The sequence below is a fragment of the Budorcas taxicolor genome, chromosome 20 (genome assembly GCF_023091745.1).
Source record: "Budorcas taxicolor isolate Tak-1 chromosome 20, Takin1.1, whole genome shotgun sequence".
Lineage (NCBI taxonomy): Eukaryota > Metazoa > Chordata > Mammalia > Artiodactyla > Bovidae > Budorcas > Budorcas taxicolor.
In genome coordinates, this window is record NC_068929.1 from 74,087,846 (window position 1) to 74,156,377 (window position 68,532).

Here is a 68,532-nt window from a genome sequence, read left to right on the forward strand (position 1 = left end):
TGTGAAGGTTAGTGTGGGGCAGGGGGCTTCCCAGAAGCCTCAGCTCAGAGCCCTCCGAGTGCTGGTGGGAGGCAAGGTGGTGACCCCCAAACGTGCACAGGGACCCGGTGAACCCCAGAGCCCGAGAGCCCGTCCCGGACATGGTGGAGGCACATCGCAGTGGTTAGCAATCATCAGCTGGCCTGGCGGTGGGACGTGATCTGGACCCGCCTCCCGGGCGGGCTAGTGTGAGCCCGGGGTCCCTGCATGCAGAGGAGGGGGCTGAGGCAGACGCCGTGTTGGTGCTTCCACGGGGGTCAAGTGCAGGCCCCGCCCACCCCGTGCGGCTTAGGGCTCACTCCGGGGCAAACTTGCGCTGACCCGGCTTTAATACCCACTACTCTTAGGCAGGCGGCAGTGACCGGCCCTGTTTCCTGGGGTCCGAGGGCCCCAGCGCTGTGCTGGCCTCCCACGGGGCCATGTCAGAGGGCCTGGTTCAGCACCACGGACAGCACTTGCCTGCCTGGGGCTGAGCGCAGAGGGCCGGGCGCCCAGCACGATGCAGAGGACAGGCAGGGTCTCCCGAAGCCCACCTGTGTGTCCAGGGCCCCTCAGGACTGTCCCCGGCTGGTGGAGGAGGGCCAGAGCACTGGGGGGTGGGGGGAGGCGAGCGGGCCCGGAAAGGGCAGGTCTTGTCTGAGGCTGCTGGGACGGGGGCTTGGTGCAGGGAGGGACCCACACTCAGGAAGGAGGCTGGCCTTCCTCCCCTGCAGAGAATGGAGGCCTGTGTGACGATCGGCCTTCCCTTCCCTCAACTTGAAAGTCTCGAAAGAGTAAAGGGCAGTGCGTCTGAGCTAAGCTTGCGAAGAGCCAGCCTCGCAGCTAGCATCTCGGTGCCCCAGCTCCCTGGCCTTTGGGGAGGGGGGAGCAGCCCGTACTTCCAGGACGATTCTCTGTGCACCAGGTGCCCCGAGGTCCCCATCACGCACATCCAGGATAGACCCTCCCTGGGACCAGGGCTCAGGTAGAAAGAGGTGCTTCTGTGGGGCCGGGCCTCCATCCCAGCCCTGCGGCCTTCCTTGCAGATGGCCCTGCCTCACGCTGTCCATCCGGTGTGGGGTGTGGGTGGGCCTTCCCAGACGCCCTTCCCCCTACCACCAGTGTTTTGCCCGTGGACTCAGGGCACGGCCTCCCCGAGGGCCCCATGCAGAACCGCCGGCCACAGGGCCCAGGAGGCGGACAGCGGACTTAGCCCGTTTGGAGAGGAGCGTGGACTGACGTGGGAGCTGGGCAGCGCCGTGAGCGGGTCTGGAGGGCACGACAGTGTCGGGAACAACGACCACGGACCCTCGGGGCTGAGTGTGCGTGTATTGGTGCCACCCCCCGGCTGTGGCACAGGCAGGCCTCCCCGCCACCCTGGCCCCGTGCTCAGCAGGCCCTGCCACCCCGCGGCTTTGGGCGTCAGTCCTGCGGCGGGTCCCGCGTCTTCTCTCTGCACCGGGCAAGCAGCTGGCCCAGCGCCACCACCGGGACCCACAGGGTGGGCAGGAAGGACAGGAGCGCACAGGCGGCCAGCACCCAGCCCGGGTAGGGCTTCTCCTGCCGCGAGGGGAACCGCTCCTGCAGGACACTGGGCCTGAGGGGGGCACCCGGGACGCAGGCAGGTCGCCCCACACGCGCTCCCTGCGTGGAGGAGGCTGGCCCTCGGCCCCAGGGGCTGTGAGCGTGGGGGGCGGCTCAGCCCGTTTCCTCCTCTGTCAGGGCCCCCAGGGTGGGTGGAGGGAAAGGGACGTGGCCAGGGCCGCTCCCTGACAGTGGGCACCTGGGCAGCTGACGTTTCGGGGACTCGGCCGGGCAAGCCACCCGTGGGGTTAGGCTCCGAGAGGTAGGCCAGGGACCTGGGGTGCTGTGTCCTGGAGAGAGCCAGCCTGGGCCACCCGGAGGGCCGCACGGCCCTGGGGCTGACCGCTGGGCCCAGTCAGGCTCCGTGCTCCCTCTGTGAGGGGAGCACCACCCGCCCGATCCCAGGCCCGAGGTGACTAACAGGGCGGGAGCCCCCAGGAGATGGCGCCATTCCTCCTAGGCCTGCCTGGCCGCGTGGGGCAGCTGCTTTCTGGGGAGATTTTAGAACCGGCTGCGTCCACACCCCGGAGAAAGGGCGGCTCTAAGGTTGCAGATGGACGGCAGGCTGGTGGAGCTCACGGGCTCAGCGCGCAGCCTGGGGCCAAGAATCCAGGCCACACCCTGCACTCTGGCTGGCTCGGTGGCAGGTCCCGTCTGAGACTGGCTGGGCGTCTGCAGAGCTGGCCCCATGGCACGTGGAGCGTGTGGCCTGAAGCCCCATCCCCGGGGGAGAGGCAGCAGGGGCCCGCGGGGTCACCAGAGTGTGGAACCTGCACCTGCCCTCCCTCTGCTGAGTGAGACCCTCGCCCAAGGTCAGCCCCAAGGTCACTGGGGCTGCCGGAGTCAGCACTGATGCCCCAGGGGACATCAAGGGCCAGGGACCTGGGGTCTCAGGGAAAAAGCAGCCCACGTGGGCCCCGGGGCACAGATGTCCCTGGTGGGCACCGGGGGTGGGTCAGGCTGGGTCTTGGGTTCCAGGGTCATCCCCCGACCCAAAGGACTTACGTATCTGGGGTTCCAGGCCTTGTAGTGTGGCGGCGAGCTAGCTAGGAGGGCAACGTAGGCCACGAAGATGGTCAGCAGCAGCAGGGGGCTCACGACCTTCCAGGTTGCTCGCCAGTAGAAGCCGGGCCGCCTCCCGGTCATCCAGGCTACGTCGTCGCAGAACCTGCCGCAGAGCCTGGGCTCGGGCTCAGGCCCCGTCCACTCGGCTGGCAGCCTTTGTCCACCAGGATGTGGCCCAAGGGACTGTCCCCACCTCCACTCTGACCTCCGTCCCGTCTTCCCAAGTGGCCCCTGGACGAGGTGGCCGTCTGGGTTCTGGTGAGGACTTGCCCCGCCCCCAGGTCAATGGATGGGAAAGGCCCAAGTGGCCACTGAGCCCAGCCCAGGGAGCAGCAGGACCTGTGGGTCTGGCCCCGGTCAGGGGGCTCCAGCTCTGTGAGCGCAGAGAAGCCCCCACCAGCTGTGGGGGGGCCGTGACACCTGACCGGGGTCCCAGGGCAGGAAGAGAGGCCCAGGGTGTGCAGTGGCCACCACACACACGGGAGGGGGTTGCAGCCGCTCCGGACCCCGCCCCGGGCCCCCTGCCTGTCCCCGCCCCCCCCAGCTCTCCTCCACAGGCCGCCTGAGGGTCCCCTTCTGAGACCGCCTGTCCCAGCCCCGGGCCCCCTGCCTGTCCCCACCCCTCCCAGCTCCTCCGCAGGCCGCCTGAGGGTCCCCTTCTGAGACCGCGTGGCCCCGAGCCCAGGGGTGCACTGTCCTCCACACCGCTGCTGCATCTGTGGGCGTGTCCCTGGGGACAAGCCCTCTGTCCCTCTGCGTCCCAGGAGCTCTTAGAACAAAGGTCGGGGTCACAACCTCTAGGGTCCCCCTCTGGCAGGGTGGCAGGTGTGAGTGAGGTGTGGGTGTGGCTGTGCCTCGGGCCTGGGCTGGGTGCCGGTGGTAGAGCGCTGCAGGGCCTCCTCGGAGGCCGCCAGGGGAGGCTGGCTCGTGGTGCTTTGGGCAGGCCCTCCTGCCCTGGGGTCCTCCTGTGCTTGGACGCCAGGAGCTCCCGCAGGAGGCTGGAGACCACCATTTAGTCACTGGCCTCCACACAGCTGGGTGGTGGTGCCAGGCTGTGCCTGTGGACAGGCTCGCTGGGGGGACCTCAGATGGCCCGTGTCGCCCACCACTGCCTGAGGCCCACGCAGGGACCGGGGGATGCTGGGAACAAACACGCGGGCCGGGTGGCTGACTCACCGCTTCATCCCATAAACATAAACGACCCCGATCACCTCGAAGAACGCCAGGAGGATCAGGTTCAGGGCCACGGCGTACTGGTCGAAGATCTCCAGCCAGTAGCTCCCCGACCGCAGCGTGAAGCAGGTGGCCGTGAGCAGGCACAGCAGGCAGGCGAAACCTGGACACGGCCCGTCAGGCGTCTCCGGAGCCCCCCGTGTGCCCGGCACCCCGGCCCGGAGGACACCCTCGGGGGCCGTGCGGGACGCAGAGCCCACCCGTGCTCCCTGGCCCTCGGGGAGTCAGCCCGAGCTGCGGGGACCAGCCCTCGAGTCCCCATGGGGGATGCTCATCTGACGTCCAGCAAGGAGGCCTGGCTGGGCACTCACCTGTCAGCACCTCCTTGGGGACCCTCCTGGGCATGATTCCCAGGTCCAGGAGCGGCGTGATGATGCTTTCCATGTTTCCGAACATGGACGACAAGCCCAGGCTGAAGAGCATCGCAAAGAAGAGCACGGCCCAGACCGGCGCGCCAGGCATGTGGAGCACAGCCTCCGTGAAGACAATGAAGGCCAGGCCCGTGCCCGAGGCACTCTGCAACACAGCGCACGTGGGCCAGCATGCCCCCGGGACACACTCACGGGCCAGCACGCCCCCTGGGACACACGCATGTGCCAGCACGCCCCCGGGACACACGCGTGTGCCAGCACGCCCCCGGGACACACGGGCCAGCACATCCCCCCAGGACACACGTGTGTGCCAGCACGCCCCCCCGGGACACACGTGTGGGCCAGCACGCCCCCGGGACACACTCACGGGCCAGCACATTCCCCCCGGGACACACTCACGGGCCAGCACATTGCCCCCGGGACACAGGAGTGTGCCAGCATGCCCCCCAGGACACACGCGTGTGCCAGCACCCCAGCCCAGCCAGGACACGTGTGCACCAGCATGCCCCCCCACTGGGACACACGCGTGCCAGCAGGGGCCACGCCAGGACGCACACCTGCCCTCATGCTCCCTGCTGGAAGGCCAGGGTGCCCTCCTGGGTCAGGCAGAGGTGACCCTGCCCCGTTTAGGCCGTGTTACCACATACAAATCACCCTCGGTGGGGGACGCGCGGCCCTGGGCCTGGGGCTCAGGAGCCCATTCAACAGCTGCCCACAGGGGCCTGCCTGCCTCCAGCCGCTGTCCCCGCCCCACGTCGGCCGGCCTTGGCCTGGCTCCAGGGCTGTGCTCCCGCCCCTCTCCCTGGGCTCTGGGCAGCGCCAAGGCCCGCTCTCCCTGCCCGGACCCCGCCTGCAGAGCTGGGCCTGTCAGAGGTGCTGCGTTTAGGCCCCAGGGCTCACCCTGACCCCTGGTCAACGCCTGCAGCCCCGCCGTGGCCCCTGCGTACCTTGTCTAGGAAGTCCTCCAGGCGGCAGGCCTCCAGGGGGAGCCCGGCCACCCGTGCCGGCTGTGAGGCGTTCAGACGCGCCAGGGCCGCAGTGTACGTGTCCCTGGACACGCTCTGCTCGGGCAGGTCGAAGGCGTTGATGAGGTGGAGGGTGTTTCTGCGGGGGTGGGGAGGCTGGGTGAGCGGCCCCGGAGGGGCGGGCTCTGGGGGGCGCCTGGGGTCTCGTGCACACGTAGGGGACACAGGCTGTCTGGCCCCTAGGGCCAGGGTACAAACAGGCCATGCATCCTCCTGCCCCCTGGCCTGTGGGCTCCGATCTCCCCAGCGGGGGTGGTCTCAAGCTCCTCACACCTCCACGTTCGTCTCAGAGCTCACGGCTCAGATGCCGTGGGGGCGTCTGTGCTGGCCGATTCTGTTTGCTAGAACGTGCTTGTCTCCTCACCCCGCAGAGTCTCAAAGCCTTTTGCAAAGGTGTCTGGGGTGGCCGACGAGCCTGTTCCTGCCAGGCCCGGGGCGCTCTGCCCCCAGGGCCGTGGACGAGCCCAGAGGCTGGCTAGGGCCGTGGCTTTCTCAAGTGTGTGTGTTCCGTCTGTGACTTTGCTGTGTCGGTGCTGTCTAGTGACCCCGGCACAGCGAGAAGGCGGTGACGCTGCCCGAGGTGCGGCCGTGGGGGAGCCCCGTGGTGGCCGCTCTGCGGTTTTGTTCCCTGGGTGTCTGGGGGGAGCGGCGGGAAGAGCTGGCCCTTGGGGGTACGCTGCTCCCTGGCTGCGGCCACTGCGGCCTCTGGGGGTGCCCGAGCCACGCACGTGCTCTGCTGTGCCTGGGGTGTGGGTGGCTGCCCTTCCTCACCCGTGTGGCCGGCGGAGTCATGGCAGGCACCCCCCTGTGCCTTGCCGACACTGCCGACGAGGCTGTCGTCCACGAGCTGCCCTGGACCTCCAGCAGCAGGCGGAGGGCGGGCTTGTGCCCCTCTGGTGGGTCCCACCCGGGAACCTGCGTCGGGAGGCCACCGGGCCATCCGTCCCACTCAGTGACTTCCCCCGTGGGGCCGTCCTCACTGGGCCGGCTCCTGGACTGTGGTGAGAAATGACCGCAGCCTGGGCGACTGGAAGCCGCAGGACGTGTCACCTCCTAGCCCTGGAGCAGGGAGTCCAGGACGAGGCGTGGGCAGGGCTGGAGTCCCCCGCGGCCCAGGGGAAGGGCCCCGGCTGTGCCTGCGCTTGCGGCTGCCTCCCTGCAGCCCCTGCCGCCTCCTCCGTTTCTGCGTGTGCCCCCCCTCCCGTCAGGATACCGGCCATCAGACGGGGGCCCACCCTGTCCACAACTCCCTCATCAGAACCTGCCTTCCCGGCCAAGACCCAACCTCCAGCTCTGGTCCCACCCCGGTTCCAGGCGGACCGCCCCCCTCCCCACTCCTCAGCGCCGGAGGGCCCCCGCTCACCGGTCCAGGCACTGCCCGTGGTCGCTGGCTGCCTTAAACCCCAAGACAGAAAAGACAGCGATGGACGCGTAGAGGGACGTCATGCTGTTCACCAGCGCGATGCTCACCGCGTCCCGCCTGCAGTTGTTCCTGGACAGTCACACGTGGCCTTAGGGCCCCGGGGAGGCCTGGGGCAGGGCGCCCCTCCCGGGTCTGGCGCCTCTCAGATCCCTCCCCACAACCCCCTCCCGGGACCCCAGCTCAAGGCTGCTGCTGGCGCCAACCCTCAGGGCCCCTCTCCTCTGTGGCCTCGGGCGGGAGTGAGCTGGGGGCCCTGGGTGTGGGTGCCTGGTCTCCAGATGAGAAACGCATAGTAGTGACTGCCGTGCAAGAGCGGAGGCGGAAGCTCAGCAGGCCCCCGCCCCCCGCGCGCCCACGGGCCCCCACGGACCCGCGCGGCAGCTGCTGTCAGCGCGTCATCACTCACGCCATGTGTTTAGCACCCGCGGTCGCGCTCGGGCGGCGTGGGGCGGCGGGCGCCCGGGCGTCTGTTCTCGGTGCCCGGGAGGCTGACATGGGCTGCATTTCTGTTTTTACGGCCACGTGAGTCACACGGGCACCCCCTGGTTATGGCCTTGTTCTGGCCCTGATGACCCCAGTTCCCTTCCGGCAGCTGCTCTGGAACTTGCTGCAAGCTGCTTCAGAGTGCCGCAGCCTCCCAGCCCTCGGGGTGACTCAGTGATTGCTGGAACCCCGAGAGCTTGTGCTTATCAGAGGCTCGCACCGGTTGACCCCACGTTCCAGGAAGGATGTCACAGCAAGCTGCTCGGCATGCCCTCAACAGCGCGGCCCCTGGCCGCAGCCCCAGCCTACCTGGGCGGGTTGTAGCTGGCAAAAGCGATGTGTCCTCCGAAGGCCAGGGACAGCGAGAAGAATATCTGGGTGGCCGCGTCCAGCCACACCCGGGGGTTCTGCAGGACCCGCAGCTGGAGGGGCACGGGGACCCGTGGTCCATAGACAGGCCCCCCAGCCCGGTGCCTCCTGGTCCAGACCGTGCCCAGCATCCCCGGGACGCTCCCACGAGCCGTGTGCCCACCCAGGCTCCGAGACAGCTTGGGACCACGCGTGAGGAGCGTGTGCACTGACACGGCCAGTCTGGGCTCCCCACTTTTGAGGCGGAATGCCCCCTGGGCCCATCCACAGGAGGACGGCCCTCTCAGGGCTGGGAGTCAGATCCGAGGGGTGTTCAGCTCCCTGCAGGCTGGGGGTTTTGAGGACTCGCGGCCCGGCGGGGCCCCCTGCACACAGGCCTGGTGTTCCCACTGGGGACCCACAGACCCCACCCACGCACCCATCAGGGGGCCTGGCCTGGGAGACGGGGGCTGAGCTGTGCAGCCCCTGGCGCTCCAGAGGCTGTGGAATGGCCCCGTGGTCCTCTCCTGGCGGGCTCATGTTCCTGGACAAGCCCCTCAGAGATGTGGGGTCTGGGACCCTGCGGGGGACACCAAGGTCCCCAGCAGGCCTCTCCCCCGCACCCCCATTTCACACGCCCCCACATCCCAGGCCGCATTCTTCTCTGCTCCCCACCCTCCGAACCTGACCCCTGAGATGCTGGGCCGCCCCGCCCTGTGGCCGTCTCTCTGCTCCCGTGGCTGAGGGGGCCCCAGCTTATGTTTCCTGAGCCTGGGCCTGGGAGGGAGCTCGGGTGTGGGGCCCACTTACGTCAGGGGTGAACAGGTAGGTCAGTCCTCGCATCGCTCCGGGCAGCGTGAGCCCTCTGACCAGGAAGACCGTGAGGACCAGGTAAGGGAACAGGGCCGTGAAATAAATCGCCTGAAAAGGCCGGTTGTTAGCCTCCTCTGCATCCACTCGAGTCAGCGGGGCACGGGAGCGGCCTCCGGCCACTGCTGGGTCGTGGGGTCTGACTGGAGACGGCGGGCTGCAGGCCCCAGTCATGCTTGGGGGTTGGGCTGCCCTGAGGCTCACACATGGGTTCTGCTGCGGTGGGCAGTGGCCTCCCTCTGGTCCACAGGCCCCTCCTGCTTCTACCCTGAGGCCCCAGAGGGCCTCTGCATGGGGTCCATGGGGCGCACACCTGCCCACACGCTCTCCCCCAGCAGGACCAGTCCCCAGTTCTTTCAGGGCTGGGGAAGGGTTTGCACACATGGCGTCTGCCAAACATTCAGTCGGCAAATGGGGCCCCTTCCCTCCTGAGCCCCAGACCCCAAAGCAGACACAGTGGGGCCACCCGGGGCATCTTCAGGGACGTTCGTGCAGGACTATTTGGGTTTCTGGCTGGTTGGTTGGGTCTGAAATTCCAGTCCCCTCGAGCTTGGAGCCCCTTGCCTGAGAGTGATTATCACCCTCACACGTTAACCAAAATAAAGTGCAGGAGCTCACACACACTCAGACCTGCAGACCTCCACAGCCACCGTCGGGAGGCCCCACAGGAACGCACGGCGTATAGTCACAGTTGTTGAAATCACGCCAAACGTAACAAGTACCAGACTTATCCAAGCCCGGGAGGAAGAGGGGTGGGAAGCTGGAGCTGGGTGCAGTTTGAAAGGCGAACTTGGGAGGCACAGACTCAGGCCCCCCTGGTCCTTTCTGTGTGGAAACGAGGTGACTCTCAGTATTTTTTCTCATTGCCTCAGTCTCTTTAAAAGATAATGCAGGGTTTAAAACAAAACTGCTGAGAATGCGGGCGTTCCCTAGGCTGAGATTCACCTCGCTCAGTGCCGGGGCCTGGGTTCAGTCCCTGATTGGGGACCTAAGATCCCACAGGCTGAGTGGTGTGGCCAAGAAAAAAAAGTGCCGAGGCTGCACTTGCTGTTTATGACACTGTAGTAAAAGGTACGATGACACCGTGGTCACTGAGGGGAGAAGGGCGATGCCGAGGGATTCCGCTGTGGCCTGGCGCAGCGTTGCTGGGAGACAGCGTGGGCTGCAGCCCCAAATCCAACCACCGAGTTACAGCCACCGAGCAAAGGACGTCGAGCGGCATCCAAAACAGCTCAGAGAGAGAGTGGAGCAGGAACAAAGAGCAGAGGGGACGGGCCGCACCCAGCCCTGTCGCCAGCACGGTCAGTGTCGATGCTCCAACCACCCCAAAGGAAAAAGACAGGGACCGTCACACTGGGTGAAAAGCAAGACCCAGCTGCGTGCTGTCCACCAGAATCACACTTTAAACACTAAGACCCAAACAGACAGAAAGAAAAAGAGCTGGGAAAAAAGTTAATTTAGTCAAAGGAGCTGAAATGGCTGTTCTGACATCAGAGAGGATTTCAGAGCAGACTGTCCCTGAGCCGAGGAGGTTCACCTCACAGTGAGAGGAGCCCTGCTCTCCAGGGACATGGACGGAACCCCTGAGCCCCAGAGGCCGAGGAGTTGGAAGTGAGGAGGGGCCCTCGGGGGCCGGGGGTTCTGGGGCAGGGCTGCCGCAGGCTCACCTTCCCGGTGGTCTCGATGCCTCTGATGACGCACAGGTACACGATGGCCCAGGAGACCGCTAGGCAGAGCAGCAGCCGCCACTGGACCGGGCCGCCGTCGCTGATGTCGGCCGAGACGTTCAGGGTCCGCCGGTACCAGAAGTAGCTCACGGGGCTGCTGTCCCGGCACTCCTGCACGAGGCCTGGACCCAGCAGGGCCCGCACAGGTGGGCCACGGGCCACAGGGACCTGGCAGGACCCCACCACCCTGGGAGTGGGCCCGGGGGGCTGGCTGCCGGGGGCCTCTGCAGCTGCCCAGCCTGTCTGGCAGGTGCCTAGCACGAGCTGGCACAGGGGGCCCTCGGGGACAGAGGCCCACCCGGGGTCACGAGCACACTTGAAAACGGTGAGTACTCCCCACGCCTGAGGTCCCCGCAGAGGGCATGCACCCTGGGCTGGAGAGGGGTCCCCCTGAAGACCTAATTCAGGGGGATGAGCAGCCCAACCCGCGCGCTTTTCATCACCAGGTGTGTGAGCAGCTGCAAGGGCCTGGGTGCTACTTGGTGAGGGGGCCCCAGGGTCCACAGCAAATGGGCAAGCGCGGGGTAGCAGGACCCAGCTCTGGGGAGCTGGCTACACCGGGCGTCTCTCCCGACAGCAGTACCTGTGCGGTTGAGGTCGAGCGGGCAGGCGCTCCAAGGCAGCGGGTGCTGGAAGGAGTTGAGGAGATACCAGAGCACCCAGGTCAGGACCGTGTTGTAGTACAGGCTGACCAGGAAGGACACGGTGAGGCAGCCCAGCCCTGTGGGCACCGGGCACGGTCAGCGCCTCCCTGGGCAGCTTGATGGACCCCCTCGCGCCCAGCCCGTGTCTCTGCTCGCCGCATCAGGCTGAGGCCCCTGCTGCCCGCCCGCTCCGGCACCCTCCTGGCTGGGCCTCAGCGGCCGGTCTGCCAGCCTCGGTCCGCTTGTAGGTGGGCCTTCGGGCAGCCCGAAGCCACCAGGCGGGCCACAAGCCTACCGGCGACGCTGGGGCCGTCTGCGGCAGAGCCCACCTCACGGGCTCTCAGGGAACCAGGGCTGCCCTATGCCCAGTCTCCCCAGGTGCCACGAGGTCCCGGGTCGCATGCACTCAGGGCCCCACGTGCGTAGACTGGGCACCATGGGCCAGCAAGCTGCTGCTCTGGGGCGGACCCCTGGCTCCGCCGTCACACTTGATTCCTGCCTTGGGGACCTGCGTGCCTGGGACCCCTGCACCTTCCGTTCCGAACCACCCGGCGTGCACTGGCGTGACGAGCGAACACCCAGCAAACACGCGTCGCACGCGTAGACACAGCCCTGCCCCCACCCCACAGAGCAGCTGCAGGTGGGGAGCACGGGGGGCACGTACCCACGCCACCCAGGTAGGGTGAGATGGCCGTCCACACCCCGACGCTGCCCCTGCGCAGGCGCTGGCCGACAGCGAGCTCAATGTGGAACAGCGGGATGCCCTCAAAGGCCAGGGCAACGACGTAGGGGATGAGGAAGGCACCTGCAGAGACGCAGCTGTCAGTGGGCCCTGCCCTCTGCCCGGCCCAGCCTTGGCAAAGGTGACACAGGGCGCTGGGGGGGATGAGGAGAAGCGCTCGTGGCCACCAAGGGAGACGGCCCTGGCGTCGGGGATGTGCTTGCTAAAGCCGTGGTCCCCCACCCTCTGGGGCTGTGTGTCCCCCACCCTCCGGGGCTGCGTGGGGTTCCCACTGACACGTGGGCTGAGGTGCTTTCTCACTGGGGCCCTGACACCCCTGGTTCCCAGGCTCCCGGGACGGGGAGCTGGTCTGCTCACAGTAAGGCCTTGCAGGAGGTGGTCACCGGAGGTCCCCCAAGCTGCGCCCTGGGTTAGGGCCAGAAGCTCCTCCCGACCCTTCACCCCTGCTCAGATGCTAGGGTGCTCACAGCAGGATGGGCCTGGGTGCCGGGCCCCTCGGACAGAGCTGCCTCTCGGCAAGAACCCAAGGGCAGGCAGGCAGACACAGCGGCTCCCTTCTGCACCACGTGGATGGCGCGGGTCCCGGCAGGTGGCGGGGGGCCGGGCGTCCCTGAGCCCGCAGGCCTGCTGGGGAGACACAGGTCCCCACAGGACGCTCCCGCAGTGTTGGGAGGGAGACTGGGTGCCCAAAGGCGGAATCGGCCCTGTGTGTGCCGTGGGGGTCTCAGCCACGCATCCTCTGTCCAGACCCTGGAAACCCGCCTGCCCTGGGCCGGCGCGTGTGGCTGCTTCAGCGCTGCCTGGCTGCCCGCAGCTGCTGCCCACACGGGTCCAGGGGACGCCGGGGAGCAGCACAGACCATCAGGCCCTGCCCAGCAGCACGGGCTGCTGCGGGCACGGCTCTCCCCACCATCCACGGGAAGCTTGGGTTCAGCTTCCAAGAGCCACTCCCAGGAACCAAGGCCCCGCGCTCTTCACCAGCACAGCCTCGTGATGGCTTTTTCTACCACTGTCCGAAGTGTGGACACAAGGTCACAGCCCTGGGGGAGCCAGTGGCCACAGAGCTCTGGGGCCACGTGGGCCTGATGGGACCCCGGGGCCAGCATGTGGGCAGACAGCGCGTCTCAGTATCTCCCGTATAGCAGCAAGATGGCAGAGTGCGTTAGAGAGTCAAGCTCCAGGTGGAGGCCCCAGAGGCCCCAGGACGGCCTCCCAGGGGCAGGCAGGGCTTGCAGCAGGGGCTGTGGCTAGAAGTCACCAGGGACCCGGGGTCCAGGTCGCGGATGGAGGCGCCCTCCTGAGGCACGCCCAGGCCCCAGGACACACACCTTTTGGCATGGTGAAGGCAGGCCTGGAACAGCCGCACGCCCAGGGCCCGAGCCCCACATGTTTGAGCCACCATCAGGTAAGGGTGAGCCCTCCAGGCTGACTGACCCTTGGCTCCCTTCCCCCATACCTACCCGGTCTGAGGGGGAGGCCCCAGCTGGACGGGGTCCAGGTGGAGGCCTTAGGGGCCGGCTGAAGGCAGCAAGAGAGGGTCTGGCTCCAGGGGAGGTTGGGGAGGGGGGACGGACAGGGAGGGGAGGGACAGGGGGCCTGGCCTGTGGCTGAGTCTCCCAGCTCTGGGGAGAGGAGGACAGGAAGCACTTCTGTGACCTGGTGCTGAGCAGCATCCAGCCTGTGCGCCAGGCTCATTTCAGCCCCAACACGACCCCCGTGGGGACAGGGGCCCAGATCACAGGCCCGGCTGGGGTGCTGGGGGCCGGGCTCGGGGCTCTGCATCCGGGGGGGGCACTCGCCCCCTCATGCTAACTCCAGGAGGAGCCGGTGGGGGTGGCACGGGGCAGGCTTGTTTCTGCTGGACTGCAAGGCAGGAGGAGAGCTGTTGCCCGGATCCGAGACGCTGCGCTGAACTGAGAGGAGTGTGTCTGGTCCTGTCCTGGCTCGGCCTCCGAGCTCCCTCGGTGTGTCAGGGGGTCGGGCAAGGGGCACAGCTTGACGTCCTTCAACCTCAACCAGTTGACCCTGCAGGTTGGGAGCTGGAGGGGCAGGGTGACCCCACACCTGGGACTCCCAGACTGAGAGTCACCAGCCAGCAGCCCAGGGTCCCGTCAAGGGTGCCTGCCTGGCGGAGGCACAGGAGGGGCCCTGCTGGGGGGCCCCGCCTCTGCATTGCCCCCAGACGGCATTCCTGGGTCGCACCCTTCATGGTGAACCTGTAGACCAGAGTGTTTTCCCGAGCCGTTCCAGCAAATCGCTGAGTCTTAAGAGGGCTTGTGGGACCCCTTGAATTTGTAAAGAATCAGAAGAAGCCACGGTACCCTGGGGACCTGCTACTCCAGATTGACATCTGAGGTGGGTGGGGGGCGTCTTGTGGGGCCGCCCTTAGCCTGTGCAGGCAGGGTGGGGTTAGGTTCTGGGGCACCCAGTCGGCGTCCACTGAGAACCAGAGCCCCGGTCAGTGTGGGGAAACCCTCGCACGTTCGGTGCTCCAGCCCTGAGAGCGGAAGGCCACAGCAGAGCGTGACAAGGAGCACACAGTCATCGGATGGCCAGCCACTGTCCACCATCCCCTGCGGGCGGGTCTGGGCAGAGCCTGGGGGGTGCTGGGCCTGGCAGCACCGAACGGCCCAGTAAGAAAAGATGCCTCTGGTCAGAACAGCGGCAAGGGCCGGTGGGCTGTGACCTTGAGGAAAGAGCCGCAGGAGGATGGAGGGAGAGGGGCACACAGGGTAGGGGGGACCTGCTTCCCAAGCCCGTGGAGCCCGCAGGGGCCAGGCCTGACACCCCGCTGGACCCCCGGCCCGAGCCCTGGCCAGCGCGCCGCCGCTGCAGTCCGTGCAGGAGGGCGGCAGCAGAGTTTAAAGGAAGAGCTGAGAGGCTCGCTCTGCTGCATCCCAGGGCTCCACACTAAACCGGAGTCCACAGACCTCCAGGGCAGCGCGGGGACTGGGGCCCCTGCAGCTCCCTGGGGGGCCCCCGGCCACAGCCTGGGTGGGAGCCCTGCGCTCAGCAGCCGGGTCAGCACCGGGCACTGTGCTTCCGCCGCCTCTGCTCGTTGCGGGGTGGAGTGTACGTGATGCCCCGGACGGCCCCGCGTCCACATCTGCTCAGCGCTGCGATGACGCTGCCTCCCTCCACAACGTGGAGGCGCAGTCCTGACGTCGGGGGGTTGCGGGTGCGAACCAGGCGATGCCCTGTCTGCGTGTCACCTCTGCCTGCGTGTCTCAGGGTCTCCAGAGGTGGTCAGAGCAGACAGAGAAGGGCCTCTTGCCGCGTGAGAAGCTTGTTTCGTGGCATTTGGTTGAGAGCTTCCAGCTCGGGAAAGCTGGCTCCTGGCCCCTACAGGCGTGTCTCAGAGCCCCGGGCACGGTGGGTGGCGCCCGCAGCCTCGCTGTCTGGATGGAGGCGGAGGCGGTGTCCACGGGGAGGGGCCCTGGGCCCCGCTCCGGCCGCTCTGGGCAGCGGGTCAAGCTGTGAGCAGTACTGGGCTCGCAGGTGGCAGAGCCCCGTGCGTGGAGGGTCGCCGAGGCCCTGGCTGGCACGACAGGCACTGGGGGCTCTGGGCGCCCTGCTTCAGGTGCGTGCCGGTGCTCCGGGGAGCTCCATGCTTTCCACGCTGCGCTCACGGAGGTGCGGCCGCCCCCCGCCCCAGACCCACGGAGGCTCTGGCGCCAGGGCAGCTGTTACAGAGGAGTGTCCGGCCATTTGTCTGCATGTTCAGATTTTCCCACATGCCCCAGATCTTATCGTCAGGAAAGAGACGTCAAAGACGCCGTGTCTGGATGACCAGGAGGCTTGGTGGGCAGTGCTTATGTGGACTCTGCCTTCTGTGTTGACCCCCTGCCCCCTCATTTTGGGTGGAGAAAAGGCAGCCTCTGCCCTTGAACAGGAAGGACCCCCCAACCCCCTGACCGGAAGATGGGCTGAATTCTCACCACCTTGGCCTCCCCATCTCTGAGGAGGGAGGCCAGAGCCGCTGCCCCACAGGGGACACTCGGCCAGCGCCTGCCTCGGCCAGGAGCTCTGTGGGCGCTGGGAAGTGCAGGCCTCGGGGAAGCCTCAGGTCAGACACCACAATAGGGTGACCCTATCCGGGAAGCCCCCCGCCCTGAGCCTGGGGACACAGTGAGCCACGTCCCGCGCCTGTCCCCCGAGGGCAGCCGTCCACCCGGTCTGTGCCTCTTGTCCCCAACACCAGGCGTGACACCAACAGCTGCGGGCCATTGAGCGAGGCGCCCCACCCAGCGGCTCCGTGTAGGAGCCTGGGTACCCATCTCAGCTCCCCATGTGGCTGTGGCCCCCTGGCTGCCCTCTGAGGTCTGGTCAGTGAGGACACAGTGCAGGCGAGGGGGGCCCGGAGCTCTGACCCCGCCGGAGCCTGGGCGGACGGCCTGCTGCGCTGTCACCAGCTGGGCCCTGGGGGACAGATCACTGGGGGTGGGAGCTCCCACACCCCGGAGGCTGTGGCGGGGGCACACCCAGCAGGCTCACCTCCGCCATACGTCTGGCACAGGTATGGGAACCGCCAGAGGTTGCCCAGGCCCACGGCAAAGCCCACGCAGCTCAGCAGGTACTGAAGTTTGCTGTCCCACGCTGGCCGCGCCTCCCCGCCGCCATCCGCAGGTGGGTCAGGCCCCGGGGTGCCCACCATGCCTGCCACGGCCCGGAGCCTCCGCCGCAGCAGGAAGTCGCCAGCCTTCTGCCCTGTGAGTGTGCTTTCTTGTGATTTAAAGGAAACCAGTGGAGCTGGTTAATCGGTAACAGCCCCCTCCAACCGCGTGCCCCTCCCGACCCTGGACCCTCCCCCGCCCGCCCCTGCCCGACGTCTGTGGCCGCCACCTCCGACGCAAGAACCTCGGGTTCCAAGGCTGCGGCCCATTTACCTGTTCCATAGACCTTGTTCACTTTTAATAAACTTTCCGGAATAACTGCTGGCGCACGTGTGGCTGTGAGGAGCAGTTCCGAATGCCCACGGGGCCTCACTTGGCACCCTGCAGTTACCTACCAGCATCGCGGCTGACGCAGTGGACATGGCCATCCCCGAAGGGGCCCCGTCCGTCATGTGGCCGCACCCCTGACGGCCTGCTTCTGCTCTCCTGCCCCGTGGAGGGACCTTGTGTAAACAGTGTGAGCTGGGCTACGGGCCTTGGTCTCTGGAGACCCGCCTGGCAGGCAGTTATATGGCCCGTGGGGCGCTGTGTCCACCATGCGCTGACCGGGATGGCCATGAGGAAGAGCTGCAATGAACGTCTGCAGCGGGATTCTGCGTGAACGTGGGTGAATGCCAGGGTAGGACCAGGACAGCTGCCGTGTCTACTTTTAAGCCAGTTATTTCCCAAAGACATCCAGACCTCTCAGATGGTCTGAATGTGACCTTTCCATCTGGCTCCCAGTGCTCCCCTTCCAGCTGGCTCCCGGTGCTCCCCTTCCATCTGGCTAGAGTGCTCCCCTTCCATCTGACTCCTGATGCTCCCCTTCCAGCTGGCTCCCGGTTCTCCCCTTCTGTCTGGCTCCATGCTCCCCTTCCATCTGGCTCTGAGTACTCCCCTTCTGTCTGGCTCTCGGTGCTCCCCTTCCATCTAGTTCCTGGTGCTCCCTTCCAGCTGGCTCCCGGCACTCACTTTCCATCTGGCTCTGAGTGCTCCCCTTCCGTCTGGCTCCCGGTGCTCCCCTTCTGTCTGGCTCTGAGTGCTCCCCTTCCGTCTAGCTCTGAGCACTCCCCTTCCATCTGGCTCCCGGTGCTACCTTCCGTCTGGCTCCCGGTGCTCCCCTTTCATCTGGCTCTGAGTGCTCCCCTTCCGTCTGGCTCTGAGTGCTCCCCTTCCATCTAGCTCCCAGTGCTCCCTTCCAGCTGTCTCTCAGTGCTCCCCTTCCATCTGACTCCTGGTGCTCCCCTTCCATCTGGCTCTGAGTGCTCCCCTTCCATCTGGCTCTTGAGTATTCCCCTTCTGTCTGGCTCCTGGTGCTCCCCTTCCAGCTGGCTCCCGATGCTCCACTTTTGTCTGGCTCTGAGTGCTCCCCTTCCATTTAGCTCCTGGTGCTCCCCTTCCATCTGACTCTGAGTGCTCCCCTTCCATCTGGCTCCCGGTGCTCCCCTTCCATTTGACTCTGAGTGCTCCCCTTCCGTCTGGCTCTGAGTGCTCCCCTTCCGTCTGGCTCTGAGTGCTCCCCTTCCATCTAGCTCCCGGTGCTCCCTTCCATCTAGCTCCCGGTGCTCCCTTCCGTCTGGCTCCCGGTGCTCCCCTTCCATCTGGCTCTGAGTGTTCCCCTTCCATCTAACTCTCAGTGCTCCCTTCCAGCTGGCTCCCGGTGATCCTCTGCGGAGGATGTGCAGATGAGTTCCAGAAGACCACCCCTCTCCTGGCATTCGCCAGCCCCTAGCCCAGGAATCCTTGCCAATGTGAGCCCACTGTGCACTGTGGTGGGATGGCGACCTGCGTCCCCAAGGGGTTCCCTGGGAGGGTGGCAGGGTGGAGCGACACCAGGCATGGGGAGGGGCATGGCCAGGCTTGGGGGGTGTGTGAGCCCTTCCCTCAGCTCGGGTCCCCTCCTGTCTGGGGGCTGGAGCGGTGACGAGCCAACATGGTGGGTTCAGCTGAGACCTCCCCCTGGGGGCTCCCTGGACCCTTTCCCCCATCGCCCAGCAGATGCCTCCACAGGACAGGACCGGGCCCCTTATCCGTAATCTGACTTTCCTCGGACACTCCTCTCTCAGCCGGACTGCATGGTCCCGCTGAGGAAGGGCGACTCAGATGGAAAGGCGTGGGAGAGGGAAGACAGGTGGTGAGGCCCAGCCTCTTCCTGTTCCTGTGCCCCCGCCCAGGGGCCTCAGCAGCAGCCCCCATGTGAGGGCACTTCGCCGGGAGCCTGGGGCAATGGTGGGGGTGGGGGCCCTCCATGGACACAGCAGACCTGCAGTCCTGCACCGGCCCCTCAAGGCTGGGGCTCGTCTGTCTCTCATTTAGACAACACTTAGGCCAAGATTATGAAAGACAGTGATTTATTCAGACAGGTACACACGACACCCACAAAACCCAAATTTCTAACAATCTGCGAGACATCAAGTCTGTGAAAGAACCCCTCACCAAGAAACAAGGACGGCCCAGCCCCACCCAGGTCGCGTCTGGGAGTGTCTCCCCTCCGTGTACCCCGGGGGCGGGGGTGGAATGGGCTGTATCCAAGGGGTCCTGAGCAGTTTTCCCAACAGGGTCAGACAGCTCTGGGAGTACAGGAGGTGGATCCCAGGATGGTGGCCAGGACTCCCACCCACCACTTGGCTCTCTGGTCCTGCCTGGAGAATCCTCGGAAAGTCCAGTTTAACATAAACTTGCAGATTCTTGCGTGGAAAGTGGAGGTGACTGGTTCTTGGAAACAAACACCCAAGTTCACGTGACTTCGGATAAGGTTGGATGTGGCATCCTGTCCCCGTGGGAGGGAGGCGCTGACGCCGGCTTCACTGAGCAGCAGGAGCTGGACAGTCCCCCTGCCCTCACGGTCCCTGACGTCGCTCAGGACGCACAGGCAGTCCTCCACCTCGGTGGCCAAGGCTGAGTTATCCTACAACCCGTCTTTTCAACATCTGGCTAAATATTCATGCAGTTAATGTCCTCTCGAGAACATACCAAGTGTGAGGGGCGTCTGCCTTAAGTCACCCAAGCTGAGTTTTGTTTAACTGCTCATCTATTGCTGGCAGCCAGATGCAGGGATTAAGCAGATCAGCCTTCATGACACCCGGGTGTGGCCAAGACTCTGTCGGACGGGTGGGGCCCCAACGGGCTGGCCAAGTTCTGTCAAGCTCACTGGCCTCTTCTGGACGGGCCTGAGAAGGCTGCTCCTGGTCATGGGGTGAAAGCCCCGACCTCACCGCAAGAATCCCAAGGTCGGAGGGGACCTCAAGAGGAAAGGGCAGAGGCGCCAAGACTGGGTCCCAGGGGCCGAGATGAGTGGGACGTGCGCAGCAGGCCCCACCCCCGTGGCGGCTGACTCTCTGGGAGTGGGGTGGAGGTGGACCACCCATCAGCTCCCCAGGCCCTACTGGCAGTCGTGTGTGCTGCAAGGCAACAAGTGTGTGTGCAAGCAAAGCCACAGGCATGCATGCACACACGTGTACACACACCGCTGTGCACACACACATAAGCATGAGCACACACACACAATACATAGATGCATGCACGCTGGAACACACACGTGCAAATATACTCACATGCTGGCTCATGTATATACCTGCCCACACATGCTTACATGCACACACACACCCATGTGCACACACACACGTGTAACCACACCAGGAGGATGTCCCTTGTTATGCACACACGCTTACACCCACACATGTACACACACTTGCACATGTATGTACACACATGCACACACGCATGCAGGGACATGCCTACACACGGCAGATACACTCTCACACTTGCACACGCACGGTACACACATATGCACACGGGCACACTCACATGAGCAACACACACACCCCCACATGTACACGCTCCCACACATGCACCCTCACGTAATACACACACGTGCACACCCATGCAGCCTACTTCCTCCTCGGACACCCCCCCCCCACCCCGCGGGCTGGGCTGCCTAGGACCACAGGCCACCGTTCACTGAGGCCGAGGACGGCGAGCTGACGAGTGCCCGCTGGTCCCCTGGCCTCTGGAAGTGGTTCCTGATGAGCTTGTAGATGGCGAAGCCGGGGATGACCAGGCAGGGGACCCCAGCAACAAGGACCACCACGGCGTACACCCAGCCTGGGTACTTGATTTCCTTGGATTTGGGAAATTCCTCCTGGAGAGAGAGTGGCCTCGGGTGAGCAAACCAGGCAGCCGTGGTCTCACTCGGGGCAGCGTGCCCGCCCCTCGTGATTCGCCCCTGCCTCTGAGGGAGGGGGAGCCTGCCCCCACCCTCCCACCCTGGAGGCCCAGGACTCACGTAGGCTGGGTCCCAGATGTTGTACGTCAGCTCCTCCCTGACCTCGATCACGAAGAAGAACAGGAAGATAGCAAGCATCAGCAGGGGGCTCACCACTCGCCACGTGACCTGCCAGAAGATGTTGGGCTTGTGGCCGATCATGAACTCGATGTCCCTGTTGAACCTGGAATCAGAGGCCGAGGGGCCGTTAGTCCCCGGAAGGCAGAGGGCGGCAGCGTCTCCACTCCTGGGGAGACGGACTCTCCCCTGCGATGCTGCACTCTGACCTCTCACGTCCTCCTTGGCAGACACGCCTTCTCCGGGAAGCCCCGCCATCCCGCGGGGCTACCGCCAGGCTAGACGTGTGGACTCTCGTCAGAGGCCATGTCCTCCTCGGCCCCAGGCTGACACTGATGTGCAGGGCAGATCAGAGCTGCTGGGGACCGAGGAGGGGGGCTGTCCGGCTCCCTGCCTCAGTCTCCTCAGCAGGGCAGCGGCTCTGACCCCGGGCAGCCGCACCAGCGTTCCTGGCGGTGCAGCGCTGGGGTCTTAACAGGGCCCCCTGTATGGGCTTCCGCATTTGATCTTAATTGATTTCACCGATCGTTTATGGAGCGGTGGTGAGTCCAGCTCCTATTAAGAACACTGTGCCAATCTGTGATGCCCTGGATGACTGGCCAAGGGACGGCTGACCCTGCCACACTTGTCTGCCTGTCTTTGCCTGAGCCTCTGTCTGGCAGAGGAGCCCTGCTCAGACCCCTGGGGGCAGGCCCGGCATTGCAGGACACCAGCTCCCCCCCTCCTCCAGGCAGGGTCTTGGGGAAGCCCCATCCACCCACAGCAAACGCCTGTGCACCGTCCTGCTCCTCCCATTCACCCTGAGACTGGGCTGCCCCCTGCTGCTGCTGCCAGCGCCCTTCCCGAGGCCTGGGGGCATCTGGACGCTGCAGACGGCGGGGCCTGCACCCCACTGCGAGCTCCACGGCCTCTCCGTTGCCCTCCAGGCTCAGGCCACCCCCACCCCACGCCGGACAGAAGAGACACCTGCGCGGCCCTGCGCACCCCCTACCATGGGGCTTCCCGCCCCCAGCCCCTACCTGTCCACGCCGTACACATAGACCACGGAGAACATCTCGAAGAAGGCGATGACGAGCAGGGGGATGGAGCCCGCGTAGCTGTCCAGGAGAGACAGCCAGTACTGGCCGGAGTTCAGTGTGAAAATGAAGGCGATGAGGTACGTCCCCAAGCAGATGAGGCCTGTGGCAGCAGAGAGCGGGGTGCCGTCACGGGCGTCTGCCCCGCGCCTGCCGCAGCCTCCCTCTGGCCGCTGCGCCACGGCCCCGCCCACAGCCTCACGGGCCCCGCCCACACCACCCGCAGACCCCGCCCACAAGCCCATAGGCCCCGCCCACCTGTAAGCAGCTCCTTGGGCCACTTCTTGGGGATGACGTTGAGGTCCTGCAGGGGCACGACCACACCCTCCATGTTGCCGAACATGGACGACAGGCCCAGGCAGAAGAGCATGATGAAGAAGAGGATGGACCAGAGGGGCGCCACCGGCATCTTGGTGATGGCCTCGGTGAAGACGATGAAGGCCAGCCCGGTGCCCTCCACGCCCTGCAGGGTGGCAGGCGCGTCAGCCAGAGCCGTCCGAGGTGCCCACTGGCCGGTCTGGCCCTGACCCTGGACGGCTCTGCACCCGCCCGGCCGGCACCCACGCAGTCGTGGCTGACGCGGGCCATTCTGTGGCGTGACTGCAGCTCTTGGCGTTTAGCTCCAGGTGTATTTAAAAGGCTGAACTGGTTACATCGCTGCGAAGTTGACCACATTGTCCTGCGGTGGTCGGGGCCCCGTGCAGCCCAGACAGAAACACTGGGCAGATGGGCGTGGACCGCCATCCGGTTGCCGGTGGATGCCCCCACCCCGCCCACAGCCGAGGCCATCACACAAACCGACTTCAGCGGGCCCGAGCGAGACCCTGAAACAGACCCCTGGATGTGCGCCCACCAGTGCTCAGAGCGGCCCGCGGGGCAGGCAGCGCCATGAACGTGCTTGTGGGTGCGTAAGGACGGCACTCTGCATGGAGTGGCCCATGCAGGTGAGTGAGGCCTTGGGCACTGGGCCCCTTTCTCGAGGCTCAGGGTTCCCAGGGGTTGAACCTCCGCAGAGTGCCCTGAGCTCGGAGGGGCTGAACGAGGAGCCAGTGGATCCGGCGGGATCCCGCAGGGCCCATGGCCCCGTGACGGCATCTGCACGCATTCCTGGGACACAAGGATTCCGAGGGCCATGGGGAGGTTGCAGGGGGTCGTCGCAGCGCTGTGGGGCCGACATCACAGAGGAGCAGTCCGGGAGGCCTGACACCCTTGTACCCGTGGGAGAGCAGAAGCCCGTCAGCACTGCCCAGGGCTGGGGGCGGGCGTTCCCGGCTGACGGAAGACTACCAGGGGTGCAGGAGGCATAAACCGACTAACCCCCCACAAACTGAGCTTCCAGGCGAGAGCTGGCACCTTGAGACGGTCGCTTTTTAAAAGGAAGGGGGATTGAGACGCGCGGTCCCTGTGACGTTCCCCAGGGAGAGCCGAGTGGGGAGGACCCTCTGCTGCGGCCACTCCGGGAAGGATGTGCTGTGCCTGGAGAAGCAGTGCCAGGCCCTCAAAAATGCTCAACGCGCCCCCGAAATGGTGTGTGGCCCCCAATGAGAGAGTTGCAAAGCTAAGATCGGTAGATGCGGCCCACGAGCAATCACGGCAGATGTTGCTCGGCCTGGGGGCTGGCACTCGAGCTGGTGTGCGTCAGGGAGGGGCTCCCGGGAGCCCGATGGCCACCAGTGACTTCAGAAGGACAGTGACGATGACTCTGACCTTTGTGTAGGAGAAATTACGGTAAAAACGGACCATGGGGTGTTTCTGTGTGTTTGACGTGAGGCCACGGGAGAGGTCAGGCCCACAGAAGGCGCCTCATGGCCTCACGTGCGGGGCTCACGGCCCAGGAGATGCTGGTGCCCTAGGGCAGTGCCTGGACCCCGCAGGGCAGGATAGCCAGGGTGGGCAGCCGTGTGGCCGAACTGGACTCCCAGGGGAGGCTCGGTGTCCACCCGAGGTGCCCGCTGCCCTGGCCCTACCTGCGAGAGGAAGGTGTCCATGTCGCAGGCCTGGAACCTGAGCTTGGCGTAGGCCGCGGGGTCGGAGGCGTTGCACCACTGCTGCATCTCAGCAAAGTTCTCCTGCGTCACGTTGCCTTCGGGCAGGTCGAACCCGTTGACGAGCGTCAGGATGTTCCTGGAGAAAGAGCGAGGCTGACACCCGTCCGGGGGGGCTCCTCGGGGGCGGAGGCGGGGGCGGGGCCGCTGCGGCTGCCGGGCGCCCGCGGGCCACTCACGCGCTGAAGCAGTCGTCGTAGCGCTCGGTGGCCCGGAAGCCAATGATGGAGTAGACCACGGTGGCCGCGTACACGGACGTGAAGCCGTTGATCACGGACACGATGACCGAGTCCATCTCGCAGTTATTGCTGGGGACGGAAGTGGCGTCGATGAGCACAGCCCAGGGGGTGCGGTGTCCACACGGCCAGCCCACGTCAGCACAGGAGGCCAGAGCTGCGTCTTGTGCCGGCCGGACAGGCTGAGCCACTGCTGGGCAGGGAGCGGGGAGGGCTCGCCGAGCACCAGGTGACGGCCCCCACACCCGCTGCAGCCTGCAGGCCCCTCAGTGCCCCCATGCCCTGGGGACCCTGGAGCTGGGGCTGAAGACCCTGGTGTTCAGGTCCCCGCTCGGCCAGCGTCTGCTCTGGGCTCAGGAGGTGGCTCATCAGCCCTACTCGCGCAGGATGGCCTGGACCTTCCAACCACCAGCCACAGAGGCCTCGAAGAGGTGGCCTGGGCCGGGTGCCCCCACCCCAGGCCTGGACGCCTCCCTCCCTTTCCTTACCCCCTCCCTGCCCCCACAAATGCTGGCCCCCAGCCCACCCCAGGCCTTCATGGCTGAGGACACCCCATCTCCACCTCGACACCTAAAGCCTCCCTCAGCTTGGTGCATGACCCCTGACCTCCCACCCGCCTTCCGGGCGCCTCTGTCAAGAACTCCCAGGGAAACGCAAATCAGACCCCAGTGAGGGCCAACACAGGGGGACACAGGTTCGATCCCTGGTCTGGGAAGATCCTGCGGGCTGCAGAGCAACCAAGCCTGTGGGCCACAAGAGAAGACACCGTTCGCTGCAGCTGGAGAACGTGAGCGTGAAGTCGTTCAGTCGTGTCCGGCTCTTTGCGACCCCGTGGCCTGTAGCCTACCAGGCTCCTCTGTCCGTGGGATTTTCCAGGCAATAGTCCTGGAGTGGATTGCCATTTCCTTCTCCAGGGGATCTTCCCAACCCAGGGATCGAACCCGAGTCTCCCACATCGTAGACAGACGCTTTACCATCTGCAATCTCAGCCAAAAGGCCCTAACTGGAGAAAGCCGACACAAAGCAAGGAAGACCCAGGGCAGGCCAAAAAAAAAAATTGCTACTAAAAAGCAAACACGAAGCTCAGTGAGCTGCCACACCCTCCCCTGTGGCCGGAACCCAAACGTCTGAGAGTGACAGGCGTGGGCGAGGGCGGGGAGGACCCAGCACTCCCACACACCCTACAGGGGCTGCAGCGGGGAAGTGGCTCCTCAGACGGTTAGACCTGCAGCCGCCATGAGGCCCAAGGCCCCCACGCCTCAGGGCACACGCGCGGGGGCACAGACAGGTGCTCACGGAGCTGGAGCACAGACATCTCAGCAGCCAGAGAGCCGGCACGGCCCAGCGAGGCCCGTCTGCAGGCCAAGGACAAGCTGGCCCCGGGAGACAGACGGACACGAAGGCCAAGGACGCCCCGGCCTCAGGAGAGAGACGGACACGCAGGCCAAGGACGCCCCGGCCTCAGGAGAGAGACGGACACGCAGGCCAAGGACAAGCTGGCCTCAGGAGAGAGACGGACACGCAAGCCAAGGCACGGGGGGGCGGGGGCCGGCTGCAGCTGCTCCCCACAGCTCCTGAGAACGCCTTCAGCTGGGAGCTGGCCTGCCTGCCTCTAGCCCCACCGCCCACGATCCGGGAGACTCGGAGCCGCAGCTCTGGCGAGCGCCCGCCCCGCTCCAGCCTCGCACCTGCGCCTGGAGGAGCAGCCCCCGCCCCCGGGGCCCGCGCCCGGCGCACTCACTGGACAGAGTTGTAGCTGGAGAAGGAGATGAGGCCCCCAAAGGCCAGGGAGAAGGAGTAGAACACTTGGGCCCCTGCGTCCAGCCAGGCGGCCGGCTTGGCCAGCTCCGCGACCTGCACAGACAGAGGCCCTCAGCCGCGCACCACAGCGTGGGGGGGCCCAGGCGGGGCGGCCAAGCGGGGGACAGGGGCCGGGAGGCCAGGGGCAGCTGAGGCCACCTAGCAGAGGCCGGAGGGAACATGACCCCAAGGCCCTCTGCCCTGAGCCACACGCGGGCTGGCTTGCACTGCCCTCACAGGCCCGGCCGGTGTCCAGGGACCAGTGGGGTCGCGGAGCCCAGGGGTGGGCAGGCAGCCTAGACTCACGTTGGGCGTGAAGAGGAAGACGATGCCGCTGGTGGCTCCCTTCAGCGTCAGGCCCCGGATGAGAAAGATGGTCAGGACGACGTAGGGCAGCGTGGACGTGATGTACACGGCCTGGGGGAGGCGGCAGCTGTGGGCCGGGGGCCCAGCGCGGGGAGGAGGGCTGAGCCCGGGACCGTGCCCCCTCCTCCCACACCCTGGGCCCCACCTCCCCCTCTGCTCTCCGTGTCCTCTCGTGACCACGGTCACCGTTCCGCTCCCGCCACCCAGACGGGCGCCACAGGCGCCCCCGCCCGCGGCTTCTGAAGCGTGTGTTTGGGCCTGTCTGGTCCAGCACTGAGTGTGGGGCGCTGCCCAGGCAGGTGGCGGGCAGGGCCGGACCCTCAGGGCTGCTGAGCGCCCGCAGCCCCGCACCTTCCCGGTGGTCTCGATGCCCCGGATGGTGCAGGCGTAGAGCACGCTCCAGGCGCACGTCAGGGCCAGCAGGATCCACCACTGCACGGAGCCCGAGTCCTCGATGGAGGTGGCGATGTTGAGGGTCTCGCGGTACCAGAAGTAGTCCACGGGCGAGCTGCGGGCGCACTCCTCCACGGGACCTGGCGCAGCGCCCCGGTGAGGGCCGCGGGCGGCGAGCGCCCAGGACGCTGACAGGCGCCAGGGCGCGCCGCACACGCGCGCCCGCGTGTGCACACCCACACGCAGCAGACAGCACGCACCACATACACGTGTGTGCACGCCCACAGGGACCCACGCAGCAGACAGCATCACAGTGAACTCACTCGCGTGTGCACACCCACACGCAGCAGACAGCATCACAGTGAACTCACTCGTGTGTGCACGCCCACACTCAGCAGACAGCACGCACCACATACACGTGTGTGCACACCCACAGGGACACACGCAGCAGACAGCATCACAGTGAACTCACTCGCGTGTGCACACCCACACGCAGCAGACAGCATCACAGTGAACTCACTCGTGTGTGCACACCCACACGCAGCAGACAGCATCACAGTGAACTCACTCGTGTGTGCACGCCCACAAGGACACACGCAGCAGACAGCATCACAGTGAACTCACTCGCGTGTGCACGCCCACAGGGACACACGCAGCAGACAGCATCACAGTGAACTCACTCGCGTGTGCACACCCACACGCAGCAGACAGCATCACAGTGAACTCACTCGTGTGTGCACGCCCACAAGGACACACGCAGCAGACAGCATCACAGTGAACGCACTCGTGTGTGCACACCCACACGCAGCAGACAGCATCACAGTGAACGCACTCGTGTGTGCACACCCACACGCAGCAGACAGCATCACAGTGAACTCACTCGTGTGTGCACGCCCACAAGGACACACGCAGCAGACAGCATCACAGTGAACTCACTCGCGTGTGCACGCCCACACTCAGCAGACAGCACGCACCACATACACGTGTGTGCACGCCCACAGGGACACACGCAGCAGACAGCATCACAGTGAACTCACTCGCGTGTGCACACCCACAAGGACACACGCAGCAGACAGCATCACAGTGAACTCACTCGCGTGTGCACACCCACAGGGACACACGCAGCAGACAGCATCACAGTGAACTCACTCGTGTGTGCACACCCACAGGGACACACGCAGCAGACAGCATCACAGTGAACTCACTCGCGTGTGCACACCCACAGGGACACACGCAGCAGACAGCATCACAGTGAACTCACTCGCGTGTGCACACCCACAGGGACACACGCAGCAGACAGCATCACAGTGAACTCACTCGCGTGTGCACACCCACAGGGACACACGCAGCAGACAGCATCACAGTGAACTCACTCGTGTGTGCACACCCACACTCAGCAGACAGCACGCACCACATACACGTGTGTGCACGCCCACAGGGACACACCCTACAGCATGCACAACACACTTGTACATGTGCACACACATGCACACTTCTGTGAACGTGTGTGCACACGAACATGCTTGCAGACACACGTAAGCATGCACACACCAAACAGACTTGCACGTACATTCACGTGCAGACCCGTGCACACACTCGTGCACACAGGGAGTCTTTGGGGGGGCCTCATGCCAAAGCCCACACTGGGGGGCTCTGTTCAGCCTAGCATCCCAGGGCCCTGGTGGCCCCCCTGGGCTCAGGGACCCCAGTGAGACCCTGCCAAGGCGGGAGCGGTCTAATCCTGACAGACCCTCCCACCCCACGCTGCCCACACCCCCTGCAGGGCCCTGGGTGCGGCAGGGAGGCCATGCCCCTTTCTAGGCTCGCGTTTTTGCTAAACTTGGGTGACAACCACGTGGATGTTAGAGATTCAGGGGTTGCTGCTCATGGGCCAGCTCCGCCCCCCCCAGCCCACCGAGGGCTCACCTGTCTGGTTGGCATTGAGCGGGCACTGGCTCCAAGGCAGGGGTTCCTGGAAGGAGTTGAAGAAGTACCACATGACCCAGGCGATGATGGTGTTGTAGTAGAGGCCCACCATGAAGGACACGAACATGGACGCGATGCCTGGGGGAGAGAGGACGCCAGTGCAGGGGCGGGGGTCACTGCTGAAGTGGGGGTCACTGCTGAAGTGGGGGTCACTGTTGAGGCGGGGGGTCACTTCTAGGATGGGGGGTCACCATTGAGGCGGGGGGTCACTGCTGGGATGGGGGTCACTGCTGAAGTGGGGGTCACTGCTGGGCTGGGGGTCACTGCTGAAGTGGGGGTCACTGCGGGAGGGGGGTCACTGCTGGGCTGGGGGTCACTGCTGAAGTGGGGGTCACTGCTAGAGGCAGAGGTCACTTCTAGGATGGGGGTCACTGCGGGAGGGGGGTCACTGCTGGGTAGGGCATCATGGCTGGGATGGGGGCTTTGCTGGAGTATGAGGGTGCCGGGGTGAGGATAACAGCTAGGCTGTGCAGTCACTGCTGGGGTAGGGGATCACTGCTGGGATGGGGGTGCTGGTCGCTGGAAGGGGGTCACTGTGGAATGAAGGGTCAGTGCTGGAGTGAAGGCAATCTCTGGGGGGCCCTCCTGGCCCACTGAGTGTGAGTGAACAAAAGAGTCCCGAACCTCAGGAAGGCGCCCTCCTAGTCCCTGCTCTGGGCAGGAAGTGGGGGGCTCTGCTCTCCCCCTGTATCTGCCCTGCTGGGCCCTGTGTTCCCCGGGGACCCAGGACAGCCTCTCCAGCCCACACCGCGCCCCCCTCCAAGAGAGTCTACGGAAGGGGTGGCAACAGCCTCAGGGTGGGAGCTGTGGAGCCCGGGGCTGTGTCCTCCCTGAAAGGTGAAGGGAAGAGGGGGCAGCGTGTGCTGCCAGCCCGGACCCCAGGCTGAGCCTGGGCACGGACGCACCTAAGCCCTTGAGGGCCGGGTGGATGGCGCTCCAGACGCCCACGCTGCCCTTGCGCAGCCGCTGCCCGATAGCGAACTCCAGGTACAGCAGCGGGATCCCCTCCAGGACCAGCAGGATGAGGAACGGAATCATGAATGCTCCTGCGGGCGCGTGGGGGCGTGGTCAGGGCGGTCACGTGACTAAGGACGCCGCCCTTGACCACGCCCTTCATGGTCATCGAGTTGTTTTGGGGGGGCCTTGCACCTTCTCCTCGAGGTGGCCGGCTCATCCGCGGTCCCCATAAGACGCTGCCTGCCCCCCAGTCCCTGGAGCGCTAGGATGGCGTCTGTGTGTGGGAGGAGGCCGGGGCGGGGGGCACGCGCCGGGTCATGAGCCCCGTGGGGGTGTGGACCCTGGCATCCTCACTCGACGGTGAGGAAGGGGTAAAGGCCAGGAGCTCAGAAGCCGGCCCAGACCCCGTGCAGAAAGGGGTCTGCATCTGAGCCCTGGGGACCCTGCTCTGGGCCAGGGAGCAGCCGGACCTGGGGTCTGTGTCTGCCCTCGCTGATGGGTCCCAGGGCCTGGCCCGGCCCCGAGCAGGGGCCCCGTGAACACCTGCCTTCATGGTGCACGTGGCCCACCATCCCAGACCCCAGAAGGGGTGAGCCCCCTCCTGCTGCTCCATCCTCCGCCCCGGCCCGTGGTTTAACCAGCCGCCCGGGCTCCTCCCCCTGACCCGGGCTCGGGGGGAACCCGGGGGAAGGCAGCCTGTCCAGTGCGCCCGGCCTGGCCCGGTGCTGAGCCGGGTGCAGTGCTGCCGCCGTTACCAAAGGTCGCCAGCTCTAGTCTGCAGGCAGCTCGGGAGCTGAAACTGGCCGAAAAGGATTGGAAACACTTGCTTCAGGGCTTAAGAGTGGATTCAGGTCCAGTCTGAGAGGGCCTTGTGGTCGGGCTCCCTGGTTACCGGGACCGCCAGCACTGGCCTGGGACGCCCACCCTGAGGTCCCCCGCTCTGTTCCGGGGTCCCATGTGGCCTGCCATGGGCTAAGGTCACCCCCTCTGTCCCGGGGTCCGGCGCAGCCTGCCGAGGAGTGAGGTCCCCACTCTGTCCTGGGGTCCCACGTGGCCTGCCACAGGCTGAGGTCCTCCCCTCTGTCTCGGGGTCCCACGTAGCCTGCCACGGGCTAAGGTCACCCCCTCTGTCCCGGGGTCCTGTGCAGCTGCCAAGGAGTGAGGTCCCCCGCTCTGTCCCAGGGTCCGGCATGGCCTGCTGCAGGCTGGGGTCCCCCCTCTGTCCCGGGGTCCACGTGGCCTGCCACGGGCTAAGGTCACCCCATCTGTCCCGGGGTCTGGCGCAGCCTGCCGAGGAGTGAGGTCCCCCGCTCTATCCCAGGGTCCCACATGGCCTGCTGCAGGCTGAGGTCACCCCTCTGTCCTGGGGTCCCGTGTGGCCTGCCGCAGGCTGAGGTCCCCCCTCTGTCCCGGGGTCCCATGTGGCCTGCTGCAGTCTGAGGTCCCCCCTCTGTCCCAGGGTCCCGTGTGGCCTGCCGAGGAGTGAGGTCCTCCGCTCTGTCCCGGGGTCCCGCATGGCCTGCCGTGGGCTGAGGTCCCCCCTCTGTCCCGGGGTCCGGCGCAGCCTGCCGAGGAGTGAGGTTCCCCCCTCTGTCCCGGGGTCCCGTGTGGCCTACCACAGGCTGAGGTCACCCCCACCCCCTCTGTCCCGGAGTCCCGCATGGCCTGCCGAGGAGTGAGGTCCCCCCTCTGTCCCGGGGTCCCACATGGCCTGCTGAGGAGTGAGGTCCCCCGCTCTGTCCTGGGGTCTGGCGTGGCCTGCCACAGGCTGAGGTCTCCCCTCACCCCGGTTCGTGCAGCCCCGTCTCCCTGCCCTCCTCTGAGCACCTCCCCTCGTCCTCCCCGCCCCACCTCCACCTCCCGACACACACGTTCTCTGCGCCCCTCAAACGGCTTAGACCCTTCCCTTGTGCCTGCTTCTCTCCTGGATGCCAGCGGGGCTGCAGCCTTCCCACACTGGCCTCCTGGGCAGTGTGGGTGTCAGACCTGAGCTCGAGGCCCCCACTGGTGTGGCACGTGTATACATGTGTGTGCATGTGTGTGCCTCGATGTGTACGTGCATGTGCCATCCACACACGTGTGTGTCCATGTGTATGTGAATGAGTGTGTATGTGAGCACATGGGTGCCTCCACATGTATCCAGACACTTGGTGTAACTGTGACACGTGTGTACGAGTATGCATGCGTGTCCTTGTGTATGTATGGCGTGCATGGATGTGCACATGTAAGAGTGAGTGTGTGTGTAGGTGTGTTTGAGTGTGTCCATGTGTACTCTTGTGCCTGAGCGTGCGTGTGCGTGTGTGTGTGGAAGGGGACCTGGAGCACGTGGTCGGGGGCTCCCAGCCTCTGCGCCCGGCTCCCCGCTTGCCTCCTGGGCTAATCCCTCGGCCTTTTCTCTCTCTCCTCCTCACCTGCCTCCCGGGTGCCCTCTCGCTGAGGGCCCGGGCCCCAGGGCCAGCGGCACTTTCTCCCACCCGTGGACCACCCTCGGTCCCCATGCCAGGAAGCTGCAGGGCCACTGGCCGCATGCCTGGCCCCGACGTGGGGCTCCAGGCGTAAGCTTCTTCCAATGGCCGCATGCCTGGCCCCCCGACCTGGGGCTCCGGGCGTAAGCTTCTTCCACGGCTGGTGCTGTGTGGAGCGGGGGGTGGTGTGCCGAGGGTCAGGGGGCGAGGGTGTGGGCTGGGACGCAAGGAAAGGCACCAGGAAGGGGCCCCCCCAGGCCGGACCCCTCGACAGAGGAGAGCCAGCAGCCCGGGGTCTGGGGCTCCGCCAGCTGCGGGCTCAGCGCCCGTCCGTCTGTCTGTGGAGGTAAAGGTGAAGTAACACTTGCCTCTCTGAGGTTCTCAGGAGCTGGATTTGAAAACCTGTGGGGCAAAACCACCAGGAAGAAAACAAGCTCCCCATCCCATCCCTTCCTCTCATGATGCCACTTTTACCCCGGACTCCCTGCCCTTCCACTACCGTTGGGAAACTCCTATTCATCCTTGAAAACCCCACTCAGACAGCCTCTCCTCCAGGAAGCCTCCCCTGCTCCCCGTGGTCCTGGGACCTACACCAGCCCCCCCAGCCACCCCCACAAGCTCCTCCAGGACCGGAGGCTCTCAGCTTCTACAGAGGCAGGGAGGGTGGGGCCAGGGCACGCCCACCACAGCCCCCAGAGGTGGCAGGGCCCAGTGAGCCCTCCATCCCCACATGGTGGGGCCCGCCTGGCGGGCACCCCCGGCCCTGGCAGCACCGACTGGAGGCCCCTTGCGCTCCTCAGGGATGGGCGGCTCTTGGCTCCCTTTGTGGGTTGGGTCTTCTGTCTGTGAACTGACCCCTCTGCTTCGGGGCTGGGAATGGGGGTGTCAAACAAAGGGGCAGGGCGGCCTGCAGGTCTTAGGAAGCAGGAAAGACACGGAGTGCCCAGCACCCGGCGGTTCCAAAGGTCCTGGGAGACAAGAGTGGAAGCCGTCAGCCCCGAGGAGGGACACACGTGCAGAGAGATGCGGGGGTGGGAGGGTGGACACGCCCCGCAGGGAGCAGGGGTTCCAGGGACTCAGGAAGCAAGGTGGGGGAGGGGAGCGGGGCGAGGGCCTCGAGAACACCCGGGCGCAGGTCAAGCCCACAGGGCGCAGGGTCAGGTGGGGCACCTCTCTGCCTCGGGGTCCCCCAGGAGCGCCCGGCTTTTGTGACCACAGACCCTTAGCCGCCTCCAGGAGGGAGCCCAGTGGAAACGGAGGCTGCTGCTGCCCTTCCCCCTGCCCCGCAGCATCCAGAGCGGACAGGAGCCGAGGGGGCCTTGCTCCCATGGGCGGGCTCCCGGGGACACTGCCCACTTCCCCAGACACCCTGGAGGGCCGCGGGTCCCTCTTCCACTTCCCCGAAGCGCAGGGGAGGACCGCCGCCTGCCCTCGCCCGTGGCCTCCCCAGCACCCCCGCCCCACTGCCCTTGGTCAGGACTCAGGGCCGCTAGGCTGTGGAGCCGGCCCTGGGGGGTGGGGGGCAAAGCCGCGTGGCAGGTCCTGCCTCCCCTGGTTCTCCCTGCTGGCTGCTGGGGCCCGGTCCTTGCAGGTCTGTGGGGGCCCAGCCGGCCTCCAGGTGACAGGCACCAGGTTCCCCCGCACCAGGGGACTCCAGAGCCTGTGGCACTGCTCTGAGGGCATGGAGGTGGAGAGGAGGCCCGAGCCTGGCCCAGCATCTAGAGTCACGACCCCTGGGCCCTGTGCTTCCGAGGGCCCTGCTCGGCGGGGTCCCCAGGGTGGCGCCCAGCCTGTGTGCACCTGCAGGCTCGCTGGATGGTCAGAGGGGCGCCATGCTGGGGAGGACAGAGCCGGGCGGGGAGTGGAGGCGCCCCCGTGTGGCACCCCTCCTGGCACTCGGGAGGGCTGGGTGGGGGCGCCATGGTGGGGAGGACAGAGCCGGGCGGGGAGTGGAGGTGCCCCTGGGTGGCACCCCTCCTGGCGCTCGGGAGGGCAGGGTGGGGCTCAGGGGACGGAGAGCTGAGCCAGCAGCTGGCCTGCAGACCCCAGCCTTGTGGTCAGAAGGGCAGACCGCAGTGTGCACAATGTCCGCCTGCTGACTGGACTCACAAGCGAGTGTGCAGACCCCAGCACGACGGCCCGACGGGGTGCTCACCCAGGGACACGGGAAGGAAGGCGCGTGCAGGCCTGGAGCGGGGCCCAGCGAGGGGCACAGAGGACGAGGAGGACATCCCTGGTCCGTGGGGGGCCGGGTGCGGGAGCCACGGGAGGGCCCCACCTCCCTGAGCCCAGGGAGGCAGCAGCCGGCCCTCCTCAAACCCAAGCGAGCTGAGACCTACCCTCTGTCCCGCCCCCAGGCCCATCCACGTCCGCCTCCGCCTCCGGGAGCAAACCTGCCTTTAGGGGCCCGCTCCTTCAGCCTCACAGGCCCCGCCACCTGCCCGGTGCAGACCCTTGGGGAGCACAGATGCCAGTGGAGCGCGGGAGGGCGGCCAGCCTGCGGGTGGCGGGCAGTGGGCACAGCGCTTGCTCACCGGGCTCCCACCCCATAGTCGGGGTCACGCAACGTGCACACAGCTGCTCACAGCTACACTCACAGCAAACGCCACAAACGCTGCTGACGGTCAAGCCTAAACTGTGGGTCTTCACTGTGGCTCTCTCTCCTTTTCTGTATAGACTTTTCCCCCCATAATATAAAGTTAAAAATAAAGCAAAAGATCATTTACTTTTTGAATTACCCAAAACTCCTGGAAATAATTGGAGACTAACTAAGCGTTTGCCAAATCAGAATGGATGGGCTGGTGTGGGAGGCCCCCTAGGACCCTTGCAGGTGGGCTCCTCAAGCCACACAGCTGCTCCCCACTCCACAGCTGGGGCTTCGGGAATGGGAGTGTCACCCTGACGAGTCAGCAGCCACCCCTGCCTTGGCCTCAGGGATGGTCTCCTGGGCATGGAGGGTGGGCCACTGGGCTCCCAGCCCACAAGGTGGCCCAGAGGACAGTGGACGGGCCTCCTGAGGGATGGGAGTGAGGGGGCGGGGTCCTGACCCACGGCAGGGCTGTGGTGTCCCCCTCCCCCAAGTTTGGGGGCAGTATCCAGCCAGCAGCATCCTCCCAGCTGCCCCCGGGCTCCCAGTCAGGGTGCACCCGGCCTCCTGGGGGTCTGAGCTTGTGGTGTCTGCTCCGGTCAACCCTGGGAAGACCCCTAAGCTGCTTCTAGCATGTTCCCCCCAGGAGTCCCTCCCCAGCTCTGGGGTCAAGCCCCCTCTTCTCAGGGGCCAGCGATGGGCCTTCACCCACCAGCGGGGTCAACCCGGAGTGGCTGCCAAGTCCCATGAGCAGGGGAGCAGCCAGGCCCTCCTCCTGGTGCCCGAGGCAGGGGCCCTTCCCCAGGACAGCCCCCGGGGAGTTGTGACAGCAAGTTGCCGAGGAAGGGCCAGCGGCCTCCCTGAGGGCCCCCTGGGCACAGGCTGTGACTCAGGCTGGGGCCCCGACCTCCTGGGCTCGGCGGGCCCCAGCCCCAGAGGTGACAGCCTCAGCCCAGGAAGCGCCAGCTGGCCCAGAGGTTCCGATGACACACCCTCCCTGCCAGGCGGCTGAGCCCTTGGCGATTCAGGGGGGCCGCCAGGGGTACCCAGGACAGCCCCTTCCACCTGCTTCTCTGGAGGACACTCGCGTCACAGAGCCACAGGGGGCCCGCAGTTTCTCCATATGAGAACTCTCTTGTGCTGCCCAAGGCAGGGGTCAAGAGTCCCCAGAGCCAGGAGCATCCCCAGGCCTCCTCCCTGTGTCCAGCTCCCTGGGCCGGCGTGGGGCCACAGGGGGCCATGGTGTGACCTCTGTCCCTGCAGCCCCCACACACCCGGAAGGTAGGTGGAGGGACGGGGCCATGGGGACCCAGGTCCAGAGCCTGCCCGGGTCAGAGCAGGTCCAGGGTCAAGGCAGGGCTCCTGGGTCCTAGAGGGCCTGGCCTACCCCACCCCACAAGACCCGGGACGCGCGGGGCCCAGGCACCGGGGCCCAGGAGGCCACAGAGGATGTCCCTGCCCGCCCGTTCTCTGGGCGGGGCCCCCAGCCCCGGGGGGGCCGCGGCTGCAGGGGTCGTCCTGCCCGCCCGCCGCCCGCCTACCTCCGCCGTGGCTCTGGCACAGGTAAGGGAAGCGCCACACGTTGCCCAGGCCCACACAGAAGCCCACGCAGGTCAGCATGTACTGGGCCTTGTTGTCCCACTTGGGCCGCGAGCCGCTCTCCTCCTGCTCAATGCGCTCCAGCTCGCCCAGCGACGGGATCCGGGCCTCCAGGCCAGGGTTGGGCAGCGCCAGCCTCACCATGGTGGTCCGGGCGGGTCCGCGAACTCAGCGAGTGGCCACCGGCCAGAGCCCCGGGGCTTTATAGGAAACCTTTGGCACCTCACCCCAGCACCTGGGCTGAAAGGAAGCGTCAGCAGATCCCAAGGGCGAGGCCGCCAGACTGTTAATGCCTTATCTGCAGAGGCGCCTGGACCCTCCACCGGCGGCCGTCAGCTCCGCCCCTGTGCAAACGGGACCCATCGGCTCAGGTGAGCCTGGCCCCCACCGCTCCCCGCCCACACCAAGCACTCGTGGGGCAGAGACACCCGACAGTAAGATGCTGCCTGGCTCTGCAGGACACCGGAGCCTGCCCACCACACCTCCCCTCATGGCGTGCACACCGGATGCTCCGGGGCAGAGGCCCCCGATGGTCAGACGGCAGACACTGCCTGGCCCCTCTGGGCTCTGAGCCGCTTCTCAGGGAGCGTGGCTTCAGCTGGGGGTCCTCCAGGAGGGGCCCTCGTCCCTGTGAGGTCCTCCCCGGGGGCTCAGAGCCATCGCCCTGACATCTCCCATCCCCCATCCTCCAGGAGGTGGGGCTTCTGTCCCTTCACTAGGAGCCTGAGCTGGGCACTGGATCAGGCCGGGAGGCTCAGGGGCCATCTGCACGTCCAGAGAGCTGGGTGACCCTCTCGGGTGGCCATAGGGGTCGTGGGAAGGTGGCCCCACCTAGCCTCCCAGCTGGGGCCACAAGAGGAGGCCCCACGGGGGCTCCATCGAAGCCAGGCTTGGGCCAGCCCTGCTGTCTACCCCCACGCCACTTCATGGATCACACTGACATTCCCGGAATAGCTCATCCAGGGAGGGCGGGTGGGGGTCACGGGAAGGGGGGTCAGGACCCTGACCTTTGCCCCCAGGATGGGGGAGGCGAGTCTGAGGAGCGTGGAGGCCTGAAGAAAGAGACCAGATACACTCCCAGGGACATCTGGTTCCGGCGACAGACGCAGACTGCAGGGCTGGGCCGGCGGGGGAGACAGAGAAAGATAGTGAGAGAGAGGCAGAGAGACAGAGAGAGACAGAGATGGAGGGAGAGACAGACAGACACCCAGAGGCAGAGAGGGAGAGAGAAGCGCAGATGGGGACAGGGTCAGAGCCGCTGGCAGGAGGCAGGGTGCAGGGCCCCCACGCTCCAGGCACTGGAGCCTCCACCAGCTCCTGAGACTCGAAGGCCGAGGGCCTCTGGGCCCGCTCACCTCGCCCCCCTGCAGCCGAGGCGCCTCCTGCTTGTCCCGGAGCCGGCCCACCCCGAAGCAGGCGCTGGCCCCGGCCCACGCCCCCGACGGCGCCCCGGGGTCAGGACTCCGGGCTCGGTCCTTCGGCTCCCGGCTTGCGTCCTCCGGCCTGTATCCACTCACCTCTCCTCGGCTCTTCACTCACGTTTGCCCCAACGACTTTTATCACAAAACAAACACGCGCTCGATAAGGAAAGCCAGAGGCTTCACGCCAGGAGCTTCTCCTTTTTCTGCACAGTTTCCTGAGCGTGAGTGATACAGACTCACCCGTGACGTGGAAACGTGCATGATTTTCACTTAACATTCTGTCTTGAGAGTGTTCCTTTCATTAAATTAAACATTTTTAAGCTTAAAATTAGATTTATTTTACTGTTTGTGCTTTGTGAAATTTTCCTTTCAAACACTGCTTCTCATAGGGAGTGTCCCACGTGCCCTGTCTGCTGTGCCCACTGCTGCCGAAGCGTCCCCCGACACGGCGCGTCTGCCGTCTGCAGCCTGTCCTCTTGTAGCTGCTGCTGAGGTGTGCTCATGAACAGGCCCAACCCCCGGGCCAGGAGCCACAGCTACCAGAGCCCCCGCCCCTCAGACTCCGCGCTCCTCAGCAGGAGACGCCCGCGAGGAGGACGCACCAGCGCCGGAGCGAGGCCCATGGCCGGCCTCGGGGACCCAGAGCAGCCAGTAATAAATAAACACATTATTCAAAAAGAGAGAGAGCATCCCCACTCCCAGAGGCCCTGCCCCTCCCCAGCACCGTCTGTCTGTCCATCCCCCTGTTGTTCTGACGGCACAGCTGGGTCTGCTCCCAGGCTCAGTGAGGCCCCTGGGCCTTCGCACCATCACCCAGCCGTCTCCCAGCAGGAAGGGCCTGTTCTGTCCACTCATCCATCTTCCCGCTGCAGGACAGCCCCGAAGCCCCTGCCCACCTCCTGGTGCCCTCGGGGAGGTACTCGCAGGCAGATGGCACCTCCCGGGCGCCACGGGGCCCGGCCGCAGAAGATGCTGGCAGACTGCGTTCAAGGGGACCGAGCCCTAACCTCCCAGTCGGCTGGGAATGCTCCGCACACACAGCCACCGCTGGCCTTTGTGCCCTTGGCCACGGGGGCCCTGTTGGCCCAAAGCGCGTGCTGGCTTTGACCTGCAACACCGCCGTCCTCCCTTGAAGCCCGTCCGGGGTGCTGGCCCCCCCCTCTGCCCTCCAGGACGCGGCCCTGCTCTCTGGGTCCCGGGGCCCCCCGAGACTCTTCCCTCACACTCAGGGTGCCGGGGACGAGAAGCCCTGCCTACCGTGCTGCCCCACCTGCCCGCCTTTAAAGGACCTTTGCCCCTCAAGTTCGTGAAGACATCCTCATGTTTAGTCCAGGAGTGTTCAGGTTGTTAAGTCAGTAACCCTCGCGGAGTTGTCAAGTGTTGCCTAAGGCAGACTTCAATCGGGAGTGGCTGGGCACCGTTGCTCAAGGAAAGAAAGAAAGTGAAGTCGCTCAGTCATGCCCGACTCTTTGCGACCCCATGGACAGTAGCCTGCACCAAGCTCCTCTGTCCATGAGAGTTTCAAGGCAAGAGTACTGGAGTGGGTTGCCATTTCCTTCACCAGGGGATCTTCCTGGCCCAGGGATCGAACCTGGGTCTCCCACATCGTAGACAGAGCTTAACCGTCTGAGCCACCAGCTCAGAGTGCCTGCCTTTCCTGCCTCCTGCAGGGCCGGCTTTGCCACAGGCGTCCACGCCTGCTGTCTCTTTCTCCACTTACGTTCTGTTCCTTCAGTCTTTTTGTCTGTCTTCTCCAGGACTCACAGCCTTTATCTCTGAAGCATTATCACAGGTCTCATACCTACCGGCCGTGTTCTTTAAGGACACATACGTTGTGGAGCAAGCTTGTAAGTCTCCACAGAAAAGCTGCTGGAATTGTGATTCAAGTGCATTCAATCTATAGCGCAGTTTAAGTGGAATCTTAACAATACAGGGTTTTTCAGACCGTGAATGCAGCGCATCTCTCCATTATGTAGGTCTGTTTTCTCTCAATAATGTTTCATAGTTTTTTAATTTTTTTTTTATTTCTCAGCTACACCTCGTGGCTTACAGGGTCTTTAGTTCCCTTACCCCGGCTTAAACTGCACCCTCAGCAGTGAAAGTGCAGACTCCTAACCACTGGACCACCCCGTTTTATTGTGTGCATGTGTGTGCGTGTGTGTGCATGTGTGTGCGTGTGTGCGTGCATGTGTGCATGTGCGTGCGTGCATGGGTGCGCGTGTGCATGTGCATGCATGTGTGTGCGTGGGTGTGCGTGCGCGTGTGTGCGTGTGTGTGTGTGTGTAGGACGTGGAGGTCTTCCGTCACATTTCTTCTTGCATCTGACATTTTTGGACGCTCTTATGAATAATACTGTTCTTATTGTTTATCTTCTCACTGTATATTGCTAACACACATAACAACACAATTCTCCTCCTCTGTCGTCCCCTTCTCCTCCTGCCTTCAAGCTTTCCCAGCAGCAGGGTCTCTTCTAATGAGTTAGCTCTTTGCATCAGGTGGCCCAAGTATTGGAGCTTCAGCATCAGACCTTCCAGTGAATATTCAGGGTTGATTTCCTTTAGGATTAACTGGTTTGATCTCCTTGCTGCCCAAGGGACTCTCAAGAGTCTTCTCCAACACCACAGTTCAAAAGCATCAATTCTTCAGCGCTCAGCTTTCTTTGCAGTCCAGCTCTCACATCCATACATGACCACAGGAAAAACCATAGCCTTGACTAGACAGACCTTTGTCAGCAAAGTGACGCCTCTGCTTCTTAACACACCGTCTAGGTTTGCCATGGCTTTCCTTCCAAGGAGCAGGCATCTTTTAATTTCATGGCTGCAGTCACCATCTGCAGGGATTTTGGAGCCAAGAAATAAAAGCTGTTACTGCTTCTACTTGTCCCCTTTCTATTTGCCATGAAATGGTGGGACCAGCTGCCGTGCTCTTCGTTTCTTGAATGTCGAGTTTTAAGCCAGCTTCTCCACTTCTTCACTTTCGTCAGTAAGCTCTTTGGTTCCTCTTCACTTCCTTCCATTAGAGTGCTATCATCTGCATATCTGAGGTTGCTGGTATTTCTTGCAGCAATCTTGATTCCAGCTTGTGTTTCATCCAGCCTGGCATTTTGCATAATGTACTCTGCATATAAGTTAAATAAGCAGGGTGGCAATATACAGCTTGACGTACTCCTTTCCCAATTTTGAACCAGTCCAGCTGTTCCATGTCTGGTTCTAACTGTTGCTTCTTGTCCTGCATACAGGTTTCTCAGGAGACAGATAAGGTGGTCTGGTATTCCCATCTGTTTAAGAATTTTCCACAGTTTGTTGTGATCCACATAGTCAAAGGCTTTATCTTTGCCTTTGACTTTTTAAAAATATAGTTGAAACGGACCAGATGGCTTATTGAAGCATTTATAAGTGGAGTCCATCCTTGATTAATTTTGTTTTTCCTATCAGATTTTATCTCAGTAGGGCTGGCAGCCAGCTTCATATTTTTCTCAGACTCCTGTTAAGAGGTTGCTCCAGACTTCAAACCCTCAGAAAATGAGCCGAGTGGTGCCGCTTCCCTGGGCCGGTGCGGATGGTGGCCCTAGGCTCAGACAGCAGGGCCAGGACAAAAAAGAGTACCGGTGACTCCTGTCCCCCGGCCACCCCGGCTGAGCCCGCCTCCAGGACCAGAGGCGGGTGGGGCCCCACGGCCCGCTGGTGTTCCAGCCGGCCACCTGTGCCTCCCGATGCTCGGTGCTCTGGAACGGCTGGCCACAGGGCCCGAGGTACTGAGTCGCGGCCTCAGGGCCCAGGGACCTCTGATGCTTCTCCATGCCGTCCCCCACCGCACCCCGGCCCGGGCTGGAGCCTTGAGCCCCCAGCAGAGCTCCGTGGGTTCGCGCCAGCCTCCCCCTGCCGGCCCCCCTGCCCCAACCTGAGACCCTCTCCCTCTGTGTCCGTGTTTGCTCTGCCTCAGTCTCCTCTCAGGGAAGATGGAGCCAGGTCAGCGCGGGACAGGGAGGGACAGAGAACGGTCCTGTGCCTGGTGCCTGGTGTCAGCCGGCACGCTCCCCCGCCCCGCCGGAAGGGCCCCGCCCGCGCCCTGCTCCCCGGCGGGACTCCACCCCGGGCCCAGTGGCGCTCCGCTCTCCCCAGCCCCGCCGGCCAGAGGCCAGAGTCCCCTGGAGCCCCACTCCCGCCTGCGCCTGCTTGTTTACCGCTGGCTTATCTAGAGAACTGATTGTGACCAGCCTGGGTCTTTGAGGAAATAACCCCAGAGAAGCAGGGGGGACACATCGCGGCTCTGCCTTCCTCCTGGTAACAGCCGCCCTCGCAGCCCGGCGGGGAGCAGCGGTGGGCGGGGCCAGGCCCACCCGCGGAGCCCTCCCACCTGCTTTGTGTGGTTGGAAAGAGCAGATGAGGCATTAGCCAAATGCTCTAAAGAAGTCTTGTCAGGTCGATAGTAATACGCGCACATTTATATTTTTACAGCTTGTGATTATTGCAGCGGAAACGTGCAATGTGATTTGGAAAATGCAGGACAATTTCAAGACCTGGGTAAAGAGCATTCATGACGTCACCATCATAGACTGTTTTCAAAGCTAACTTAGCACTTTTCTTCTGATGTGTATGTGTGTACACGTGTGGGTATACACACACAGTAAGTATATTATAATCGGGCTCAGACAGTAAAGAATCTGCCCACAATCTGGGAGACCTGGGTTCAATCCCTGGGTTGGGGAGATCCCCTGGAGGAGGAAATGGCAGCCCACTCCAGTATTCTGGCCTGAAGAAACCCCGTTTACGCAGGAGCCTGGCGGGCTACAGTCCGTGGGGTCGCAGAGAATCGGACCTGACTGAGCAACTGGGCACACGACACACGTACAGTAATCACCGTTTTGTGTTTCCAGTTAGCACACTGGGGTCCCACACTGCAAGCTCACTCTGCCCAGAAGCCCCCGAGTGCGGACATATGAGAAGGTTTAGTACACATTTTTCTGCCGTTGGGCAGTTCTGATGCTCCAGCTTTCAGCTACTGTTAATCTCGCTGCAGTAAGCATCTTTGTTCAAGACCACCTCCCCACATCTTGGAATCCTGGGACAGATTTTTCTAGAAGTGACTTGTCAGCTTGAAGGGTATGAAAATTTCTTTCTGGAAAGACCTCTGCACAGCAGTGTGGGTCTCCCTTGCCTTTGAGGTGCTAGGCATCATTTTAACCTTTGCCAACTGAATCAGGAGTTGGTGTCTCGCAGGGTCCATTTGTGTGTCTGAGTCCTGGCTGATTAACATTTTTCATGTCTCTTTGCTATTGGAGGGTTTTCATTATGCTAAACTAAAACAATAAACAGTCATTTTTTACTCAAGGCAGCAAAGGGTTGCCACTCTGGCTGCAAGAGCAAGGTGAACTTGCTGAGCTGGGGGCAAGTGGGAAGCCAGGGAGAGGACCTTCTTTTTATAGGGAGATGGGGAGGTGGGCAGGGCTTTAACACAAGTAGCCCATTGGAGGAGGCTGGGGCTTCTCATCCCCACAACTTCTCATCGAGTTATCTGGTGTCCGAGGTTAAGGGCAGCAGCCTAGAGGAGCTACCCCAGCCCGAGGCCAAGGGCGGCGCCCGGGACGAGCCACCCCATGTCCAAGGAGCGGTGGCTGTGCGGGTGCCCGAGGGTCTAGAGGAACTATTCCATGTTCAAGGTAGGGAGGGGCAGCGGTGAGGAGATACCTCTCATCCAAGGTAAGGAGCAGCTGCGCTTTGCTGGAGCAGCCGTGAAGAGATACCCCACACCCAAGAGAAACCCAAGTAAGACGATAGATGTTGCAGGAGGGCAGACACACTGAAACCATGCTCACAGAAAACTAGTCAATCTAATCATACTAGGAGCACAGCCCTGTCTAACTCAATGAAACTAAGCCATGCCGTGTGGGGCCACCCAAGACAGGCGGGTCATGGGGGAGAGGCCTGACAGAATGTGGTCCACTGGAGAAGGGAATGGCAAGCCACTTCAGGATTCTTGCCTTGAGAACCCCATGAACAGTATGAAAAGGCAGAGATAGGACACTGAAAGAGGAACTCCCCAGGTCGGTAGGTGCCCAATATGCTACTGGAGATCAGTGGAGAAATAACTCCAGAAAGGATGAAGGGATGGAGCCAAAGCAAAAACAATACCCAGCTGTGGATGTGACTGGTGATAGAAGCAAGGTCTGATGCTGTAAAGAGCAATATTGCATAGGAACCTGGAATGTCAGTTCTATGAATCAAGGCAAATTGGAAGTGGTCAAACAGGAGATGGCAAGAGGGAATGTCGACCTTCTAGGAATCAGCGAACTAAAATGGACTGGAATGGGTGAATTTAACTCAGATGACCATTATATCTACTACTGCGGGCAGGAATCCCTCAGAAGAAATGGAGTAGCCATCATGGTCAACAAGAGAGTCTGAAATGCAGTACTTGGATGCAATCTCAAAAACGACAGAATGATCTCTGTTCATCTCCAAGGCAAACCATTCAGTATCACGGTAATCCAAGTCTATGCCCCAACCAGTAACACTGAAGAAGCTGAAGTTAAATGGTTCTATGAAGACCTACAAAACCTTTTAGACCTAACACCCAAAAATGTCCTTTTCATTATAGGGGACTGGAATGCAAAAGTAGGAAGTCAAGAAACACCTGGAGTAACAGGCAAATTTGGCCTTGGAATGCGGAATGAAGCAGGGGAAAGGCTAATAGAGTTTTGCCAAGAAAATGCACTGGTCATAGCAAACACCCTCTTCCAACAACACAAGAGAAGACTCTACACATGGACATCACCAGATGGTCAACACCGAAATCAGATTGATTATATTCTTTGCAGCCAAAGATGGAGAAGCTCTATACAGTCAACAAAAACAAGACCAGGAGCTGACTGTGGCTCAGATCATGAACTCCTGATTGCCAAATTCAGACTCAAATTGAAGAAAGTAGGGAAAACCGCTAGACCATTCAGGTATGACCTAAATCAAATCCCTTATGATTAGACAGTGGAAGTGAGAAATAGATTTAAGGGCCTAGATCTGACAGAGTGCCTGATGAACTATGGACGGAGGTTCGTGACATTGTACAGGAGTCAGGGATCAAGACCATCCCCATGGAAAAGAAATGCAAAAAAGCAAAATGGCTGTCTGGGGAGGCCTTACAAATAGCTGTGAAAAGAAGAGAAGTGAAAAGCAAAGGAGAAAAGGAAAGATATAAGCATCTGCATGCAGAATTCCAAAGAATAGCAAGAAGAGATAAGAAAGCCTTCTTCAGCAATCAATGCAAAGAAATAGAGGGAAACAACAGAATGGGAAAGATTAGAGATCTCTTCAAGAAAATTAGAGATACCAAGGGAACATTTCATGCAAAGATGGGCTCGATAAGGACAGAAATGGTCTGGACCTAACAGAAGCAGAAGATATTAAGAAGAGGTGGCAAGAATACACAGAAGAACTGTACAAAAAAGATCTTCATGACCCAGATAATCACGATGGTGTGATCACTCACCTAGAGCCAGACATCCTGGAATGTGAAGTCAAGTGGGTCTTAGAAAGCATCACTACGAGCAAAGCTAGTGGAGGTGATGGCATTCCAGTTGAGCTATTTCAAATCCTGAAAGATGATGCTGTGAAAGTGCTGCACTCAATATGCCAGCAAATTTGGAAAACTCAGCAGTGGCCACAGGACTGGAAAAGGTCAGTTTTCACTCCAACCCCAAAGAAAGGCAATGCCAAAGAATGCTCAAACTACCGCTCAATTGCACTCATCTCACACGCTAGCCAAGTAATGCTCAAAATTCTCCAAGCCAGGCTTCAGCAACACGTGAACCGTGAACTCCCTGATGTTCAAGTTGGTTTTAGAAAAGGCAGAGGAACCAGAGATCAGATTGCCAACATCCACTGGACCATGGAAAAAGCAAGAGAGTTCCAGAAAACATCTATTTCTGCTTTATTGACTATGCCAAAGCCTTTGACTGTGTGGATCACAATCAAGTGTGGAAAAGTCTTCAAGAGATGGGAATACAAGACCACCTGATCTGCCTCTTGAGAAATCTGTATGCAGGTCAGGAAGCAACAGTTAGAACTGGACATGGAACAACAGACTGGTTCCAAATAGGAAAAGGAGTATGTCAAGGCTGTATATTGTCACCCTGCTTTTTTAACTTATATGCAGAGGACATCATGAGAAACACTGGACTGGAAGAAGCACAAGCTGGAATCAAGATTGCTGAGAGAAATATCAATAACCTCAGATATGCAGATGACACCACCCTTATGGCAGAAAGTGAAGAGGAACTCAAAAGCCTCTTGATGAAAGTGAAAGAGGAGAGTGAAAAAGTTGGCTTAAAGCTCAACATTCAGAAAACGAAGATCATGGCATCCGGTCCCATCACTTCATGGGAAATAGATGGCGAAACAGTGGAAACAGTGTCAGACTTTATTTTCTTGGGCTCCAAAATCACTGCAGATGGTGACTGCAGCCATGAAATTAAAAGACGCTTACTCCTTGGAAGGAAAGTTATGACCAACCTAGATAGTATATTCAAGAGCAGAGACATTACTTTGCCGACTAAGGTCCGTCTAGCCAAGACTATGGTTTTTCCTGTGGTCATATATGGATGTGACAGTTGGACTGTGAAGAAAGCTGAGCATCGAAGAATTGATGCTTTTGAACTGTGGTGTTGGAGAAGACTCTTGAGGGTCCCTTGGACTGCAAGGAGATCCAACCAGTCCATTGTGAAGGAGATCAGCCCTGGGATTTCTTTGGAAGGAATGATGCTAAAGCTGAAGCTCCAGTACTTTGGCCACCTCATGCGAAGAGTTGACTGGAAAAGACTCTGATGCTGGGAGGGATTGGGGGCAGGAGGAGAAGGGGACGACCGAGGATGAGATGGCTGGATGGCATCACTGACTTGATGGATGTGAGTCTGAGTGAACTCCGGGAGTTGGTGATGGACAGGGAGGCCTGGCGTGCTGCAATTCATGGGGTCACAAAGAGTCGGACACGACTGAGCGACTGAACTGAACCGATTGGGGCTTCTCATTGGCTGAGCTGTTGCCAGGCGGGAGAGGGGCGTCTCATTGGCTGGCTTCTCATTGGCTGAGCTGTCGCCAGGCGGGAGAGGCTCTTTTCTCCTTCTGCTGGTGATGGTGCGGTGGTGCACCTTCCAGCCTGGATGCAGGCAACCGCTTTCTGCCGGCGGCTGTACCCAATGCGTCCCTCCTCCCTGCTGCCCAGGGTCCCTCCAGGCTCCCCAGCTGCCTGTCCCTCCACAGGGGACAAGCAGGGCTGCAGGAGCCTCCAAGGGTCTGGCCAGGGGGTCGGGCCGGTCAGTGGCAGCCCCATCCGCAGGTGAGGAGGTCGCAGCCTTCATCTGCGGCCCAGAGAAACAGGGCAGATGGTGGGCACAGGGGTCCTGGGGCTCCTGGCAGAGTGTGTACTGGAGCAGGGGGGACGGGCCTCACATCCATCCACTTGACCCTAGGGCTTCAGGAGCAGAGGGGCAGCCTGGCCACCGCCCCCCTCCCCCAGTGAGGCATGAGTTTATGAGCAGGGGAGGGGGGTGAGCGTGGCCCGCAAACACCGCCCCCACCACCACTATCAGTAGCTGCCCTGCTTGGGTTAAGTTGTTTTTACGCTTGAGCTGCAGATTAACCATTAACCTGAGGAACTGACTTCTCAGCAGCCTCCAGGCCAGTACTTTTCCAAAAGGCCCTGCACCCCACCCTCAACTCTGTCCCTGGGGAAAACCCCAGGGGCGGGGTGGACAGGGGCCTGGGTGGGTAGGGCAGCCCAGGAACTCCGCCTTCCCACCTGTGACCGCTTCGGGGGGCCCCGTGTGCCCTTGGACAGGGCACCTGTAGCCCGGGTCCCTTCTCCCCAAACCTGGCCTTTCCAGCCCCCTCCCCAGCTCGCCCCAGACCAGCCCAGAGCCTTCGGGCACTGCAGCCCTGCCCCCAGGTCTGCCCGTCCTGCATCCCAGCTCCCCTTGACTCCGCGCCCTTCCTCAGCCCCACTGAGGGACTCAGGGGACCCTGGGGCTGCCCTCCTCACCCTCTCCTCCCCAGGGACCCCAAGTCCCCCTGGGGTGGGGGAGGGGCAGGGCTCCTCACTCAGCGATCAGGGAGACCCTAGGTGACAGGGACCACACAGAGCAGGTGGGAGGGTGGGGTCTTCCATGGGGGGGGGTCCCCTGAGCTCAGCACTTTGTGCCTGGGCCCAGGCCCAGGGCGTCTGGGCCGGACCCCCACTGCTGGCGGCCTGGGCAGCTGCACGTAGGCAGGAACTGCCCTTTGGGGAGCATCTGGCCCGAGGCACAGTGTTGACGTTTGCCAGGCAGTGGGGGGGGGGGGGGGGGTGGAGCTGGCACCGCTGCCCCTCAGGTGTACCACGGTTGCTTGCGAGGGGGTGTAGTTTGCAGGGAGCGTTTGTATCATGAGAATGAAATTCGAGGTGCACCCAAACAACCATTGAGAACCGTATCTGCGTGAACGTGCAGTTCCCTGGGCCCCAGGGCCAGAAACAGTCCTCACTGTGAGCTTCGCGGACCATGGGCCGGAGCGGCCAGCCAATGGCTGCCCAGGTGGGGACTCCGCTGGGTTCCTGCAGCCTCTGTGAGGGAAGGCACAGCTGAGCAAAGGGACACATTTGTGGGGCTCCGGCCTTAGGACACCTCGCAGAGCGGCCGCTGACCACCTTCAGCACAGCAGCTCTGCAGCGCCCTATCTGGAGCGCCTACTTGCAGGCGCCGTTCAGGACAGGTCGCTGTAGGTGGGGGAAAGGGGCTGGGCAAGGACCCCCAGGGCCCCCACGTTCAAGGATGACCAAGGGGGTTGGGGTCAGAGCTGGGCCGCAGAGGCGAGCGGGGGTCAGGCCAGCGGGGCGGCTCACCACCCAGAGGTGAGCCATCCAAGCTAGGCAGGCTGGGGGCCCCTCAGCGCTCCCGGGGCTGAGACGGTGTGGCTGCAGCGGGTGAGGGGACAGCGTGGGGCGGGGCGGGGGAGCAACCCTGGGTGGGCTGGCCGCTCACACTGAGGGGCCTGGGAACGACGCAGAAGGGGCTGCAGGGACCCGCCCCTGAGTGCCAGCCCCAGCTGCGTGGGGGAAGCGACCCATCACCAATCCCCTGGGGGCAGTCTGGGTGCTCCTGGCGGGGCGGACGGGCAGATCTCAGGGATGTCCAGGGTTAGAGGTCAAAGTGGCCCGTAAGAGAGAGCTGAGTGAAGAGAGGAAGACAGGGGAGGACGTCCTGAGAAGGCCTCTCTCGTAGCTCACTCTCGCACATTCCGCAGTAACTCCTGTCGAGGAACGTTGGCTCTGGGCAGGGACACGGTGCACCGCTGTGATCAGCTTCCGGCTGCCCAGAACACGCAGCCAGGCTCCGCCCCCAGGTAGCCAGGCTCCGCCCCCAGGTAGCCAGGCTCCGCCCCCAGGTAGCCAGGCTCCGCCCCCAGAGCCTTGGGCCGGAGGTCAGGAGGTGACGTCAGGGTGGTCAGCAGAGGCCAGGCTGGACGTCAGCTGCAGCGACACCACTGAAAGCCTGAGGTGGGCGAGGGGAAGGAGACCAAGCTCTGGAGACCCTCCTGAGGTCAGGGGCGCATCCGCGGGACACAGCCCTGCCCCGGAGCAGGTGCTGCTGGGGTGAGGCTCTAGAGCAGCAGGGCCAGTGAGGGCTGGGGTGAGGCCGGGGTGGAGGTGGACTCGGCCAGGCTGGGGGGCCCTGCGGCTGGAGGGCCCCGGTTGTGAGGGAGGAGCCTGCCCAGTGTTCACCGGGCTGCAGGGTCAGCTGGGCCAGGCCCAGGGTGTGGCCTTGGGTGGCAGCCAGCGTCCACAGGGCAAGGTCGTGGGGCAGGCCTTGCCTGAGTCAGCTCTGAACCCATGAGAGGCTGGCAAAGTGTCCAGGAGGGTGGGGCGCCTGACCAAGGTCTTCAGATGGGGGACAGGTTGGAGGTCAGAGGTTGGAGGACGGAGGAGGGGCTGCTCAGACTGAGGTTTGGGAAAGGCAGGGTCAGAGGTAGCTGGGGAGCAGGTGGGCCCTCCGCCCTGAAGTCCACGGGGCTCGGAGGGGACAGCCTCCGAGGAAAACCCCTGCCCTACGTCCTCAGTTCCCCCGAGCAGGTAAGGCCCCTCCTCACCCCGGGGTCAGGAGCCACCCCCCCCTCTGCCTGTCTGAGGCTCATTAGAGAACCCAAACCCCCATCCCGCCCTCTCCCGCCTTCCTTTCTGTGACCCGGCAGCCTCTGTCCCCCGAGGCCCTGGGGCTCTGCCTGGGGCCAGCCCCCACGGCCCACCCCCTGCATCACCTTGGCCCACGTTGAGGCCCCAACACAGACCCTTAGTCACCGTGGCCCACACCCTCTCTCTCCTGCTGTGCCCAGCCTGAAGGGCCTCTGCCGGCCCGAAGGTGCCAGATGGGACCGTCCAGGATGACGGTCCAGGAGGCGCCATTCTGGGGCCTGCCTAAGCCCCGCCCCGCCCCCTACTCCTCTCTGAAGTTTTGAAAGACAAGCCTGTCCCCCTTGCGGGGACGGTCCCCCCACCCCCAGCCCTCGGTGTGCAGGGCAAGGAGGGAAGGGTGGGGGTGCCTGAGGAGGGGTGCCGAGGGTTCCAGCAGTGACCCGAGGGAGGGGGTGGGCAGCCCTGGGCTCCCCTCCTGGGAGGGGAGGGGGCTTCAGGGAGACCCTGCCCCCAACCACCTGCCCTGGTGGGATCCTCAGGAGGGGAAGCAGGCCATCTTCAGGGGCCACGCTGTCCTGGTGGGGGAGGGGGGCCTGGTGCCCCGCCAGATCCCAGTGTACTGGGGGCCACGCTGTCGTGGTGGGGAGGGGGCCTGGCACCCCCAGCCTCCAGTGAAGTGAAGGGGGCACAGGTCCCCCATCTCTGCACCCTCCAGGGGCATCTCCCTCCCAGAGGTGCCCATGGCGGCTGCCTGGATGCCAGCACACTCACCTAGGGCCCGGGTGCTGCAGGTGGGAGGGTCCCTTTTTTGGACATTAGGTCGAGGAATCCGCCCAGGGCCCCCTCCTCTCCCCTCGCTCCTCCCGTTCAGTGGAGGGCGTCCCAACACCTCTGCCACCACTGACCCTGCTGTGGGCACAGACAGGCCCACCTCCATCCCCTCCTCCCCTGCTTCGGTCTCTCCTTCCCTCTGTGGACAGGTGTCCAGCTCCCCCTCTTCCGTCCCACTGTTCCCAGGACTCTGTCACTGCTCTGCTCAGAGGCCAGGCAGGTGGGCTGGCTCCCCATCGGCCCTGGACCGCACTCGGCCCCTGGGCTTTGGAGGGGAGTTTCCCGTGAAGGAGGTGAGCGTGCTCTCTGCCCCATGGTGGTCCTGATGCTGGAGTGGATGGGCTGCTCCTCAGTTCTGCAGAGCCGAGAGCCCCCGCAACGTCCAGTGCGGTGGGAGCTGAGGCTGCGTTTGCTGGACAGAGTGGAGCAGATGGAGGAAGGGAGGGAGGGAGGCAGGGAGGGAGGGGGAGATGGAGGAGAGGATGAGGATGCAGGGGTGTGGGCTGCAGGCCTGAACTGCACAGCTGCCGCTGTGCCCACAGCTCCCCACCCTGCTCGCGGTGGGAGGCTCAGCTTGCCAGGCCCCAGCGGGCGGTGGAGGCGGGGACAGGCAGGAACCAGGGACCAGGAGGAAGCAGAGGAGTGGTGGCCGCTGCCCGTGCCTGGTGGAGGAGGGGCACGGCTTAAGGGTGGGGAGCAGAGGGCCATGAACACGAATGATGTCACTTCCCAGCTGAGTATCCTCCCAGGCCCAGCCTCTGACTGATTTTGGGTTCAGGGTATCCAGGGAGAAGTCGGCCATTCTTAAAAATAACATTTTTCCTAAATACTAAGCATCATAGTTTTGTGTATTATTAGAACTGTGGGACGTGGAGAACGGGAGGTGTTGGGAGATGGATAATGAGCTATTAAGAAGCTACAGGAAACAACAGTGCCAGTTATGGGTGATCAGACCCCACAACTCACGGTAGCTGTGGGTGCGGGTGCCGGGCTCCACACAGCCCGTGGGGGACCTGCCTCTGTTCCCATGAGAGGCAGAGACCCTGACGGTCATGCAGGGTGGGTGGGCGGAGTCTGGAAAGTGATGATGGGCCTGGGCCATGGGGGCTTCTCTCGCCAAACTCCCCTGAGCGCCCTCCGCCAGGACCCCTGCAGGCGGGGAGAGGCGAGCCTGCTCCCAGCCCCTGCCCCTCCTGTGCTGCGGGAGGGCGCCTGAGAGAGGGGCCAGGCCCTGTGGTCCCCGGGAGTCATGCCACACCCGGGATGCGGGCCCACTGTGCCTCTCTGAGGGTACCGTGTCTGGGCGGCCAGAGTTGCTCTCCTGGGCCTCACGCTGGGACCTGTGTTCACAGAGCATCGTGGGCAGTGGGTGACTGGCCCAGGCAGCACCCAGGTCTGGACGCTTCAGGCACAGGAGGAGGGGGCCTCCCGCATCTCCAGATACACCGGGGCCCAGCCCGCAGCCCAGGTGTCCTGAGATGGGTTCCCAGGCTCTGCCAGCTGCCTGTCCTGCCTGGAAGGCTAGAGGGTTCTGTGTTCCCGTCCCCTGCTGGCTGAGGACTTACCGCTGAGATGAACCCAGAGGCAGACGCTCCGCGGTGGTGTCGGGTCCGGACATTTGACTGGTGACACTCCAGCAATGGCAGGGACACACTCGCGTCGTTGCCACGGGTGTTGGGAGTCCTGGGTTTGCTCCCCTCCGCTCCTGGTGCACTCGGCCCAGGCTCCCGCCAAGCGCTGAGGCCCGTGGTCTCCCCTCGGATCGAGACTGGGCTGCAGCTTGCTCCGCTCAGCAGCGAGGATCCGGGTAACCACATGGTAACCCGGCTCAGGCAAGACAAGGCCTGGAGAGAGACGGGCTCACGCGGAGGGAAAGGGGACCACGCGGAGGGAGAAAGGGGCCACGCGGAGGGAGAAAGGGGCCACGCGGGGGGAGAAAGGGGCCACGCGGGGGGAGAAGGGGCCACGCGGGGGGAGAAAGGGGCCACGCGGGGGGAGAAAGGGGCCACGCGGGGGGAGAAGGGGCCACGCGGGGGGAGAAAGGGGCCACGCGGGGGGAGAAAGGGGCCACGCGGAGAGAGACGGGGTCCCACGGAGAGAGACGAGGTCCCACAGAGAGAGAAAGTGGCCAGGTGGGGGACACCAAGGTGACAGGCGGGGGGATCTTGGACCTTCCAGCCCCACCCAGCCCAGGTGCGACCCCCAGCAAAGCCTCGCGGGGCAGCCCCCCCTGCCGAGGCCTCTGCCTGAGCTCCTGGCCGTGAAGGGAGAGACCACCGCAGGCTGTGGGCAGCGTGGAAGGCGCGCGTCAGACGGCCACTGGGGTAAGACTCCGGGTGGGGTCAGCGCGGAAGCAGGACGGCCAGTGGGCTGTGGCCTCTGGGGATTCCTAGGGGCTCCCGGGGATGTGAGGCTGCCTGGGGCCCCGAAGGAACCCTGGGTCTCGCGGCTTCAGGGCCTGGATGCACACGCGGCAGGGCCAGGTCTCAGCCGCAGGCCCCGGAGCCGGTGCCCAGGCGGAAGAGTCTGGAGAGGCGGGGCTGGGGCGGCCCAGCTGGACCTGCGCGGCCAGGGGAGGCGGGAAGGCGAGCACAGCCGCTCTGGATAAGGAAGGAGGAAGGGCCTTGGGTGAGCAGGCCTGACAGGCCCCAGGGGACGAGCTCCCCAAGAGCCGGGCTTCCGGCACGAACCACGACGACGACCCAGAACCGAGGGCAGCGCCGCCTCCGTCTACAAACTCTCTAGGAGGAGGGTGGGCCCCGCGGCCAGGAAGACACGGGCGAAGGCCCGACCTGCCTTCCTAAGTGTTTCTGCAGGAAGCGGGCCCCACAAGACGAAAGCGGCTGACTGCGAGCGCGGGGACCCCAGGTGAGCTTCAGCCGGAAGGTTGGTGATGCGCAAAGCTTCGCCAGCCAATCAGGGCACGAGGTGATCCGAGCACAGCCTATCCGCTCAGTTCGGTGGCTCAGTCCTGTCAGAGTCTTTGCAACGCCCGGGACTGCAGCACGCAAGGCTCCCCTGCCGTTCACCCTCTCATGGAGCTGGCTCAGATCCATGTCCACTGAGTCCGTGATGCCCTCCAACCATCTCATCCTCTGTCCCCTTCTCCTGCCTTCAGTCTTTCCCAGCATCAGGGTCTTTTCCATTGAGTCAGTTCTTCGCATCAGGTGGTCAAAGTATTGGAGTTTCAGCCTCAGCATCAGTCCTTCCAATGAACACCCAGGACTGATTTTCAGGATGGACTGGTTGGATCTCCTTGCAGTCCAAGGGACTCTCAAGAGTCTTCTCCAACACCACAGTTCAAAAGCATCAATTCTTCAGCGCTCAGCTTTCTTCACAGTCCAACTCTCACATCCATACATGACCACTGGAAAAACCATAGCCTTGACTAGACAGACCTTTGTTGGCAAAGTAAGGTCTCTGCTTTTTAATCTGCTGTCTAGGTGGGTCATAGATTTTCTTCCAAGGAGCAAGCGTCTTTTAATTTCATGGCTGCAGTCACCATCTGCAGTGATTTTGGAACCCCCAAAAAAGTAAAAAAGGGGTAGTGGCTAGAGGCCCATCCACACCAGTGCCTGGGGACCACTGCCTGTTTGGCTGATGGTCAACCTGGAGGGAAGGTGACCGGGGCCTTGGCGACCAGGTGGCCTGGGTGCTGCTTTGCAGATGGACCTGTGTGATCGCAGAGCGCCAGAGGCTGTTTGGCCCTGTTTATGCTCCCCAGAGGGACCTGGAGCCCCTCGCGAAGGTGGATGACATACCCCTCTCTGTGGGTGAACCGCCTCTTCCCCACCCTTCCTGGGGAGCTCAGGGCAGAGGAGGCAGAGAGGAGACCCGGTGGGCTGGAGGCTTGGCCGCCCCTCACTGGGGCCCTGCTGGCTGCAGCCAGGGCTGGGTGCACTGTTCAGCGCCCAGGAACCAGCAGGGTCCCCCCTGCAGTCGGGGACATGGGGAACATGTCCTTGCTGGGCAGGTGCTGGCTGGGGCATCCACCCGCCTTCCCCACCCAGAGGGTTTCTCACTCACTCACACCATCCCCCTGAATGTTTATTCAGAAGATTCTCCGTGGGGTGTTTCTGACCCCCAAACTCACTTCACAGATAAGGGTGAGGGATGGGTTCCCTGGAACGAGTCCAGACCCCAGAAACGGCTGACCTGAGAGAAAGCAGGCCTGCAGGCTGAAGCCCCCTTGTCAGCCCGGGGCACCATCTGGGGGCTGGTGTGCTGCCCGTCAGCGCCGGCCTGGGGGCTGCCCGTCTCCTGGGCCCATGGTGGGGGTGGTGGGGTCCATGCTTTGCACCGCTCCTGGCTGAGCCCAGCCCTGCAGCTGCGGGGAGCCTCCTGCAGGGGCGCCGGTGGGGCTGAAGGGCTGCCCGGGCCTCCCTGGCTGCTGGGGCTTCGGAACCACTGGACAGCTGGTGGATCTCGGCTCCTGACCGCCAAGGACCCCAGGGGTGGGCCTGCTGGGCCTGCTCAGCCACTGTGGCACACTGGAAGCCTGGAGGCTGAAACAGCAGACGCTTGCTGGGGGCTGGAAATCCGAGCTTGAGGTGCTGACCAGTCCGGCTCCTGGGGAGGCCTTTCCTGGCTCAGACACCCCGTCTTGTGTGTCCTCCCTGGGAGAGACAGACTCCCTGGGGCCTCCTCCTATTAGGATGCTGACACTGTGGGATCGGTTCTCCACCCCTGACGTCGTTTAACCTTAATATCTCCCAGAAGCCCCACCTCCACACGCAACCACAGGATGTCAGGCCTCAGCGTGTGAATCTGGGGACACAACTCCGTCCACAGCAAGGAGTGCGCTGGGGCCCAGGTGTCCTCTGAGGGTCTCCGAGCTTCCCCGGGAAGTCAGGGGAGGGTTTCACCAGCCGTGCAGGGTGACCACTCAGGACTGAGGGCCAGTCACCCACCAGGTCAGGACCTGCACAGCTGAGCTCGGGGCGGGCAAGAGCACACGGGCACGCAGGCGGGCAGGGAGGAAGGACAGGGCAAGCCCTGGCAGGCTGCCTGTGGCCTGAGTCAGGCGGCCCGTCCTGCTGGGATCAGCTCTTCGTCTCCAGCTTTTACTGCCATGACCCTGGTGGTGCTGCTAATCTTAAACCCGGACCGTGCTGAGGCCTGGGAGGAGGAGGGGCGGGTCCTGCTGGCGGGACTTTGGACCTCCTCCCAGGAGGAGCGGGCACCTCCACGGCAGGCAGAGGGTGCTGCGCGGTGTTGCTGAAAGCCTCAGCTTGGGTGGCTAAATCTGGGGAGAGAGGCCCCGGGGGTGAGCAGGTGGGGGTGCCCTGGATTGGGGTGGGTGGGGGCTGGGCATTTCCCTCTTCCGAACATTTTCCTGGGGGCCAGGGACCCGCACTCCCAGACAGCAGGGCCGGGCAGTGTCCCCAGTGAGAGGTGGTCACTGAGCTTGGGGACAGAGCGGGGCCCCTGGGGAGCTGAGCGGAGGACACAGCAGAGAAGAGCCTGCCTGGGCTGGGGGCGTGCCCCAGAGGAGCCCAGGCACCGGGAAGGAGGTGGTTGTGGCCTGTGTGGGCAGACCCAGGGTGGCGGGCCCTCTGCACGTGGAGGCCCCCAGCAGGGGTGGGGAGGACCGGCTTCGCCCCTCCCGTCGGGGTCACTGGGCCCTCCTCAGCCGGCCGCCCAGGCTAGGGGCACCTTTGGGTCAGCGGCTGGAGGGGAGGGGGTCCCATAAAGGCGGGGGCAGTGCTCAGAGGAGCACGGTGGCAGGCCACCTGCGCTGGACAGAGGCTCCCTCCGTCTGGGCGCTAAGGCAGCCCAGTTCCTTCCAGAGTGACATTCCCATGGATGTGGCCACTGTGGATATCGACGAGGCAGACAAGCCACACTTCTCCGCACAGCCCGCCAGGTGCCGAGACCCCTGCCCCCTTCATGGCCGCACCGTGTGGAGCGCGGGCTCTTAGTCCCTGGGCGGAGGATCGAAGCTGTGTCCCCTGCCCTGGGAACGCAGAATCTTAACCCTGGGCCACCAGGGACATCACCCCACCGCCGCCCTGGGACAGCACTGGACGCATCAGGGTTCCGGTCGTTCCAGGCAGCACCCCTGACGGACGCGGCCCATTCGGGCTGCTCCTGTGTCTTCACTGGGCCATGACCTTCTCCACCGGGTGGGCCCCCGGGGACCGCCTTCCAGATCTGTATGCGGCGCTGGCATGAAGCGGGCAGCCAGGGGAGGTTAGGGTTGGGGGCGGGGTAGGGACGGGTGAGGGTCCCTCCCAGACAAGCCTGTCCTGGTTGAAGCAGGTCACCACACTCAGAGGACACGTTGCTGACGGTAATGTCTGGACAGGCCAGCAGGGGGCGCGGGCGCTCAGAGAGACGCGGCGCCCGCAGGCAGAGGGACACAGGCTCACGAGTGCACACGCACCCCAGCGGGGCCCCCAGGACTCCCTGGAGACTGGGGTTTGCACATCAGCGGCTGGAAGCCCTGCTGCTGCAAGGTCATTATCCACGCGCCGGTCCATCCCCGTCCCGGCTTCACGGGGCCCTCTGCCCCGCGCTCAGGGCCCTGCAGAGAAGCCCCGTGTGGAGGGCGCGGCACTCGGCCGCCCGCTCGCGGGCCGCCTGGGGCTTTCACGCAGGTTCTCCTGAGGCTCCTCCAGGAAAAGAGAAAAGGCTGGGACATAAGCCCCAAAGTCTCACTAAAGTTTAAAACGTTCATTCTTTAGCAAGTAGCACTACTTCTTATTCCAAAATCACTGAAATGACACCCAGCCCCGTCTCTTTCTCTCGGTCTCTCTGTCTCTCAGAGCCACTGGTGGAAAGAGACTGGGGGTGCTCCATGCTCCAGGGGAGGGGTGGTTGCCCAGCAAAGGGAAGGGTCAGGGCAGAGGGCCCTGAGAGGGGTCGGTGGGAGCAGGAGGGGCACCCCGAGGGCCTGAGTCAGGAGGGGTGTGCTCCGCAGCTGCGGCGGGAACGGCTGCAGGATGGTGCCGTCCATATGGGCTCACACCCAGGTCACTGGCTCATGCAGCGAGGGTGAGGCTCAGGCCCTGGCGGGTCTGCACGCTCCCCACACAGACAGACCCTCCCCAAGCCTGGAAGCCACAGCCTGACTTCAGATTTTCACAACTGAGCTAAAAACAAACAAAAACCCAATTCAGCTGAGGCCACATTGGTGGTGGCTCTTCCCGAAGGAGGTGATGGGATTCCAGCTGAGTTCCTTCAAATCCTGAAAGACGACGCTGTGAAAGTGCTGCACTCAACATGCCAGCAAATTTGGAAAACTCAGCAGTGGCCACAGGACTGGAAAAGGTCAGTTTTCATTCCAATTCCAAAAAAAGGCAATGCCAAAGAATGCTCAAACTACCGCACAATAGCACTCATCTCACACGCTAGCAAAGTAATGCTCAAAATTCTCCAAGCTAGGTTTCAACTGCACTGCAGGAGACCTGGGTTCAATTCCTGAGTTGGAAAGGTTGTCTGGAGAAGGAAAAGGCAACCCACTCCAGTATCCTTGCCTGGAGAATCACATGGACAGAGGACCCTGGTTGGCTACAGTCCATGGGGTCACAAAGAGTTGGACATGACTGAACTAACACTTTCTTTTCAGGCTTCAACACTGTGAACCAATAACTCCCAGATGTTCAACCTGGACTTAGAAAAGGCGGAGGAACCAGAGATCAAATTGCCAGCATCCACTGGATCATAGAGAAAGCAAGAAAGTGAAAGTGAAGTCGCTCAGTCATGTCTGACTCTTTGCGACCCCATGGACCGTAGCCTACCAGGCTCCTCCATCCATGGAATTTTCCAGGCAAGGGTACTGGAGCGGGTTGGCATTTCTTTCTCAAGTGGACCTTCCCGACCCAGGGATCGAACCTGGGTCTCCCGCATTGCAGGCGGATGCTTTACCATCTTACCCAACAGCGTGAATTCTTGGAAAAAAAAAAAAAAAAGCAAGAGAGTTTCAGAAAAACATCTACTTCTACTTAAGCGACTACACTAAAGCCTTTGACTATGTGGATCATGACAAACTGTGGAAAATTCTTAGAGATGGAAATACCAGACCACCTGACCTGCTTCCTGAGAACTCTGTATGCAGGTCAAGAAGCAGCAGTTAGAACCTTACATGGAATAACAGACTATTTCAACATATGGAAAGGAGTACGACAAGGCTGTATGTTGTCACCTTGATTATTTAACTTATATGCAGAGTACGTCATGCGAAACGTCGGGCTGGATGAAGCACAAGCTGGAATCAAGAGTGCAAGGAGAAATATCAATAACCTCAGATATGCAGATGACACCACCCTTAAATGGCAGAAAGCGAAGAGGAACTGAGGAGCCTCTTTATGAAAGAGAAGAGTAAAAAATCTGGCTTAAAACTCAACATTCAAAACACTAAGATCATGGCATCCAGTCCTATCAGTTCAGTCCAGTTCAGTTCAGTGGCTCAGTCGTGTCCGACTCTTTGTGACCCCATGAATCGCAGCACGCCAGGCCTCCCTGTCCACCAACTCCCGGAGTTCACTCAGACTCACGTCCATCGAGTCAGTGATGCCATCCAGCCATCTCATCCTCTGTCATCCCCTTCTCCTCCTGCCCCCAATCCCTCCCAGCATCAGAGTCTTTTCCAATGAGTCAACTCTTCGCATGAGGTGGCCAAAGTGCTGGAGTTTCAGCTTTCACGTCATTCCTTCCAAAGAAATCCCAGGACTGATCTCCTTCACAATGGACTGGTTGGATCTCCTTGCAGTCCAAGGGACCCTCAAGAGTCTTCTCCAACACCACAGTTCAAAAGCATCAATTCTTCGGTGCTCAGCTTTCTTCACAGTCCAACTGTCACATCCATACCTGACCACTGGAAAAACCATAGCCTTGACTAGATGGATCTTTGTTGGCAAAGTAATGTCTCTGCTTTTGAATATACTATCTAGGTTGGTCATAACTTTCCTTCCAAGGAGTAAGCGTCTTTTAATTTCATGGCTGCAGTCACCATCTGCAGTGATTTTGGAGCCCCAAAAAATAAAGTCTGACACTGTTTCCACTGTTTCGCCATCTATTTCCCATGAAGTGATGGGACCGGATGCCATGATCTTCGTTTTCTGAATGTTGAGCTTTAAGCCAACTTTTTCACTCTCCTCTTTCACTTTCATCAAGAGGCTCTTTAGTTCCTCTTCACTTTCTGCCATAAGGGTGGTGTCATCTCCATATCTGAGGTTATTGATATTTCTCCCGGCAATCTTGACTCCAGCTTGTGCTTCTTGCAGCCCAGCGTTTCTCATGATGTACTCTGCATATAAGTTAAATAAGCAGGGTGACAATATACAGCCTTGACATATTCCTTTTCCTATTTGGAATCAGTCTGTTGGTCCATGTCCAGTTCTAACTGTTGCTTCCTGACCTGCATATAGGTTTCTCAAGAGGCAGGTCAGGTGGTCTGGTATTTCCATCTCTTTCAGAATTTTCCACAGTTTCCTATGATCCACACAAAGTTTTTGGCATAGTCAATAAAGCAGAAATAGATGTTTTTCTGGAACTCTCTTGCTTTTTCGACGACCCAGCGGATGTTGGCAATTCACTTCATGGCAAATAGATGGGGAAACAATGGAAATAGTGACAGGCTTTATTTTCTTGGGCTCCAAAATCACTGCAGATGGTGACTGCAGCCATGAAATTAAAAGGTACTTGATCCTTGGAAGAAAAGCTATCACCAACCTAGACAGCACATTAGAAAGCAGAGACATTACTTTGCCAACAAAGTAGTGTTGTCTAGTCTAGCCAAAGCTATGGTTTTTCCAGTGGTCATGTATGGATGTTAGAGTTGGACTATAAAGAAATCTGAGCACTGAAGAACTGATGCTTTTGAACTGAGGTGTTGGAGAAGACTCTTGAGGGTCCCTTGGACTGCAAGGAGATCCAACCAGTCCATCCTAAAGGAAATCAGTCCTGAATATTCCAATATTCATTGGAAGGACTGATGCTGAAGCTAAAGCTCCAATACTTTGACCCCTGATGTGAAGAACTTACTCACTAGAAAAGACCCTGATGCTGGGAAAGATTGAGGGCAGGAGGAGAAGGGGACGACAGAGGATGAGATGGTTGGATGGCATCACCGACTCAATGGGCCTGAGTTTGAGTAAGCTCAAACTTAGTGATGGACAGGGAGGCCTGACGTGCTGCAGTCCACGGGGTTGCAAAAAGTCGGACACGACTGAGCGACTGAACTTCCCGCAGGGCCTTGAGGCTGGTTTGGGACCTGATCTGCCCCAGCTGCCCTCAGGCCAGTGCGGCTGTGCTGGAATTCGGTGTCCTCCACAGAACGGGTGGCACACGGGTCCCTCCAGGCAGCTCTGTGGGCTGCTCCTTGTTCCGAGGCCCAGACCACCGCCACCTACCTGCAGGCTCTTTCCCACCCACAGCGCCCTCCACTTCAGTTCAGTTCAGTTCAGTCACTCAGTCGTGTCCGACTCTTTGCGACCTCATGAATCGCAGCCCGCCAGGCCTCCCTGTCCATCACCAACTCCCGGAGTTCACTCAGACTCACGTCCATCGAGTCAGTGATGCCATCCAGCCATCTCATCCCCTGTCGTCCCCTTCTCCTCCTGTCCCCAATCCCTCCCAGCATCAGAGTCTTTTCCAATGAGTCAGCTCTTCACATGAGGTGGCCAAAGTATTTAGGGACAGGAAATCGGGGGTCTCTGCCATGCAGACCCCTCCACTATTTCTGGCCTGGGCTCGAACCTGCCTGGAAATTGTCAGCTATCAGGGCCTGGCCACCAAGGGCGCTTCAGAGGACCTGGGAGCTGCATCAGCGAAAGCTGGGGGTTCTAGAGGCCCCGCCTCCTAGATGGGGTTCGGGGATCTCCGCCAATCCCACTAACCCCGCCTACGGATAAACCCTTCCACCGCCTCACCCCGCCCACCGCCTCACCCCGCCCACCCCTCCCACAGCCTCACCCTGTCCACCGCCCACCCACCCCCTCACCCCTCACCCCTCCTACCACCCACCGCCTCACCCCGCCCACTGCCCACCGCCTCACCTCTCACCCGGCCCACCCACTCACCCCTCACCCCTCCCACGGCTCACCCTGCCCACCGCCCACTGCCCACCCCCACCCCACCCACCGATCGCCCCGCCCAGCGCCTCACCCCTCTCACCCCTCACCCCTCCTCTACTCACCCCTCCCACCGCTCACCCCTCCCAACAGGCAAAGCCCGTCCCGCTGCGGGTCCTGGCCAGCGAAGCCTGGGCAGGTGCTCGGAAAGGGACCAGCGGGCCTGCTTTTAGGACCTGCAGGTGAGCGAGAGGAAGAGGCGGAACCCTGGCCGGGGTGAGGGGGAGCTGGACCTGTGCCCTGTGAACAGCAGCGGTGGGGGCTCACAGTGTGAGGGGATGTTTCCTTCACCCTGAGAAACGGGGTGGATGTTGCCGTCTATTTTAATATGGGAGAGACTGACGATGGCGACCGACAGCGGCCAGACCAGCCGTGCAAGCAGAACTCGGCCCCGGGCCTGTGACGGCCGCCCCGGAAGCCATTCACCCCTACAAGCCCTACGGCCCTGATTCCACGGATCCCCAGCTCAGGACCAACCGCAGGGGGCCAGGCGCTGCCCTCACCCACCTCGTGGGGCGCCCCCTTCTGGCCCCCATCAGCCTCCTCTGGGCCCTGAGCCACTCTCACCTGGGTGCTCTCCCCTCCTCTGCCCACCTCAGAGGGTGCACGTCCCCACCGCCACCCCCGGGTGGCCCTCACTGGAATCCATCGTGGGCTTCGTGCAGGTTGACATGTCCCTGCCAACGGGGACCTTGGGCTCACACGGGGTAATCAAACCCAGGAAGCTCTGTCTGTACCTTCTGCCCAGCAGCACTGTCCCCGGGGAAAGGCCCAGGGAAGCTGAAGAGCAGGGAGGGCCTTGGGGCCCCCTGCCCTCTGGGTCCTGCTGGGGGTCCTGCTGGGGGGAGCTCGAGGGCAGGCGGAGGCTGCTATGACGTCTGCTGCTTGCTTGACGTTGAAGGGCGGGCCTCAGCTCCTGCAGGTCAGTGACCGCTGTGTGAGCTGTCTGCTCGCCATGTCCACAGGGACAGCCAGGGACACCCGAGAGCTGGCTGGTGGCTGGTACAGACCTCTCTGCCCCCACATGGACGCGAGGTGACAGGCACGAAGACTGGGTGGGACCATGACGGGGACGCCTCTTTTGAACACAGTAGAGTTTGGGTTCTTGTTTCTGTTCCAAGCGTGACCAAATTCTCTTAAGTTTAAAAAGTCAGCAAACCTAAAGCCACACCTAAGGTGGGAGTCAAGAGACACCTGCAGTAACAGGCAAGTTTGGCCTTGGAATGCGGAATGAAGCAGGGCAAAGGCTAGCAGCGTTTTCCCAAGAGAACGCACTGGGCATAGCAAACACCCTCTTCCAACAACACAAGAGAAGACTCTACACACGGACATCACCAGATGATCAACACTGAAATCAGAGTGATTATATTCTTTGCAGCCAAAGATGGGGAAGCCCTATACAGTCAGCAAAAACAAGACGGAGAGCTGATTGTGGCTCAGATCATGAAGTCCTTATTGCCAAATTCAGACTCAAATTGAGAAAAGGAGGGAAAACCACTAGACCATTCAGGTATGACCTAAATCAAATCCCTTACAATTATACAGTGGAAGCCACAAATAGATTCCAGGGATTAGACCTGATAGAGTGCCTGATGAACTATGGATGGAGGTTCGTGACATTGTACAGGAAGTAGTGATCAAGACCATCCCCAAGAAGAAGAAATGCAAAAAAGGCAAAATGGCTGTCTGGGGAGGCCTTACAAATAGCTGTGAAAAGGAGAGAGGCAAAAGGCACAGCAGAAAAGGAGATATACCCATCTGAATGCAGAGTTCCAAGGAATAGCAGTGAGGGATAAGAAAGCCTTTCTCAGTGATCAATGCAAAGAAATAGAGAAAAACAATAGAATGGGAAAGACTAGAGATCTCTTCAAGAAAATTAGAGATAGCAAGGTAATATTTCATGCAAAAATGGGCTCAATAAAGGACAGAATTGGTATGGGCCTAATAGAAGCAGAAAATATTAAGAAAATATGGCAAGAATACACTGAAGAACTATACAAAAATTATCTTCATGACCCAGATAACCATGATGGTGTGATCACTCACCTAAAGTCAGACATCCTGGAATGTGAAGTCAAGTGGGCCTTAGGAAGCATCTTTATTAACAAAGCTAGTGGAGGTGATGGAATTCCAGTTGAGCTATTTCAAGTCCTAAAAGATGATGCTGTTACAGTGTTGTACTCAACATGCCAGCAAATATGGAAAACTCAGCAGTGGCCACAGGACTGGAAAAAGTCAATTTTCATTCCAATCCCAAAGAAAGGCAATGCCAAAGAATGCTCAAACTACCGCACAATTGCATTCATTTCACATGTTAGCAAAATAATGCTCAAAATTCTCCAAGCCAAGCTTCAACAGTACGTGAACTGAGAACTTCCAGATGTTCAAGCTGGATTTAGAAAAGGCAGAGGAACCAGAGATCAAATTACCAACACCCATTAGATCATAGAAAAATCAAGAGAGTTCCAGAAAAACATCTACTTCTGCTTTATTGACTATGCCAAAGCCTTTGACTGTGTGGATCAAAACAAACTGTGGAAAGTTCTTAAAGAGATGGGAATACCAGACCACCTGACCTGCCTCCTGAGAAACCTGTATGCGGGTCAGGAAGCAACAGTTAGAAGCAGACACAGAATAACAGATGGGTTCCAAATTGGGAAAGGAGTAATTCAAGGCTGTATATTGTCACCCTGCTTATATAATTTACATGCAGAATTCAGTTCAGTTCAGTCACTCAGTCATGTCTGACTCTTCGAGATGCCAAGGACTTCAGCACACCAGGCCTCCCTGTCCATCACCAGCTCCTGGAGCCTACTCAAACTCCTGTTCGTTGCATTGGTGATGCCATCCAACCGTCTCATCCTCTGTTGCCCCCTTCTCCTCCTGCCTTCAATCTTTTCCAGCATCAGGGTCTTTTCCAATGAGTCAGTTCTTCGCATCAGATAGCCAAAGTATTGGAGTTTCAGCTTCAGCATCAGTCCTTCCAATGAATATTCAGGACTGATTTCCTTTAGGATTGACTGGTTGGATCTCCTTGCAGTCCAAGGGACTCTCAAGAGTCTTCTCCAACACCACAGTTCAAAAGCATCAGTTCTTCGGCGCACAGCTTTCTTTATGGTCCAACTCTCACATCCATACATGACTACAGGAAAAACCATAGCTTTGACTAGATGGACCTTTGTTGAGAAAGTAATGTCTCTGTTTTTTAATATGCTGTCTAGGTTGGTCATAGATTTTCTTTGAAGGAGCAAGTGCCTTTTAATTTCATGGCTGCAGTCACCATCTGCTATGATTTTGGAGCCCAAGAAAATAAAGTCTGTCACTGTTTCCATTGTTTCCCCATCTATTTGCCATGACGTGATGGGACCGGATGCCACAACCTTCATTTTCTGAATGTAGAGTTTTAACCAGCTTTTTCACTCTCCTCTTTCACTTTCATCAAGAGGCTCCTCAGCTCCTCTTCACTTTCTGCTATAAGGCTGATGTCATCTGCGTATCTGAGGTTATTGATATTTCTTCCAGCAATCCTAATTTCAGCTTGAGCTTCATCCAGCCTGGCATCTCACATGATGCACTCTGCATATTAATTAAATAAGCAGGGTGACAATATACAGCCTTGACGTACTCCTTTCCCAATTTGGAACCCGTCTGTTGTTCCATGTCCAGTTCTAACTGTTGCTTCCTGACCTGCATACAGATTTCTCAGGAGGCAGGTCAGGTAGTCTGGTATTCCCATCTCTTTAAGAACTTTCCACAGTTTGTTTTGATCCACACAGTTAAAGGCTTTGGCATAGTCAACAAAGCAGAAGTAGATGTTTGTCTGGAACTATCTTGCATTTTCAGTGATCCAGTTGATGTTGGCAATTTGATCTCTGGTTCCTCTGCCTTTTCTAAATCCAGAGTACATCATGTGAAATGCCAGGCTGGATGAAGCTCAAGCTGAAATTAGGATTGCTAGGAGATATCAATAATCTCAGATACGCAGATGACACCACCCTTATAGCAGAAAGTGAAGAGGAGCTGAGGAGCCTCTTGATGAAAGTGAAAGAGGAGAGTGCGAAAGCTGGTTAAAACTCAACATTCAGAAAATGAAGGTTGTGGCATCCGGTCCCATCACGTCATGGCAAATAGATGGGGAAACAATGGAAAGAGTGACAGACTTTATTTTCTTGGGCTCCAAAATCACAGCAGATGGTGACTGCAGCCATGAAATTAAAAGACGTTCCTTGGAAGAAAATCTATGACCAACCTAGACAGCATATTAAAAAGCAGACATTACTTTCCGAGACATTACTTTCGCAACAAAGGTCCATCTAGTCAAAGCTATGATTTTTCCAGTGGTCATGTATGGATGTAAGAACTGGACCATAAAGAAAGCTGAGTGCTGAAGAACTGATGCTATTGAACTGTGGTGCTGGAGAAGACTCTTGAGAGTCCCTTGGACTGCAAGGAGATCCAACCAGTCAATCCTAAAGGAAATCAGTCCTGAATATTCATTGGAAGGACTGATGCTGAAGCTGAAGCTCCAATACTTTGGCTATCTGATGCGAAGAACTGACTCATGGGAAAGGTCCCTGATGCTGGGAAAGATTGAAGGCAGGAGGAGAAGGGGAGGACAGAGAATGAGATGGTTGGATGGCATCACCAACTCAATGGACATGAGTTTGAACAAGCTGGGGGTTCATGATGGACAGGGAGGCCTGGTGTGCTGCAGTCCATGGGATCGCAAAGAGTCAGACACAACTGAGGAACTGAACCGAACTGAAAGCCATATTCTCAAATGTCATCATTTACCTACCAATGTCACCAAAAAACACAGCATGGCGAACTGATGACCAGCAGGCCTCAGAGCGGCAGGACCCCGAAATAGCCTGTTCCCTGCAAGGTGGCCTTTCAGACCCACTGCCCAGCCCTCTCCCTCCCAGCTGTTCTCCCGGGTCCCAGGCTCCTGCCAACCTCAGCAGTCACAGTGCTGGGCCCTCGAAGCGATGACAAGGGTTGCTGTTCACTCTTACAACCACTGCAGGATTCTGAGGACGCTGGGCGCTTGCTGCCTGCGGCCACTGCGGACTGAAGCCCAGAAGACCTGGCTCTGGAAGGCCTGCCTCGACCATCGTGAGCTACAACAGCTGGTTGGTGAGTGGATGGATGGCTGGATGGTGCAAAGATGTGTGAACTGGGTGCCTTGTCTGAGAGCTCCTCCAGGAGCCAGCTGGCCGTGGCATGAGGATTCTTTGCAGCTCAGATCACCCACCTGCAGGCAGTGCCCAGGCCACCCGGTGTGGGAGGCAGGGCCGGCTGGGGTCTGCCGTCCCTTGAGGCTTGAAGGTCTTAGGTTCCGGGTACCACCTGTCCCGGGAGCCGTGGGAGGCACCGTGGGGAGGCTTGGGGCCAGGATTACCCGGAGGCCCCGTCGCTGGAGCCGCCTGAGATGCCCAGCCCAGGAAACCTGACCTCCCAAGGGAGTGGGGGCGGGAGGAGCCCAACATATCAGGTGGCCATGCTGGGCCAGGTGGCAGGTCAGGTGGCCGAAGTTTCCGTGTCCGTGAGTTGAAAGTGGGGCAGGTGTGGCTGTGGGGAGGGGCCCACAGCTGGGGGCTGACCCCAAGACCCGGGAGCAATGGGGACAGGGTCGGGGGGCAAGAGAAGGGCCACTGGGGAGTCTGAGCACCTTGACCCACGGCCCTGGGCCTGATTCCAGAGCCAGGGCAGCCCAGCCGAGGCTGGTCAAACCCCCACAGCTCAGGACTCTGCTGCTCGGGGGGTCCCCAGTGAGGACAAAGCCCGCCTCCTGCCAGCCGCCGACCGAGCCCCCCAGCTCTGGCCTGAGGAGGAGATGCCCCTGCCTGGGGCCTCCTCCCTGGCACTGCAGAGATGTCCCCCGAGCCCTCACCCACCCCCAACCACCATTCACCAGCCAGCCCTCGTCACCCACCGTGGCCAAACCAGCCGCGGCCGGGGGGCAGGGCTCAGGCCCGGGCTCACGGCCTTGGCACCTGCGGGAGGCTGTGTAGAGAGGTGGTGCCTGGGCAAACGCGGGCATCCCCAGCAGGATGGGGCAATACGGGGCCGCGGGGACCCCCGCCGCCAGGACCCACCCTGCCGGGTGGTCTCCCGTCCAGCCCCGCCCGGGACCACCCCAGCAGCCTTGGGGCCAGCCTGCCACCCCCGGACCTGGACCCGTCCTGCCTCACCCCAGGGTGCCCGGCCGCAGCCCACCGCCTGTGTGCCCGCCCCTCTCTCCCTTCCCCTCACCTCCCCCACCACCGTGCTCAGCACACAATTAAAGGAAGAAAACGGGAACTTAAGCCAAACATCCTTGAGGGCCCAGAGCAGATAATAGCCATTTCAACAGGTTTCAGAGGAAAAGAAGAATGGAAACTGACCTTTACTGAGTGCCAGTTTGTGGCACAGATGGTAAAGGACCTGCTTGCAATGGGGGAGACCTGGGTTCGATCCCTGGGTGGGGAAGATCCCCTGGAGGAGGGTGTGGCAACCCACTCCAGTATCCTTGCCTGGAGAATCCCATGGACAGAGGAGCCTGGCGGGCTGCCGTCCACGGGGCCGCAGAGTCGGCCACGACTGCGCGACCAAGCACAGTGGCACTGTGGGGGCGTTTCAGGCGTTTATCCCTCCACCCGGCACCACCCGCGCACCATCCATCCAGTCCTCCACCGCCCTGCATCCACCCGCCCCTCCGTTTACCCATCATCTGTCCATCCACCCGCCCTCGTCCCATGTTCCATCTACGCCGCTGTCTACCACCCATCGCCCCGGCCAGCGTCTCTGTGCCCCTCCCTCCATTTATTCCTCCACCCACCGCTCCATCCTTTCACCCTCATCCACTCCTCCACCACCACCCACCCCTCCCCCCACCCACCGTCTCTGTGCCCCTGCCTCCATCCACCCATCATGCCACATCAGTTTCTGAATGTCTGAGGCACTGCGCACCGTCCTGGGTGCTGGAGCGAAGCAGGAAATAATATGGAGGTGCCCACAGAGAGTCAGGGCT

General features: G+C 61.8%; 2 protein-coding genes across 2 annotated transcripts; both read right to left on the reverse strand.

Annotated features, from left to right (window-relative positions):
• Positions 1–1,440: 1,440 nt before the first annotated feature.
• SLC6A18 (solute carrier family 6 member 18) lies at positions 1,441–16,187 on the reverse strand. Its single transcript, XM_052659226.1, has 12 exons — positions 16,028–16,187; positions 11,456–11,596; positions 10,731–10,868; positions 10,088–10,269; positions 8,361–8,471; positions 7,512–7,624; positions 6,660–6,788; positions 5,219–5,375; positions 4,212–4,416; positions 3,844–4,003; positions 2,608–2,770; positions 1,441–1,599 (listed from the first exon to the last, which is right to left on the reverse strand). Exons 1-12 carry the CDS (start codon positions 16,185–16,187, stop codon positions 1,441–1,443), a joined length of 1,818 nt encoding a protein of 605 aa, XP_052515186.1.
• A 3,935-nt stretch (positions 16,188–20,122) lies between these two features.
• Positions 20,123–36,181, reverse strand: SLC6A19 (solute carrier family 6 member 19). Its single transcript, XM_052659230.1, has 12 exons — positions 35,980–36,181; positions 29,335–29,475; positions 28,370–28,507; positions 26,402–26,583; positions 25,991–26,101; positions 25,626–25,738; positions 23,828–23,956; positions 23,571–23,727; positions 21,862–22,066; positions 21,547–21,706; positions 20,471–20,633; positions 20,123–20,326 (listed from the first exon to the last, which is right to left on the reverse strand). The coding sequence occupies exons 1-12, from the start codon at positions 36,179–36,181 to the stop codon at positions 20,123–20,125; spliced, it is 1,905 nt and encodes a 634-aa protein (XP_052515190.1).
• Positions 36,182–68,532: the final 32,351 nt, after the last annotated feature.

What these genes read in the sequence shown, in the direction of transcription:
- SLC6A18 (XM_052659226.1), bottom strand. Translation starts at nt 16,187, where the DNA reads ATGGTGGGCACCCCGGGGCCTGACCCACCTGCGGATGGCGGCGGGGAG. An exon ending in ACCCTACCTGGGTGGCGTGG is followed by an intron (nt 10,869 to 11,455) that starts GTACGTGCCCCC and finishes CGGTGCCCACAG; the next exon opens with GGCTGGGCTGCCTCACCGTG. An exon ending in TATGTTTATGGGATGAAGCG is followed by an intron (nt 2,771 to 3,843) that starts GTGAGTCAGCCA and finishes GCTCTGCGGCAG; the next exon opens with GTTCTGCGACGACGTAGCCT.
- SLC6A19 (XM_052659230.1), bottom strand. Translation starts at nt 36,181, where the DNA reads ATGGTGAGGCTGGCGCTGCCCAACCCTGGCCTGGAGGCCCGGATCCCG. An exon ending in CCCGGCCCTCAAGGGCTTAG is followed by an intron (nt 28,508 to 29,334) that starts GTGCGTCCGTGC and finishes TCTCTCCCCCAG; the next exon opens with GCATCGCGTCCATGTTCGTG. An exon ending in TCTTCCTCTTCACGCCCAAC is followed by an intron (nt 25,739 to 25,990) that starts GTGAGTCTAGGC and finishes CTGTCTGTGCAG; the next exon opens with GTCGCGGAGCTGGCCAAGCC.